General features: G+C 47.4%; 1 protein-coding gene and 2 long non-coding RNA genes across 4 annotated transcripts; 2 read left to right on the top strand and 1 right to left on the bottom strand.

Moving 5' to 3' along the window:
• The first annotated feature begins 6,970 nt into the window (after window positions 1-6,970).
• On the top strand, window positions 6,971-15,238 carry LOC120383241 (zinc finger protein 436-like). Of its 2 annotated transcripts, none has more exons than XM_039501101.1 (4): window positions 6,971-7,125; window positions 8,891-9,093; window positions 13,158-13,262; window positions 13,550-15,238. In XM_039501101.1, exons 2-4 carry the CDS (start codon window positions 8,934-8,936, stop codon window positions 14,905-14,907), a joined length of 1,623 nt encoding a protein of 540 aa, XP_039357035.1. In that variant the 5' UTR covers window positions 6,971-7,125; window positions 8,891-8,933; the 3' UTR covers window positions 14,908-15,238. The 2 variants fall into 2 exon arrangements, with proteins under 2 accessions (XP_039357035.1, XP_039357036.1); XM_039501102.1 differs by having other exon boundaries at window positions 13,553-15,238.
• Window positions 15,239-25,395: 10,157 nt separating this feature from the next.
• On the top strand, window positions 25,396-59,491 carry LOC120383273. Its single transcript, XR_005588395.1, has 3 exons — window positions 25,396-25,417; window positions 41,929-42,175; window positions 59,275-59,491. It is a non-coding gene; the product is annotated as an uncharacterized LOC120383273 (long non-coding RNA).
• Window positions 35,361-41,880, bottom strand: LOC120383272. Its single transcript, XR_005588394.1, has 3 exons — window positions 41,763-41,880; window positions 38,361-38,390; window positions 35,361-35,574 (listed from the first exon to the last, which is right to left on the bottom strand). It is a non-coding gene; the product is annotated as an uncharacterized LOC120383272 (long non-coding RNA).
• Window positions 59,492-70,494: the final 11,003 nt, after the last annotated feature.

The raw sequence follows: 70,494 nt of genomic DNA on the forward strand, positions 1-70,494 counted from the left end.
TTTGTACTTTAACATGACATCACAGGGTTAATCGGTTGCTTTTCCACCCCCCCTCACACTTTTGTTTTTCTGAAGTGTTAGTGAAGGGTACTTTGGATACTTATGTGAAAAGTTGGTGTTTTGTTTTGTTTTTGACAAAGAATGACAGAGGTCTGCTGTATTCCACAGAAATTTTAAAGCAACCACGGAGACAAATATTTTTCTGCCTTTTCGAACAATACCAAAGTAAAGAAAGCACCGACAAAGGCAACTGTGTTGCAGGGATTGTACTAGGTGACTAAGTATTTACCAGCAAAATGTACCACGTTAAGCAAAAAGCATAAGAATCAAGTCAATGACACTGTAGAAACAGCAGCTGATAAACACAGCACTCTGAGTGAGAGAAGGGAGCCTTTACGATCACAGAACTTAGTTGCTATGGTACAAAGAAGGTCAGACTTTGTCTGCTTTTGACCAGTCTAATTAAATATGGGTCAGGCTCTGCAGCAGTTCCATTGGCCCTAGTGCCCCTTCCTCTTTCCCACCCCTCACCCACGCTGTGCTAACCATGATAGGTTCTAAGTGGGAGAAAAGATTAAACATGCAAGTAGTGAGGTATTGTGGCATGGTGTGCACAGGTCCATGGTATTCACAGCAGGGAGTATTAGGACAAACAGAGTAATGTTCAGGATTACAGGCAGTACAAGCACATATATATATTGCTGGGTGCTTTTTCTCACACTGATACTAGCAATAAAGTATTTTCAAGGGCAACCTAGATATTAAATCCACTGTAGCAGCTGTGTTACTATTGAGTCCAGAACACTTGCAAGGTCATAAGCGAACATAAGTCATAGGAAGGGACCTCCTGGGACATCAAGTCCAGTCCCCTGCTATTTCAGGCAGTCCTGTCATATCATCCTGTTCAAGCCCCATCTTCAAGCTAGTTAGGTTGTTTTCTCCACTGCTCCCATCTGAAGGTTCTTACAGATCCTCACTCATCTGATGGATAGAAACCTTCTCATTTCCAGACTAAATTTGTACATGGCCAGTTTATCCCCATTTTTTCTTCTGCCAACATCTTTCAGCTTAAATACCTCTTCCCTGTCCCTGTTGTTCATCCCCCTGATGTATTTGTACAGAGAATTCCGGTCCCCTCTCAGCCTTTGTTTCCCTAGGCTAAACAAGCCAAGCCTTTTCAGTCTACTTTTGTGAGACAGAGTCTTCATTTCTCTGAGCATCCTACCAGCTCTTCTCTGCACCTGTCCCACTTTGAATTAATCTTTCTTGAACATGGGTGACCAGAATTGTACACAGTGTTTCAGAGAAGGTCTTACAGTGTCTTGTACAATGCCATTAATACTTCCCTATCTCTACTGGAAATACCTTGCCTGATGCATCCTAGCATTGTATTTGCCTTTTTCATGGCCACATCACGTGGGTAACTCATAGTTATACAGTTATCAACTAAAACACCCCAGTGTCTCTCCTCGTCTGCTGTTTCCAACAGATGAGTCCCCAGGTTATAGCAGAAATTCTTGCAATTAGACCATAGTCACTTTGTACTATTAAATTTCATCTAATTTCTATTACTCCAGTCTCAAAGCGTATCCATTTCTTCCTGTATAATAGTCCAGTCCCACATTGCTCATGACCACTCCGTGAGACAGCAGGTCTGACAGCTGCAGTGGGAAGAGCAACACCAGACTAGGGAACTAACTGATGGAGCTGCTGCTTGGCCTGATGGACAGTAGGCAGCAGCAAATTCCAGCCCTGATACCACCCTCTTCCCCCTCCCAGTAGACCCTGGTCCAGTTGCTTCTCCTCCTCACTACCATTATCCTGCTGTCAATGAGCAATTCCGGGTGGGGGAATGAACCACTCCATGCAATTCATGGGTGGAAGTGTGCATGGACAGATGTGTCTATTGTGATTTGGTCATGGGCAGTTCCATTCTTATAACTGACATACTTGGATGGGGGGTGGGGGGCAGGAGTTCACATTGTGATATCTGGGAGGAACGAGCTGCTAACTTGTAATAAATGATTTGTGCTGCTCAATCTTTTGGTGTGTGAGTGCTTAGCACACACTAGAGAGCAGGGGCGGCTCCAAGCACCAGAGCTCCAAGTGCGTGCTTGGGGCGGCAAGCCACTGGGGGCGCTCTGCCAGTCGCCGCGAGGGCGGCAGGCAGGCTGCCTTCGGCGGCATGCCTGCAGAGGGTCTGCTGGTCCCGCGGCTTCGGCAGACCTCCCGCAGGCGTGCCGCCAAATCCGCAGGACCGGGGACCTCCCGCAGGCAAGCCGCCAAAGGCAGCCTGCCTGCTGTGCTTGGGGCGGTAAAATACCTAGAGCCACCCCTGCTAGAGAGGAAGGAATTTCATAACAAAACTTTTTAAAGTCTCAGATCAACACCATAAATTATAATAAAACTGGCAATGAGGAAATGGAACACATTGAATCAGACAGGCAAATCAGTACAGCTCACTGATATGGTTCTCACAGGTTATCCATTACAGTTATGATTCCTTCCCTTCCCCGCCCCCCTCCCCAGTGCAGATGTGGGCACTCATGCCATCTCTTACTTCCCTCATCCTCCTAGACCCTACCTCTCTTATCAGAGGTGCACTTTCTGGCTGTCTATACCAGGCCCATAAACTGGGTTTATTCTACAGTGAAGAGAAACCCTCAGACAGCGAGTCTTCTATTACAATCTGGTTTATTTTAATCCATAACTACATGGGAGTGAACATTGCAATGACTACTGAAGTCAAGGAAATAATTGATATCAGTCACAGAAAAAAACAGCAATTGCCAATGTTCTGTGTCATAGAAACAGGGCTGGCTCCAGCTTTTTTGGCGCCCCAAGCAGCGAAGCCAAAAAAAAAAAAAAAAAGATAAAGCCGCGATCGGTGGCACTTTGGCTCTACCGTGCCACTTCATTCTTTGGCAGCAATTCGGCAGCAGGACTTTCCCTCCGAGAGAGAGTGAGGGACCCGCCACCGAATTGCTGCCAAAGACTCGGACGTGCCGCCCCTTTCCATTGGCCGCCCCAAGCACCAGCTTCCTGCGCTGGTACCTGGAGCCGGTCCTCCATAGAAATGTGCTAATTTAAACCTAATTGATTAATTAGAATCATTATATGCACATGTTTTTAAATGCTGTGATAGAGCAGCAAAATTAGTTTTCTGAGATCAATGCAAAGGAGGACAGGATACTTAATTTTAAAAAAATTAAAATGATTTTGGGAAAACAGAAATGTAAACTTGTCAGAAATCAGAATGCAGAATTTGACAGACTGACACTATCTTGTAATAGCCTAAATAAACCTGCAGTGTTGCCGACTCATGTCATTTTATCCTGACTATGGAAATATTCGGAGATTTTCTGAAACACAAACTGCTGGCACTGAGATGAGAATCACAGGCTTCATTAAAGGAAAGGAAATCTAGCCTTTGTGGGAAAAGCCTTGAAAATATGAAGCCAGTGCATCCCAAAGGCCCAGAAACAAAAAGGCAAAGATAAAGGAGGAAGGAAAGGAGGATCCAGGGAACTACAGGCCAGTCAGCCTTACCTCGGTCCCTGGAAAAATCATGGAACAAGTACTCAAGGAATCAATTTTGAAGCACTTTGAGGAGAGGAAAGTGATCAGGATCAGTCAGCATGGATTCACCAAGGGCAAGTCATGCCTGACTAACCTAATTGCCTTCTATGATGAGATAACTGGCTCTGTGGATGAGAGGAAAGCAGTGGACATGTTATTCCTTGACTTTAGCAAAGCTTTTGATACGGTCTCCCACAGTATTCTTGCCAGCAAGTTAAAGAAGCATGGGCTGGATGAATGGACTATAGGGTGGATAGAAAGCTGGCTCATCGGGCTCAACGGGTAGTGATCAATGGCTCCATGTTTAGTTGGCAGCAGAGTGCCTCAAGGGCCGGTCCTGAGACCAGTTGTGTTCAATATCTTCATTAACGATTTGAAGGATGGCGTGGATTGCATCCTCAGCAAGTTTTCATATGACACTAAAGTGGGAGGAGTGGTAGATATGCTGGAGAGTAGGTATAGGATATAGAGGGACCTGAAAAATTAGAGCATGGGGTGAAAAGAAATTTGATGAGGTTCAACAAGGACAAGTACAGAGTCCTGCACTTAGGACGGAAGAATCCCATGCACTGCTACAGACTAGGGACTGAGTGGCTAGGCAACAGATGTGCAGAAAAGGACCTAGAGGTTACAGTGGATGAGAAGTTGGATATGAGTCAACAGTGTGCCCTTGTTGCCAAGAAGGCTAACAGCATTTTGGGCTGTATAAGTAGGAGCATTGCCAACAGATCGAGGGACGTGATCATTCCCCTCTATTCGGTATTGATGAGGCCTCATCTGGAGTACTGTGTTCAGTTTTGGGCCCCACACTACAAGAAGGATGTGGAAATATTGGAAAGAGTCCAGCAGAGGGCAACAAAAATGATTAGGGGGCTGGAACACATGACTTATGAGCAGAGGCTGAGGGAACTGGGATTATTTAGCCTGCAGAAGAGAAGAATGAGGGGGGATTTGATAGCTACTTTCAACTACCTGAAAGAGGGTTCCAAAGAGGATGGATCTAGACCAGTGGTTCTCAAACTTTTGTACTGATGACCCCTTTCACATAGCAAGCCCCTGAGTATGCCCCCCCTTATAAATTAAAATATATTTAACACCATTATAAATGCTGGAGGCAAAGCGGGGTTTGGGGTAGAGGCTGACAGCTCACGACCCCCCATGTAATAACCTCACAACCTCCTGAGGGGTCCTGACCCCCAGTTTGAGAACCCCTGATCTAGACTGTTCTCAATGGTAGCCAGGGCCGGTGCAACCACTTATGCAAATTAGGCGGCCGCCTAGGGTGCCTAGTGGTTGGAGGCACCTAAAAGCCCACTCAGGCAAGTAGGTGGAGTGGAGGTGAGCTGGGGTGGGGGAGCGTGGGGAGGGCCGCCCACAGTAACAGGGGGAGGGCGCACAGGGGAACCACTCCCCGTCCCAGGTCACCTCCACTCTGCCTTCTCCGCTGAGAGCACAGCCCCCGCTCTAAGTCTCCTCCAATCGGCACCGCAAGCCTGGGAGGGGAGGAGAATTAGAGTGATGCGGCATGCTCAGCGGAGGAGGCAGAGCCGAGGTGAGCTGGGGAGGGCTCCCCAGGCGGGGTTAGCTGCCGCAGAGGGGGGTCTCCCCAGGAGGGGTTAGATTCTGCAGGGTGGGGGAGTCTTCCCAGGCTGGGTTAGCTGCTGCAGGGGGGCTCCCCAGGCGGGGTTAGCTGCCATAGAGGAGGGCTCCCCAGGCAGGGTTAGCTTCCGTGTGGGGGGGATCTCCCCAGGTGGGGTTAGCTGCAGAGGGGGGTAGCTGATGTGGGAGAGGGCTCCCAGGCGGTGGGGGTGGTGGGCTCCCCGGGTGGGGGTCTGGGTTAGCTGCCCTGGGAGGGCGGGGTTAGTTGGGTGAGAGGGTGACGCAACGTGCACCGGCTCTGGTGGTAGCAGATGACAGAACAAGGAGTAATGGTTTCAAGTTGCAGTGGGGGAGGTTTAGGCTGGATATTAGGAAAACCTTTTTCACTAGGAGGGTGGTGAAGCGCTGGAATGGGTTACCTAGGGAGGTGGTGGAATCTCCTTCCATAGAGGTTTTTAAGGTCAGGCTTGACAAAGCCCTGGCTGGGATGATTTAGATGGGGATTGGTCCTGCTTTGAGCAAGGGGTTGAACTAGATGACCTCCTGAGGTCCTTTCCAACCCTAATATTCTATGATTCTATGAAAGAATTGAAAATGCATTTATTTTTAAAAATTCTTAATTTGTTGGTGCATGAATCATTACTTTGGAATTATTGAAGTTTTAAATTCTGTAAATCAACATTTAATAATAATTAGAGTCTAAATTTTCCTTTCAGATGGATTTCATATAAAATATGGAATATTTGAGAAATTAGTTCTACACACAATTGGTGACATGAAAAAAAAAGCACAAGGGTGCTCGATACAGAGGCAAAATAACAGCTGAAAAAGGCAGCCCTCGTTGGTGCATCAAAGAAAATGGAAGAAGTTTTGATAGGCAGTTTAGAACATGAAGAATAAGCATGTGCTATGGAGGAATTTTATATTTATGAATTGCATATTACAAATTAATTAAAATACAGGCAGTTTTACATTAAAATATCGTGAGATGTGACTGATCTACCACCATCAGTTAATATTAATTAACATTAATACTACTGTTAATATTAATAACATTGTTTATGATGATTTATTATAAAAACCAAGGTAGCAAAATGATACTCATCTGGACAGTGTTAATCAAGTGAAATGATGGAGTGCTAAGAACAATAAAAGGCATAAAATAACTTATAAAAACAAATAATTAAAAATGGTGAAAAAACACATTTACTGTAGATTACAGGAAAGAGGCTCCGTCCAGCTCAGGCAATAGCAAGAGCAAATAAGTCAAATTTGTGAAGTCTGCATGGATCTGCATCTTACGTCTATGTCAGCTGACAGAATTCATTTAAACATACACAGACACAAAACACAATGTGTGTGTGTGTAAAATATTTGACTGACTCTGAATCCTTAATCCAGTCCCCTTTTGGCAGCTCAGCACGTCATCTCAGACAGAGACGAGCTGCCTTGTCCAGGCAAGGGGCTGCACTGCGCATTAACCATCAAACCATATGGAGACACGGGGTGCTGCTGAGAGCGTCTCCCGCTTCCTAAGCCCCAGCTCCTGCACCCTGCCTCTGGTTTCATATATCTGACCTTCTCCTTCCCCTGCCCACTCTGCACCCCTCCAATTTGCCCCTTGGCTCCCCCCTTTATGTCTGTTTTGCAGGAAGCAGAGTCCGGTGGTAACAAGGGCACAGTGAAGGGAGGGCAGCGCGACTGTCACTGCTGCTCTGCAGATGAGGGTTGAACTTCCTGGGTCAGACGCTGCAGCTGCTACAGCCTCCCTCGCCTCCTCCATTGTGAGCCGGGAGCCCGGGCCGAGCCGCTGCTGCTCCCCAGCGGGGTGTGTGCGGGGAGAGCCCTTCCCTAGCGCCCCTCGGTGCCCAGCCGGGGGGACTCTCTGCGGGGGCTGGAACCAGCCCCAGGCTCTGCCGACACCAGCCCCTGAGCCGGAGCCTGCAGGTGAGGGGAGAGACCCGGGGGAAGGGCCGGGGCCGGGCAGGAAAGTGACTCTGTACCAACGGCCCCTCCTCGCCCCAGCTCTGCTCCCGGGGGGCGGGGGTCTGCGAGTCCCAGAGCTGCTGCCCTCCCTGCCCCCCCCCCCCGCTCGCTCTGCCCCCCCTGAGCGCCTGCAGGAGCCGAGCCAGCTCCGGGAGAGCGAACGGCCCGGGCCGGGCCAGGGACCGAGTCTCCCAGCCCGAGGGGAGGGGGCGGGAGAGAGACAGGGGCAGAGCCTGGCAGGGGCAGCGGGAGACTTTCCTGGGACATGGTGAGGGGCAGGGAGAGGAAAAGCCAGTTCCTGCCTCTGCCTGGTCCCCGCGCTGCTGGGGGGATGCGCTGCCCTGGGGACAGTGTCAGGGGAAATCTCTCAAAGTGAATCCTTTAATCATTATAGCTGGAGCACAGAGTGACACTGACAGTTAGTGTTGTCTGCACAATGTCAGACTAAAGGAGCCTCTTCAGTTGCTTATAACATACTCACAGTTACTAGATGCATCTGGCCTCTCCTGTAGTCTGGCAATTGCTATGTTTATCTTTAGAGTTTCTATACTCTGTGAATTTATTTTGGAAAGTTTGATGAGAAGCCAATTAGCCTGTTAATGAAGAGGGAATGGGAACAAGAGCAAGTTACAATTTTACCATTACAAAAAAGATTGTTTCTTTTTAATCAGTTATAGTGCTTTAAGAATTTGGACTAGACATTTTACATTGACAAAGAAAGAATTCCTAGGTCAGACATAGTTCTCCTCTAGTCTGGCAAAATCTCTTTTGCTGGAGACTTTTTAGAGAATGTAGGAAACAGCCACAAATGTGAGTCATGGGTGGGAGAAAAATCCTTACATTGAGAAACATCAAGAGCTCAATATGTTTAGTTTATCATAAAAAATAAATATATTGGAAGACTGGGAGGTGACTTGATTACACTGTCTGAGTACCTTCAGGGACAGAAAATAATGGTAATAAAAGGCTTTTTACTCTAGTGGATAAAGGCCTAACATAAGCTGGTATCTGGACGCTGAAGCCAGATAAATCCAATTAGAAATTAGGCATAAAGTTTAATAGTGAAGGTGATTAACCACTGGAACAAATTACCAAAGAAGTGATAGATTCTCTTGATGTCTTCAAATCAACACTGGGTAACTTCTAGAAAATATGTTTTGGCCAAACATAGGTCTTTGGGGAGATGCAAGGTTAACTGGGTAACAATTCATGATCTCTGACATACAGAAAGTTGAAGTAGATGATCCAGTGGTCCTGTCAGGCCTTAAACTCTATAAATTTTAGGATCTCATTCCACAAACACACACATGTTTAATATCAAACTTCTGAGTGGTCCCCTGGAGGAGGAGATGGGTCTGTTATAAATAAAGTGATGAAGGATGGGATCTTTAAATACAGGAGCATAATTTAGACACCTAAATCCAAATTTAGGTCACTAATTTAGCATTCCCCTAGAATGATAGAGAAAGTCTGGGGGAAATCAGGGTTTGAAATCGACTAAATCCCTTCTGAAACCTCCCCAGTCACACTTGCTGGAGGATTCCCTGCACCTTGAAGTCTTTAAAACACAAGTTGAGGACTTCAATAGCTCAGACATAGGTCAGGGGTTTGTTACAGGAGTGGGTGGGTGAGATTCTGTGGCCTGGGTTGTGCAGGAGGTCAGACTAGAAGATCATAATGGTCCCTTCTGACCTTAAAGTTTATGAGTCTATTCTTGCCCTGACAGGTTGCAGAATAACATCCACATTTTGCTCCAGGTCATCCAATCCATGGAAAGACAGGGAAGGGAAATGGCTGCAGTGGAGCCAGTGACCTTTGAGGAGGTGGCTGTGTATTTCTCCGAGGAGGAATGGGCTCTGCTGGGCCTGGGTCAGAGAGCCCTCTACAGGGATGTGATGCAGGAGAATTATGAGACTGTGACTTCTCTGGGTAAGAATTTCTGTCCTCTCTGGTATTAGAAGCTGGGGGAGGGGGGATGAAAAGTAGCTGGGTTGTCTTCTGTGCAGGGTTCTTCAATGATTTCCCCCCCAACCCCGCCCAGTCTGTATAGCCCCCAGCTCCTGTGTGTGAAAGACTGTCACTTCCACATGCCCTCACACAGGACAGCAGAGTCAGGGATACAACATGGTGCTACCCTTCCATAACCAAGGTTTTCAAGTGAGACAAACTCACTCTCTCTTCACCTTCCTGAGGTTACGTCCATTCTCTTGGGCCTCTGAGCACTTTGTGACCCCAGAGCTGGACAAGTTTCTCAAGTCATGACTCAGCTTTACCTAAGCGGCCAGATTTTCAAATGAGCTTTATCTGCATCTTGCCTCAGCCAGTTGTTTTAGCAGGAGGTACCAAGGTGTTCTTCACTATTCTACTAGTCAAGAAGGGCAAGGACCGGTGTCATGGGGCTGTGGCCAGTTTCTGCTTCTTCTTCTTTCTTCTGCCAGTGTGCTGAATTCTTGCAAAGAGGCTGTTGTTCCTGGTGTCTGTTCCTCCTTGGGGTTGATTTCTGTGAAATTATTATTTCTCTCAGTGAGAGTCATTGGGCTCTGTGCTGAGTGAGGGCTCATGAAGTACCAGTAATTTAATATCTGGGAGTACTATTTTTGGAACATCACTAGAGTAGAAAAATGTGAGAAGGGGTCTTGTGTTTCAGTCACTGCACTGCACTTGGAATCAGAAAACGTAGGTTCAGTTTCATGCACTACTACACACTTGAAGCTCTTGTAAGTCTCTGAGGCTGTGACTTTCAAAGTTACCCAAGGGAGTTAGACATCCAGCCCTTGCTAACTGAGTTGTCTGGCCACTTTGAAACTCACAGTTTTAACCTCTGTGGTCCCACAAGAATGAGCTGAGGTCTGGAAAATCTGCCTTCAGATAAGAGCTTTGCTTCACTACTGTGCTAAATCAGTACCCCTGCGATCAATGCTCTCCCGTTGACATAATTACTTCTCCTCAATGAGAGGTGGAAGCTATGTCGGCAGGAGAGCATAGACACTGCATTAGGTCGATTGTAAGTTACATTGCTCAGCAGGCTGGGTTTTTCACACCCCTGAGCAATGTAACTTACATCAACTTAAGCCCTTGTGTAGACAAGACTTGAGAGACTTACAGAGCTCAGTCTATTAAGTTCATCCAGAAGAAGGTTAAGAGATGTTTTGAAGACATAGGTGCCTACATGAAGAGAAGATTTCTAATACCAGAGGGCTCCTTAATGTAGTAGCCAAAGTCAGAATGTGATTCAGTGAGTAGAAGCTGAAGGTGGATGAATTCAGGCCTGTCATAGTCAATGGAGTATATTACACAAGAGTGTGGTGGAGTCTTCATCCTTTCATCATCATCATCATCATCATAAATATAGTCTAGCTCAACCACAAGATATGGGATTGATGGAGCAATCTTTGGGTGAGGTTCTCTGGCCTGTGTTTGACACAGGAAGTCAGACTAGATGTTCATAATATTCCTGTCTAGCCTGTACATCTAAAAATATATGTTTGCAGATCTGTACATTAGTTGGAAAGCAGTCAGTCTTGTCTTTAGTCTCAAGGCCCAATTCAGCAAACCATCACTAGTCACCAAGCACCTATACAGGTGCTTAATTTCATGAAAGTCAATGGAACTCAAGTGCTAAATTTAAGAGATTTGCTTGACTGGGCACCTGGGAGATTATAAGGGTGCAGTAGTTGAATTTGTTAGGATGGAACCTCTCTTGCATCTAGGGAAGGTATGACTTGAGATCAGCAGAACAAGGACAATAGACTTCAAAAAAGCAGACTTAGAGAATTAGTAGGTATGGTTCTCTGGGAAGAAAATCTAAGCAAAAAACGACTTCAAGACAGCTGACTCTTTCTCAAAGAGACAATATTTAAGGCACAGCAGCAAACTATCCTGATGTGAAGAAAAGATAGGAAAAATAGTCAGAGGCCAATATAGCTGCATCAGGAGATTTTTCAATAACCTGAAAATTGAAAGGGAATCCCACCAAAGTGGATATCTGGAGAGATTGCAAAGGATGGATATGAGAGAGTAGTAGAAAGCATGTAGGGACACGACTGCAAAGACTAGGGCACCAAACATGTTGCACATAGCAAAGGATGTAAAAGGCAATAAGAGGTTCTTTAAATGCATTAGGAACTAGAGAAAGATGAAGGAAAGTGTTTGTTCTCTACTTGGCGGGGAAGGAGAGCTAATAAAGGACAACATATTTTGCTTCAGTCTTGCCTAAAAAAGTTAATTGTGACCAGACGTTTACCACATCTACTATTAAGAAGGAAGGCACACAAGCCAGAATAGGAAAAGAACAGGTTAAAAAATACTCTTAGATTTATTCAAGTTGGCAGGGCCTGACACAATTCACCCCCAGGTACTTAACCAACTGGATGAAGCAATCTTGAATGCAGTAGCAATTTTCTTTCAGAACTTATTGAGGCGAGTGAGGTCCTAGAGAACTAGAACAGGGCAAACATGGTATCTATCTTTAAAAGGGGAACAAAGAGGACCTTGGGAATTATAGATGAATCAACCTAACTTTGATACCTGGAAAGATACTGAACCAAATGATAACAGTCAATTTGTAAGCACCTAGAGGATAATGAGATAATAAATAATAGCCACCATGTATTTGTCAAAAACAAATCATGCCAAACTAACCTAATATCCTTCTTTGACAGTGTTACTGGCCAAGTGGGCTGGGAGGAAGCACTAGAGATGATTTATCTTAATTTTAGTAAAGCTTTTGCAACAGTCCTATATGACATTCTCATAAGTGAACTAGGGAACTGTGGTACAGTACTACTGCTGAGAAGGAACTCTGAGTTATAGTGGATCACAAATTGAATATGAGTCAAAAATGTGATGTAGCTGTGAAAAAGGCTACTATCCTGAGGTGTATCAACAGGAGTGTCTCATATAAAACCCAGGAGGTAACTCTCCTGATCTACTCAGCACTGGGGAAGTCTCAGCTGGAGGACTGTTTCCAGTCCTGGGTGCCACATTTTAAGAAGAAGTTGACAAATTAAAAGGAGTCCAGAGGAGAGCAACAAAAATGATAAAAGTTTCAGAAAACATGAGCTATGAGTAAGGCTAAGATTTTGTCATGGATATTTTTAGTAGAAGTTACGGGCAATAAAGAAGAATTCATGGAATAAAGAAGAATTTAATGAATTCATGATTTTACTAAAAATATCCATGACAAAATGGGGAGGGAGAAGTCTCCAGCACCCATCACTGCTGGGGCTCTGGAGTCCCCACCGCCCATGGTGGGGCTGGACAGCTCTGGGGGCCCTCACTGTTCCTGACAGCTTGGAGCTCCAGGGTCCCCCCACCACTCACAGCTCAGAGCTGTGGGGGGGACCCCGCCACCCACGGCAGCACAGAGCTCCAGGGGCCCCCACTGCCTGCGGTGTCTGTGAAGTGTGGGGTTCCCCCGCCACCCATGGTGGCTCGGATCTCCCCCTCCCACAGTGGCCACCTGGATCTGAGCCACCATGAGCAGTGAGGGGACCCCGCAGCTCAGAGCCACTGCGGGCTGAAGTCATGGAGGTCTCTGGAAGTCACAGATTCCGTGACTTCCATGACCTCCATGACAAAATCATAGCCTTAGACATAATGAGACACAGTCCCCAGCCCAGTAAGCTCACAAGGATCTTCCAGGTCTGGCTTGTGTTAGGGAATGACTTGTGTGTGTTGGGAGAGGGTGATATATTTGACAGGGATGGAGACTTGATTGTACCCCATATGTCTAGAGAGCAAAACAATTATGCTCAGCTCCCTAGAGAAATACGTTATTGCAATTCCCTAGGCAGAGTGGATGAACCCTTCATCTAGACCAGCGTGTCAAGGGGTCTGACTGATTTATAGCCCAGTTCCTGTAGCATGGGAGTGGGGAGAGGAAGGAGCCTTTCTGGGTTGCTTATTCAGCTCCTGGATCTGGAAGTAGTAACAGCACTCATCTTAATGAACAAGATCAGCACTTATTTCCTTGCCCCTCCCCCCTCATACAGGATTTCCAGTTTCCAAACCCAGTGTGACCTCCTGGCTGGAACGAGAGGAAAAACTGTGGGTCCCCAGTCTCCAGGAATGGGAGATCCTGAGAGATGCCTACACAGGTGAGGAATCAGATACACTGATTCAAAAACCAATTATTGTATCCTCATGGCAGATGTTCCTTAAGCATTTTCATCAAGCCTGTCTGACCCTTCAGCCCCTGCCTTCATCTGTATTTGAAGGATAGGTCCCCTCCTCTCTCTCCTCTGGAGAAGGGTTTGCTGCTATTTCAGTCTCCTCTGCAGTTATTTTGGTTTGTTCTGCCCTTTACTGTTCCCCTTTCTGAGGTGTCCCTCCCCCCCCCCCCCCCGGCACAGGGAATGACTTGTGTCTGGATTTTTTGTCACAGCAGGTGATAGGATGGTGAGTGAGAACAAGGAGGAGAATCAGGAACATCCTGAGCAATTGGAACCACACAGGACATCAGGAAGATCTGAAGGGGAGGCTTCCCAGATTCCTGAACATGGAGATGCTGCCCCTTTGGCCTGCACTGACTTTTGCATGCAAGAAAACCAGCTGGGGCAGAGACAGTGTAAATCCTCTGAGCAGAAAATATGGGTCAAGAAAAACAAAGACATGGTTCAACAGAGAATCCTCACTGGTAAGACACCTTATACATGCGGTGACTGTAGGAAAAGTTTCCGGTGCAGATCGCAACTTACTAGACACCAGAGAACCCATACAGGAGAGAGACCCTACACGTGCCTGGACTGTGGGAAAAGATTCAAACAGAGCTCAGCCCTAATTACACATCGTACAGTCCATGAACAAAAGAAGACCTATAACTGCCTTGACTGTGGGAAGAGCTTCAGTCGGAGCTCAACCCTTATTCAGCATCAAAGAATCCACACAGGAGAGAAACCTTATGAATGCAGCGAGTGTGGGAAAAGCTTCCGTGTGAGCTCAAATCTTCTATCACATCAGAGAACTCACACAGGGGAGAAACCCTATGAATGTCCTACTTGCGGGAAAAGCTTCATTCAGAGCTCAAACCTTCTATCACATCAGAGAACCCATACAGGAGAGAGACCCTACCAATGCAATGAGTGTGGGAAAAGCTTCAGTCAAAGTTCGTCCCTTATTAAGCATCAGAGAATTCACACAGGAGAGAAACCCTATAGCTGCCCAGACTGTGGGAAAAGCTTCAGTTACAGTGTAGAACTCAATGATCATCAGAGAACCCATACAGGGGAGAGACCCTACAAATGCAATGAGTGTGGGAAATGCTTTAGTTGCCTCTCGCACCTTCGATCACATCATACAACCCACACAGGAGAGAAACCGTATAACTGTCCTGAATGTGGGAAAAGCTTCACTCGCAGATCAACCCTTACTACTCACCAGAGGATCCACACAGGGGAGAAACCCTTTAAGTGCTCTGAATGTGGAAAAAGCTTCCGTGCAAGCTCAGCCCTTTCTGAACATCAAAGAATCCACAGTGGAGAGAGACCCTACAAGTGTCTTCACTGTGGGAAAAGTTTCTATAACAACTCAGCCCTTTCTAATCACCAGAGATCCCACACAGGTGAGAGACCTTACACATGCAATGAGTGTGGGAAAAGCTTTAGAAGCAGCTCACACCTTCTGTCACATAAGAGACTTCACAGTGGTGAGAAACCCTATAAGTGCACTGACTGTGGGAAAGACTTCCGGCACAGCTCAAACCTCAGTACTCATAAGAGAATCCACATAGGACAGACACCCTAGAAATGTCCTGGCTAGGACTGGGCCAAGTGAAGGACACCTTTTCCAATTCCCATGAATCGTAGAGTCAGGCCAGGCTGGAGTGGCCATGTGACTAGGACATGAAATGTTTATTAAAGCAGAAAATGAAATCATCTTCCTGGGACAGAGCCATACAGAGCAAGAGGCTGAGACAAGATTCGCACATTGTGACAGCATTTGATTATGACTTCTCAAGAAACTGTGAACATCCTCCTTCATCTCCCAGTTTTACTTTTGATGTTATCACAGGGGTAGTCCATTATTTTTGTCAAGGCCCAAATTTCTTGGTCAAGGTATAGTCAAGGTTCAGGCTTCAGAGAAAATAATAATAATAAAAAATAACAATAATGATAATCATAAATAAATAAAAAGATTTTGGGGCCCATTCAAAAGTTTCTGGCAGTCCAGATTTGGCCCATGGTTGACCTGTTGACTACCCCTGACCTAGAACCAGCTTCATCTTATAGAATGTGACTTCTAATTTATACTTGATAGTGTTTTAGACCTGGATGCTCCAAGGGACTGAGGTGCTGTGACACTGAGGATTGCAACGCCTAACTTTTAGGCACCTAGAAAATCACAGGAACGACACTGGGATGCACAAAGCCTGAGTTAGCAGCCTAGACTCCATCGAGAATGAATGGGGTGAGATAGGCAGTTTAGATTGTGATTCATAAAGGCCAGCAGGTGGGGACCCACCAAAGCTAGCCAATGGGACATGCCAATGAAAGTGGTGTGGTCTAAGCCCCATACCTCTCTCAGAGATAGGCTCCTCTTTGGTCTTGCAATTCATGATGGGGCATGTTCTGTTAGCCATGTTCAGAGGCCATGTAACTCAGCACAAAACAACGGGGGATAGAGGAGGAGAAAGACAACCTTCTTCGTAACCTTTAGCACAGATGTGGAAGACCCTTAGTTCAAGTCCCCCCTCCACCTGATGAGGTAAAAGAATTTGAACATGGATCTGCCAACTCTCAGAGGAGGACCCTAGCCACAGAGCTAGTCTGGCTGTGGGACTCACTCAGTCTATCCCAGTAAAACAGTTCCACTGCATATAAATACTTAGTCATTGGGCCAGAGAGAGAGACTAACTCAATAGTCTTGTGGTGAGGACACCCACCTGTCAGTTGGTAACCCTGTCTCCAGTTCCTTTGCTCTAATGACTCCTTACGTTGACATTATCCTAACTTCCACCATGAAGAAGACTGTACATTGAACAATGGAATGAAGGATGAGAAATTCCACCTACTTATGTGCAGAAAGATTTCAATTCTTATTGCTAAAATTCTATAGGGAATTTCTGTGCTTCAAAGGAAGTCAGAATTTGGCCTTGGAGAGAATAATTAATGTTTTCCTAGAACACAGAACCCATTGGAGTTCAGTTCTATTCCATAAAACCAGACTCTTGGGCTCTTAGGTTTATATATGATTTTGGTAAGAGCGCCTAGCAACTTACATCCAACTATAAAATATTTCCTAATTTCAAATGTCGCAAAAGAAAAGAATTTCACTAGCAGTAGTGATTAAAAAAATCAAGCCTTAAACCAGTTTAAGATTGGGGGAAATACTCCGAAGAGCATAACTGGGCTAATAGAATTTGAAAATGACAACATGGTAACTAGGGCCTAGTCTACACTACGCGTTTATACTGAATTTAGCAGCATTAAACTGAATTAACCCTGCACCCGTCCACACAACGAAGCCCTTTATATCAATATAAAGGGCTCTTAATACCGGTATCTGTAATCCTCCCCGACGAGGGGAGTAGCACTGAAATCGGTATTGCCTTGTCGGATTAGGGTTAGTGTGGCCGCAATTTGACGGTATTGGCCTCTGGGCGGTATCCCACAGTGCACCATTGTGAGCGCTCTGGACAGCAATCTGAACTCGGATGCACTGGCCAGGTAGACAGGAAAAGCCTCGCGAACTTTTGAATTTCATTTCCTGTTTGTCCACCGTGGAGCGCCGATCAGCACGGGTGACCATGCAGTCCCAGAATCCAAAAAGAGCTCCAGCATGGACCGTACGGGAGATACTGGATCTGATCGCTGTATGGGGAGACAAATCTGTTCTATCAGAGCTCCGTTCCAAAAGACGAAATGCCAAAGCATTTGAAAAAATCTCCAAGGCTATGATAGACAGAGGCCACAGCAGGGACTCAACACAGTGCTGTGTGACAAGCGTAATGGAAAGCCAAGGAATCAATTGGACACTCATGGAGGCAGGGAGGGGGGATTGAGGACTCGAGCTATCCCACAGTTCCCGCAGTCTCCAAAAACCATTTGCATTCTTGGCTGAGCTCCCAATGCCTGAAGGGTCAAAAACATTGTCACGGGTGGTTCAGGGTATATGTCATCAATTTACCCTTCTCTCCCCCCTGAAAGAAAAGGGGAAAAAATCGTTTCTTGCCTTTTTTTCAATGTCACCGTATGTCTACTGGATGCTGCTGGTAGATGGGGTGCTGCAGCGCTAAACAGCAGCATCCCCTCCTCTCCTCTCCCTGATGGCAGACGGTGCAATAGGACTGGTAACCATCGTCATCATCCTGTGAGTGCTCCTGGCTGGCCTCGGTGAGCTACGCCGGGGGCGCCTGGGCAAAAATGGGAATGACTCCTGGTCATTCCCTTCTTTAAGCTTTGTCTCCTGGAGAGTCAGTCCTGTCTGGAATATCATAGCAGCTGGAGGCTGCGCTCCTCTCCCCCCCCCTTTAATGTCTAATGGAGATTCAGTCCTGCCTGGAATATCATAGCAGCTAGAGGCTGCACTCCTCTCCCCCCCACCCTTTAATGACTAATGGAGATTCAGTCCTGCCTGGAATAGCATAGCAGCTGGAGGCTGTCTCCCCCTCATTTTATCTCAATTCATGCATTCTTTATTACTTCATCACACAAATAGGGGGATAACTGCCACAGTAGCCCAGGAGGGGTGGGGAAGAAGGGAAGCAACAGGTGGGGTTGTTGCAGGGGCACCCCCTAGAATGGCATGCAGCTCATCATTTCTGCGGGATGTCTGGGGCTCTGACCCGGAGTGGCTGTTCTCTCTGGTTCTTTAGTAGGCTTGCCCCATATTCTAGGCAGGACTGACTCTACTTTTAGACAAAACGTAAAGAAGGGAATGACCTGGGGAGTCATTCCCATTTTTGTCCATGTGCCCCCGGCCGACCTCAGCGAGGCCAGCCAGGAGCACCCTGACAGCAGCAGACGGTACAGTATGACTGGTATCTGTCATTGCCAATTTCCAAAGCAGCAGACGGTATAATAGGGCTGGTAACTGTCTCTACTACCTTGCAAAGGCAAGTGAATGCTGCTTTGTAACACTGCAGTACCGCGTCTGTCAGCAGCATCCAGTACACATACAGTGAGAGTGAAAAAAGGCTAAACGGGCTCCGTGTTGCCATGCTATGGCATCTGCCAGGGCAATCCAGGGGAAAGGGCGCAAAATGATTGTCTGCCGTTGCTTTCACGGAGGGAGGATTGACTGATGACATTTACCCAGAATCACCTGTGACACTGTTTTTGCCCCATCATGCATTGGGATCTCAACCCAGAATTCCAATGTGCCGGGGAGACTGCGGGAACTATGGGATAGCTGCCCACAGTGCAACGCTCCAGAAATCGACACTGGCCTCGGTATATGGATGCACACTGTCAAATTAATGTGCTTAGTGTGGCCGCATGCACTCAACTTTATATAATCTGTTTCCAAATACCGGTTTCTGTAAAATCGGAGTAATCCCGTAGTGTAGACATACCCTTAGGCTTTGTCTACGCTATCACTTTTGTCAGCAAAAATTTTGTGGGTCAGGGGTGTGAAAAAAACACACCCCTGACCGACATAAGTCTCACCGACAGACATGCCGGTGTGGACAGCACTGTATCAGTGGAGATGCTGTCCTGCCCATATAGCTACCGCTGCTCAGGGCTAGTCTACACTTACCTGCCGGGTCGACGCGGTGAGTTTGACTTCTCGGAGTTCGAACTATCGCGTCTAATCTAGACGCGATAGTTCGAACTCCCCGCGCGCTCCGGTCGACTCCGGTACTCCACCACTGCAAACGGCGGTGGCGGACTTGACCGTGGAGCCGCGGACTTCGATCCCGCGGCATCTGGACGGGTAAGTAGTTCGAACTAGGGTACTTCGAGTTCAGCTACGCTAGTCACGTAGCTGAACTTGCGTACCCTAGTTCGACCCCCGCCCTTAGTATAGACCTGCCCTCATTGGGGGTGGTTTAATTATGTCGGCAGGAAAGCTCTTTCCCGCTGGCATTGACTGTCTATACAGGAGACTTTACAGAGGTGCAACTGCTGTGGTACAGCTGTGCCGCTGTAAGGTCCGTAGTGTAGGCATAGACTAAAACTGAGCTGGCGCTGATTAAACCGCATGCTTTCCACTGTAGCTGCCAGAGTTATTCTTCACACCTTGTGTGTGCGATGGTGATGTCACCTCGCTTAGTTTACTGCTTAATAGAGCTACCTTTCAAATCTTTTGGGTTTGATGAGGACATAACTAAAGTTCAACTGTTCTTATTATGTTATCATATCTTTATGGAAATTCATTGTTTGATTATTTTTTGTTCTCTTTCAGCTCAGTTCCTAACTGTAACTGCTACTGAGAACTTGTAACTTTGTTGTTCAGTGTTCTGCTCTGTCCTGTATTTTACACTTAACCCCTGTGACTGTTCTGTTTTTACAGGTGTGAGTGACAATTACTTGCAAGTCCTTTGGTCTCTCACCCTTGTATCATTACTCTGTATGTGTGAGTGAGGAAAGCTGTCTTCTAACTTCAAAATCTCATTACAATCTTTATTTGTGTGTGTTCTAAACTTCAGAATACTTTTACACCAATTTCAGTTGTGTTGTGTTAATACCTCACACTACACAGTAGTCTCATTCCAATCTTGGTTTATGAATTTAACTAGTTCCTATTTTCTTTGTCTACTTTAAATACCAAAAGCAGAGTACTTTATGATAGTTCTTTTTCTATATATGAACGTTAGTGATTTTCTGTGGAATTATCTTTAACAATCTCTCTCTCTTCTACCTATTAACTTAAACACCAAAATCTCCCCCTGCAGTACACTATCTGCCGATCAACTCTCTAAGAACACTCCCTAAACCTGCTTGATTAACTTTAATTTGAAAACTTTGATTACTCAAATTGCTTTCTGATCTTTCATACTTATAAAATTGCCTGTTAATTCCATAAAATCTGAGCTAATCCTCTCTGTTTGCACTATTGCAAGGGACTGGACTAGAAGACCTCTGGAGGTCCCCTCCAGTCCTATGATTCTTGTACCCCAGCTTTTGTATGTTTCATTGCAACCATTCCTAGCTAGGAACGTACTTAAGCAATGCTGAATTTTGAGCTATAATAATTATATATATTTGAATTTGCCTTCAGAATGATCTTAGCATCACAAAGTTACCTTCTTTGTCATTGTTTTGCTAGCTTTTGTTAAATTTACACTATTTTCAATTTGATTGTCCTATCCAATTTATCTAGTTTTGTCCAAATATGTTTTTAGTTTAAAAGATTTAATATCAAATGAATTAGTTTTAATCTAGTTATGTCATTGAGTTAATATTTGGTTATCTGATAATTGTCTACTTGTTGAATTCTGTTAATAATGCTTAGCTACTAGTGAATTTTAATTAAGTCAATATCATTGAGTTAAATGCCCATAGATGTTTCAGTTTTATACTCAGTTTTATAACACTAGTCCATTCTATATAGTTAACTAAACTTCTTTTAATGTTTTTTCTGTTTTAGAATTTCAAGTTTAGTTAAGAGGTTGTTTTAACAGTTACTACATTTTTATCAGCCAATTTATTTACTTTTTTTTTAAATCTGGTGAATCTCATTCGCATAATCCTTGTTCATTCAATTGCTCGTTGGTTCCTTCCCTTATTTTTGCTTACTTAAATATGTGTTTTCTTTATTTAAAGTCAATTTCAATTGTTTATTTTGGGACATCCCTTAGTGTATAGAAAAAAGAATCTTTGGTATATTTGAATGTGGTTACTTCCTGAGTGCAGTCTGATTAATAACCATAAGAAATAATTCCATTTGTTGGTCTGATTTTCCTGAACTTGACATATGAGAAGCAAGTAATTCATGATTACCTTAGTTTTCTCCCAGTTATGAATTTTGATAATTATTTGGTAATTTTACTTTGAAAATTACCTGTTATCCAATATATTTAGCTTACCCTCTGCATCCCTGCTAATGAACCATTTTTCTCTACACTTGGACATGAGAAAGGTGCTATATAGCTATACCCCAAGTAGCTGCAGAACTGTAGTGGAGTTGTCATTTGGAAGACTGAAGGAAAGGAGGGGAAACCTACTGACAAAGCTAGAGACTGCTGAGCAATGCCTTTCTCTTGTGATAAGTGCTTGGTGTGTTCTGCACAACATCTGTGAGAGCAGATGACAGGGAAGTGGAGGTGAAGGGACTTTCAGGATCTTATGAACAGCCAGACAGGGGGCCTTTACAAGGTGACCCAAGTGGTCAGAGACACGGGGTCAGGGATATGTTGTGTGTCTACTTTGATGGCAGAGTGTAGTGATAGAAAATGAATGTGCTTTAACTAAGGAAATGAATTCAGTGACTCTGTGAAGATTTTATTAATAATTGATTTTGTGGGGGGAGCTGTACCTCAGTGAAATTTTTCAGCGGAGTTGTACATGTTAAAAATTGTATCCATTTAACACAACACAGGGCAAATTTCAAACCAATGGGCATGTGGGAGAACATACCCGAAGTGGTGAGTGCATGCATGGCTATGCTGGTGGCCTCACAGAAAGGTGTAGGTGGAAACTGTTGTTCTTGTCTCCGTGGGAGGAGTGGAGTGGTCAGGGCCTGCCATTTGAGAGAGTGAAAGGGGGTCCCAGTATCCTGAATTCTTGTCCCTTGTGTTCTTGTAGCACTGCTGGAGACAGGCCTGCTGTTGTGGGGGGCCCAAAGGAGGCACTTGCCCAGGGGCCCAGGTTCCCCCGGCTGCACAGCAGGGCTAAGGCAGGCTTTCTGCCCGCCCTTGCTCCGTGTTACACTAATAAAATGATACCATCAGGATCTTATAAGAGGGATAAGGCAAATCGCCACATTTATTGCAAATACAACAGGATAGTACTGACAGCTGTTAAAAACATTCACTCACACAACCATTCACACAGGTTCTGAAATGATCAGTTATAGTTACCAGCCTTCAGTTGCTCGTGCCAAGTCACTGGCCAGGTGCCAGTGGTTGGAGCCGAGCCGTTGTCAGATGCGCATCCGATGCTCCTGGAGGGTGGTTGCAGAACCAGACTCAAAGATCACAGTCCCCTGGCTCTATTTTTATAGGTCTTTGGTTCAATATAAGTCTATGGGAATTGCTTTGTCATGATTGAGATAACCATCAATCAGCTTGACGGGGGGGATGGTACATTCATGACGGGCAAGTGTTACGCATATGTTATCTTTTATCTCTTCTTGATGTGCCTTGGGCAGATTCCGGCTTGCCCTCCGGGGGTCATCCGGTTTTCTGCGTTATCTTCAGCCAACAGATAGGTGTGAATCTTTCTTGAGTTTGGCTGGTACTATTTCCTGATCGATCATTTACCTGTCACAGACACTCACTTCCACTCACCCAGCATGCTTACATTTCAGCGTTCTCACATTCCAGTTTAACACGTTACGTTTGATTTACATGTTATTCTGTTTTCTCTCCCCCTTTACATTGCTAAAGAACATGACTACAAGATTTACACAGGCACAATCAAAATTCCAAGGGATGAAAGGGTTAGTGGTAAAACAGCACTGTTTCCCAAAGTCCTTATCATCCTCTGGTACAGACTTTTCTGTCTTGTATCTCTAGGCCTCAGATAATTAGTGTTTCTGTCCTTGAGTTAGTTACAGAAATTGCTATAACAATTTACAGCAAGGCTAAAAAGGCAGGCACACATCCAATCATTTAACTACTCCTTTCTATTCACACTTTCTACACATCTAACATTAGTATATAATGTAATACATATCTATCCCAACATCCGCGCTGCTCTCGGTAGCAGCTGGCACTTCCCTGAGGCCCCTGGGGAGGGGTTGCCCCCTGGGGCACGTTGCCCCCACCCTGAGCACTGACTCTGCAGCTCCCATTGGCCGGGAACTGCAGCCAACAGGAACTGCGGGGGCAGTACCTGCTGGCAGCGGCATGTGGAGACCCCCTAGGCCCCGCACCTAGGAGCTGCTGCTAGAGGGGATGTGCCAGACATTTTCAGGAGCTATCCGAGGTAAGCGCTGACCCCGTGACCACCTCCTACACCCCAAACTCCTGCCCACACCTAAAGCCCACACCCAAACTCCCTCCCAGAGCCTGCACCCCCTCCCGCACCCAAATTCCCTCCCAGAGCCTGCACCCTACACCTCCTCCCACATTTCAACCCCCTGCCCCTGGTGAGGGAGAGTGAGCAACGGAGAGAGGGGGGATGGAGTGAGCAGGAGGCAGGGCCTTGGAGAAGGGGCAGGACGGGCGTGGGCTCAGGGAAGGGGCAGGGCAAGGGTCTTTGGGTTTGTACAATTAGACAGTTGGCAACCCCACTGAGTGGGTATGTGGAAGCCTGGCTGTGCCAGAAGAGCACGCCCAGCAGCATCGCTAGCAGCTTGCTGGGCACCAGCACCGCCCAAATGTCAGGTGGATTGCATCCACGCAGGCGCAGCTTGTGTGTGCGTGGGAGCCCATTGACTGTGCTGCACTGGGACCCAGAATTGCTGTCAGCAGGCCTGGCTGGAGATTTCTTTGGTGCAACACTGAGCCATGTGTTAGGAATGACCCTTCTCCTGCATGTGCTCTGCCAGGCGCTCCTAGATCCTGGCATTCTGCTGACACGTATTCACATGGACAGGATGTGCTTCTCTCTGCAGAAGGCAAGGCAGTCCAGGACCACCAGATGGGACTACACAGAAGCAGGGGAAATGGCTGTTACAATGGGTATGTGATTGCCTATGTGAACTCTCCACAAGTAGGACTCATAAAGGGATGCACATGGCTGTGAGCCAGCATTTAAATGGGGGAGATGTCCTCTGGTGCAGATCATCCTGGGCCAGTAGTGGGCACAGAGTTCAACACGCAGACTCACATGGGTGTGAAGCAATGAAATGTGGGATAGCAGGGATGTGTTATTCCTTGCTTTAGCAAAGCTTTTGATATGGTCTCACACAGTATTCTTTCCAGAAAGTTAAAGAAGTATGGACTGGATGAATGGACTATAAGGTGGATAGAAATCTCACTAGATCATCGGGTTCAGTGGTTAGTGATGAATGGCTCCATGTCTAGTTGGCAGCCGGTATCAAGTGGGGTGCCCCAAGGGTCGGTGCTGGGGCCGGTTTTATTCAATATCTTCATTAACGATCTGGAGGATGGTGTGGACTGCACCCTTAGCAAGTTTGCAGATGACACTAAACTGGGAGGAGTGGTTGATACGCTGGAGGGTAGGGATAGGATACAGAGGGACCTAGACAAATTAGAGGATTGGGCCAAAAGAAATATGATGAGGTTCAACAAGGACAAGTGCAGAGTCCTGCACTTAGGACGGAAGAATCCCATGCACTGCTACAGACTAGGGACCGAATGGCTGGGTAGCAGTTCTGCAGAAAAGGATCTAGGGGTTACGGTGGACGAAAAGCTGAATATGAGTCAACAGTGTGCCCTTGTTGCCAAGAAGGCTAATGGCATTTTGGGTTGTATAAATAGGGGCATTTCCAGCAGATCGAGGGATGTGATCATTCCCCTCTACTCAGCACTGGTGAGGCCTCATTTGGAGTACTGTGTCCAGTGATGAGCTGCCAAATTTTTAACAACGGGTTCCCTCCTCCCTCCAAAATTTTAACAACGGGTTCCCTCCTTCCCCCCCCCTCTGGGGGGGGGGTCGTGCCCCATCCAACCCCTCATGTTCCTTGACACACACACTCCGAGACCCCTGACCCATCCCCCCCTTCCCTGTCCCCTGACTAACCCCTTGCCGCCCCACCCAACCCCTCCTCTCATTCTCAATGGCCCCCCAGAACCCCTACCCCATACAACTACCCCTTCTCTCTGTCCCTGAGTGCCCCCACCACCTCATCCAACCCTGCTCTTTCCTGACTGCTCCCCGGGACCCGTGCCCCCATTCAATCCCCTGTTCTCTGCCCTCTGACCCCCCACCCCAAACTCCCTACCCTCTCTCCAACACCCCCTCCCTTCCCCCTTACCACGCTGCCTGGACGTGGCTGGGCCAGGACAGGAGTCGCGCGGCTGGAGCCGGAGGATGCGGAGGGAGCCCGGCGGCCGGAGCCAGGTTGGCTGGCCGGGTGGAGCCAGGGAGGGCTGCGGCCAGAGCTGGAGCCGGGCAGCCGGGCCGCCGCCACGCCCAGACCCGCTGCCAGAGCCCGGCCCCTGGCAAAACAGCAGGGGCGGCTGGAGCCACGGGCCAGGCCGGGCTGGAGGTGGGGGCCGTGTCCAGAGCCGAGCATCCCGGTAGGTGGGGCACGGCAGGGCTGGGGTGCGCCGAGCCGGGCGGCCGGGAGGGGTTCAGGGGTTGGGGATTGGGGGCTCGGCAGGGCCGGGAACGCGGGCCGGGAATGCGGCGGGGGACGCGCCAGGAGGGTCGGGCGGGGACCCGGGGCCGGGGCGGGCCGGGCAGGGTCGCGGGGATGCGGCCAGGAGGGTCGGGCGGGGACCCGGGGCGGGTGGCCGGGCAGGGTCGTGGCCGGGAACGCTGGGGGACGCGCCAGGGAGGCCGGTGAGGGTCGGGCGGGACCCGGGCCGGGGTGGGCGGGCAGGGCCGCGAACGCGGGGAAGGACGTGGCCAGGGAGGGTCGGGCGGGGACCCGGGACGGGGGCCAGGCAGAGCCGCGGGGGGGGGATGCGGCCAGGGAGGGTCAGGCGGGGACCCGGGGGGGCGGGTGGCCGGGCAGGGTCGCGGCCGGGAACGCGGGGGGGGGGGACGCGGCCAGGGAGGCCGGTGAGGGTCGGGCACCCGGGTCGGGTGGGGCCGGGCAGGGCCGGGAACGCGGGGCCGGGAACGCGGGGGGAGGAGGACGCGGCCAGGGAGGGTCGGGCGGGGACCCGGGGATGGGGGCCAGGCAGGGCCGCGGGGTATGCGGCCAGGGAGGGTCGGGCGGGGACCCGGGACGGGGCGCCAGGCAGGGCCGCGGGGATGCGGCCAGGAGGGTCGGGCGGGACCCGGGGCGGGTGGCCGGGCAGGGTCGTGGCCGGGAACGCAGGGGGGGACGCGGCCAGGGAGGCCGGTGAGGGGGCCGGGCAGGGTCGCGGCCGGGAACGCGGGGGGGGACGGACGCGGCCAGGGAGGGTCGGGCGGGGACCCGGGGACGGTAGGTGGGGGCACGGCAGGGCGGAGGGGGGGGTGCGGCCGGAGCCGGGCGGCCGGGGAGGGGTTCGGGGGGAGTCGGGGACGCGGGCCGGGCAGGGTCGCGGCCGGGGAGGCGGGGACGGGCCGCAGCCAGGGACCGGCCGGGGCACATGCCCCCCTAGTTTCCTACCTGGCTTAGGGTCGTCTTCCTGGGCCGGGGAAGCCTGCCTGCTTCTCAGCCCTCCCAGGCTTCCCGCGCGAACAGCTGATTCGCGGGAAGCCGTGGGGGAGGAGAAGCAAGGAGGAGCTTCACGGCAGGAGGTGGAGGCAGAATTCGCAACTGTTCGCGCGAACTGTTTGCTAAAATTAGACGCCGGACAGAGAACTTTAGCAAGCGGTTCGCTGTCCGGCGTCTAATTTTAGCAAACGGTTCGCGCGAACCGTTGCGAACCATCTGCAGCTCACCCCTGACTGTGTCCAGTTTTGGGCCCCACACTACAAGAAGGATGTGGAAAAAAATTGGAAAGAGTCCAGCAGAAGGTGACAAAAATGATTGGGGGCTGGAGCACATGACTTATGAGCAGAGGCTGAGGGAACTGGGCTTGTTTAGTCTGCAGAAGAGAAGAATGAGGGGGGATTTGATAGCTGCTTTCAACTACCTGAAAGGGGGTTCCAAAGAGGATGGAGCTCGGCTGTTCTCAGTGGTGGCAGATGACAGAACAAGAAGTAATGGTCTCAAGTTGCAATGGGAATGGTTTAGGTTGGATATTAGGAAAAACTTTTTCACTAGGAGGGTGGTGAAACACTGGAATGGGTTACCTAGGGAGGTGGTGGAATCTCCTTCCCTGGAGGTTGACAAAGCCCTGGCTGGGATGATTTAGTTGAGGATTGGTCCTGCTTTGAGCAGGGGCTTGGACTAGATGACCTCCTGAGGTCCCTTCCAACCCTGATATTCTATGATTCTATAAGGAGCAGTGGGAGGACTGCCAAAAGTGTTGTAGTTAATCCAAAATAGAGACATGTGCACATGTACCTTACAGGGCCGCCCAGAGGATTCAGGAGGCCTGGGGCAAAGCAATTTCAGGGGCCCCTTCCATAAAAACAAGTTGCAATTCTATAGAATACTATATTCTTGTGGGGGCCCCTGCAGGACCCAGGTACTGGGGCAAATTGCCCCACTTGTGTCCCCTCCCCCCCACCGGGCAGTCCTGGTACCTTATACCACTAAAACTCATTGTGGAATAGAGTAATGCCAATTCCAAAGAGGATTAATTAAAGTCGGAAAAGATACTGGATAAATCAAAAAGAACTCTTATTTCTGAACTTGAGGCAGTTTATGCCAAAAAACCCTAAAGTTATACTGTAATAACTTTCCCATGTAGGCCTTAAAGATTGGATTTTCCATTTTTGGCCCCATCCTGTCTATTTCACTCACTGGTAGGAGAATGGTTCCATAATGTCAGGCTCAGTTTTTTTCTGCAATTTCTTGACTGCAGCTTTAGCAGAAAAACCATCCCTTGCTAAAATAATTCTGGTTCAGGACTGTAAATGGCAGCAGGGGGCACATGTCACTGCTCATGAAGGAGGGAAGCAATCTGCACAAAGGGCCCCTCCTCACCCTATCCCTGTTCGTGTGTGTTTCCGAGGCCCAGAGGTGGTGTTGGCACTGGCTCACCCATTTTCCCAACGCCCATCAGCACTTGCAGGAGTTGATACAGGTATGGGAGATCAAATTCCCCCTGGAATGAGAGATTAGCAGCAGCACCAGATTTTCAAAGTGAAGGAACAGGATCTCTGCCGTGGTGTAGGGGCTGTCAGAGAGGACAGTGCCAGGGTGAGGAGCTGTGGGGTTGTGAAAGTTCCAGGAAGTTTTAATTTATTTATTAATATCCATCATACAAAAATACTAATCAATGGAAACATGCTAGTATAAACCTGATTGATCGGAATCAGGGTATAGACACATTTTTAACACTGTGGGATAGCAAAAGAATTACGTTGTTTTGAGGGCAATGCATAACAGTTACGGAGTATTTAAATTTTTTTTTAAATATTTTTGATTTTGGCAGTACAAAAATGTATTTTTTTCTAGAATGAAAAACGCCACTATGTATCGTAAAAAATATTTAGCCTAAAGTAAAGGCTATGGAAGTAAAACACCCAATTAGAAATATAAACACTTCTGTAGAAAAAATAACATCAATGTGTTTATATTTCTAATTGGGTGTTTTACTTCCATACAGAAGAATAAAGGAAATGCTTCAGTTTTTACAGGTTGGGACGACTGGTTACACAAATTAGGAATTACATATTACTAGAAGTCTAAACTAGCATTAATTGTTATAAGAAGGAGCTGCTATTTTAGCTATATGGATTCTGTGGGAGAGGCAACACATAATCAGTGGTTGCAGGATCAACTTGCAATCAAAAGCATCTATCCTAAAAATAAATAAATAAAATTAAACAAACAGTGTGAGTATTCCCATTGATACCAATCTCAAGCTGCGGGTGGCTGAATGGAGTCTGGTCCTTTTTCCACCCCACCTCAGACACAGCTGCTCTGGCAGCTCCTTGTCACTGCCAATACGGTGCAGGCTGCTGCTGCTGCACTGGCAGCAGGGCCTGGCCTGGGAACAGTCAGTGATTGTGTCAGGCTGGAAAACCTCCCTGGAGAGCTCATGGGAGAGACAGGACATGGTGATTTTAACACTCTGTCTCAGCCAAACCTGAATAGAAAGTCATGGGACAAAGAACAGGCACTTCTCCAGCCTGAGGGGAATTAATGACTGAATTGTAAACAGTATAATCTTGGGCAGCAAAATGCTTATTGAGGGTTAGTGAATAATAATTGAGCTTGACCTAAATTTATTTGGACTGAGATTTTCAAAGGAGCCTAAGGAAGTTAGGTACCCATCTTCCATGGACATTGGGATTATGTGAACTGAAGGTGCTTTGAAACTCTGAGCCTAAGAGTGGAAGTGTATGTTCTGACAGAGATATACTCTGTGTTGGGCTCATTGAGATTGCAAACATATTATATATTCATAATGTTAAAAGTGCTGAGCTAAATTCTTCAAAAATTCATAAAAAGTCAGCAACAGGTAAAAAAAAACCATTCTTTTATTTTGAAAATTCTGAATCTGAAAATGGAACCATGAGGATTCTTTGTTTGTGGTTTTCAATAATTGTAGACCAGAGCTTCTCAGGACATTAGTGGCTTCCCATAACATTCAGAAGGGTCATACTAAATAGCTGTTTAAGTGTCCCTTTGACTCCAGTTGAAGAATATCTCAAGCCCTGGTGCATTCTTCTGGGCAAAGGCCAGGGGTCTGAGCCTCTTCACAGACATGGGTTTTAGTCTCTTTCTGTTCCTCTAGTGTTTTTCCCCCATTTCTCTGTGTGTGACACAAATGTTGGGTTATTTACACAGCACTGCCCTGGCCTGCAGCATTCCCCTGCCCTGCTGCCACCCTCGCCCACTCACTGAATGGTAATAACCCCTCATTAAGCTTCCAGCACCTGCCTTTCAATTATAAAACTCCTCTCCTCAGCTGACAGCTAATTGCACTTTAAAAAACTGGGGGCTTCTGCAGGCCTGAGATGGCTGCTGATGGCAAGGGGAAATCTGCAGAAGGCATATGTAAGCAGGAGAATGGTCCCGCTATTGTTGGGAACTTTCCTGGCTTCTGCACTACCCCAGTGAAGTGGGCTAGCGAAAGGATCTGAGTCCTCGCTCCCACTTCCTTTACCCAGAGGCCTCCCTGCCCTTGAGGACTCCCCTTCCACTCTCCTGTCTGGCAGAGTCCTCGTAACCCCAACAAGGCTGGGCCCAGGATTCCTAGGGGGCTCGACCCCCAATCCTGCTGTGGTCACCTAGGACAGGGGCTAGGGTGTCCCCACTCCGGGGTGCTCTCTTTGCACTGCACACATCCCTGACCCACTGATCACATCATACAATTTAAAGCAAATACAAGTTATTTAATTAACACTTAATTTAAAAAAAGAATAAGGAAAAATGGGAAAGGTTAAAGGAAAACACATCACCCTGCTCTGTGGCAGGGAACATCACAAACAGTGTCTCTGAAAGGTCAGGGCACTTCACAGTCTGTTTCTTGTAGGTCCCAAGCCTCCTTCTCAGGTCCTGGCCGTGCTGCAGGGATGCTGCGGGTCGGACACTTGCTCTGGCGGTGGACACACACTCTCAGGCTCTGGGTGGCAGGACCCTTCTCTCCAGCGTCACCCACGCCCTGTCAGGGTTACAATCCCCCTCCCAGTCTGGCCTGCAGGGCCTCTTGGCTGAGGTATCTCCCTGCGCTGGGCCCACTGCCCGGGGTCCCCCTCGCTCTCCCCAGCTGCTCACCGCACTCAGCTCCAGACTGCCCCAGCTCCAGCTCCACTCTGCCTCAGCACGGCTGCTGCTGCTGCTCTGACTTCAGCTCCCTGGGCTGCTTCTCTGGCCTCTCTGGCTCCAGTTGCTACCGCTCTGCTCCCAGGGCAGGGCTGCTCTGCAGGCTGCTTCTGTGACTCTGCTCTGAGCTCTCATCTGCTTCCTGGGCTGCTTGTCTGGCCCCTCTGGCTCTGGTTGCTGCAGCTCTCCTCCCAGGGCACGGCTGCTCTCTCTGTGCTGTGCCTGGCTTTTTGGGCTGCAGCTCCGCTCCCATCAGCTTAGCTTGGGGCCCTGCTCTCTCTCCTTAGCTCGGCCCCACTCCATCTGACTCAGACAATTCCAACAGAGGACGGGACCCCCCGTGGCCTCCTGACTCCTTGATTAGCCTGCCCGCCCTGTCAATCAGGCTGACCTGGAGTACTGGCCTCTCTGCATTGTTCCTGGAGACTGTCAGTCTCAGGCTCCTGATTTCCCATCGACCACTCCCTTTTTAGTGCTGGGAGCTAGCAACCAAACACCCCCACTGAATGTTAGTAAGGGGGCAACAGTCCCCTTACATTCCCCCTTGCTAAAATTCTGCCACAGCCACAATATTCACACCAGTACATTCGGGCCCCATAGTAACAACATATACCCACATCATTTTATATAAAAAACCCATTAACAATTATCAAAAGAGCATTTAACATATTTAACATTTTACATCTACTTCTTTATACTATACATAACAATATTCATTAAAACGCTACATAGAACCAACCACATAATTATCTTTAAGTTTAACAGGCAGTACAGGCTTATTAGCACTCTGAAACCTTCTTAAGACTGCTGGTTTATTACCCATATTTTCTATTTTCATGTCCTTGGGTAATACTAGGTCAGTTTGAGGGATCTGCCCATTCTCATTAGGGTTTGGGTTTACCCCATTGGTTTCAGTCTCCTCGGGAAATTCTGCACTATGCCTCCTACAAGCCCTGGTCAGATAATAGTCCAACGCTTTAGCTGGTCCCTATGTACTACTCTCTCTGCACCTCCTTGTTCAGGCTGGTTAGCGTACACTGGCAGTTCGGGATTGTTGTGGGTGACCACAGTGTGGGGATTTGGCTTCCATTTGTCCTGTATTTTATTACATCTCCGGCGTCTACTGCTACGAACTGGTGCACAGTCACCAGATCGGATGAGAGCCCCACTGGACTTGTGATCATAAGTCCTTTTCCTACTTTGGGCTGTGTCTTTAGTTGTACTGAGAGCAACTTTCCAGGCTATCTTCAGCCTGTCATGGTGACCTTTGACTTGGTCATCATAATTGGTCACCTCATCCTTAGAAAAGACTTCTTGATGCTTCTCTGGCAACGCCCTTATGTTAGCCACATGTGCAGGAATCAGCCCTTGGCATGCCGCTTGAACTGGAACTGGCAGTCTCCCATCACATCTTTCTTGAAGAAAGGTAACTCGTCCTCCCTTCTCCCTCATCACCTGCAGCTCATTTTCTGGTACACAGCGGTGTTCGTCAAGGATCTTCCCCTTCCAATGAGGAATAATGGTCTTCCGTTTTCTGCCCACTTTAACATTTCCAATATGCCTTGTGGGGCCCAGGGAATGACTCTGCCTCTCCGCTCGAGCCAGTACTCTACTCAGCACAGCATTCTTTGTAGAGTGCTCGTGACAGTTCATCCTCCTGGTTCCTTCTCCTGGTAAGAGAAGCTCCTTCAGCTCACTAATGATGTTCATTCCTAGAATCCCTGGGACTTCTTCTCCCATATGGCTCCCTTTTGAGGCTTTGTCTTTCAGAATGAAGATGCATTTTCCTGGCAGCGTTTGGCCCATATACTCTATGTCTGCTTCAAGGCACCCCACCACTGGGATTGCCAGTCCATTAACAGCTGTTAGACGTACAAACCGTGTGCTGTGCATGGTCAGGTCCTTGTCCTTCAAATATTTTTGAAAATGCGACTCTGTAATGGTGGTGACTTCTGAGCCAGTATCTAACAAACATCTGTTCTTCACCCCTGCTACACACACTTCAGCAGTTAGATAGTCTCCAAATGCTCGCTTACAGAAGTCGCTAGATATGCTGGCACTGACCACATTCCTCTCACTGTATGCAGAGGGTTTTCCACCAAGGACAGGCCTAGGAATCCTTCTGCCACTGCTTGGCCTTCTACTCTAGATGGACCACTCGCTCCTGGTGCCCCATTGGTTTTGAGTGCCTGGGACTCTGTTCTCCTTCTCAGTGAACATTCTCAGCTAGTGTGTCCTGGCCTTTCACAAGTGTAACAAATGTATCTTCCCAGCTCATCCTTCAGTGGGGCTCTTCGGGATCCCGGTGCCCTTGGATGCTTTGGCATACTAATGAGATTTTTTTTCTTTCATCAACTCAGTCATCACTTTCAGCATCTCCCCCTGTTGGACTACCAGTTTTTGGACAGCTTCACTTAAGCTTTCCAATGTTAGCTCTGTTTGGGGCAGGGCCTTTTCCCCAGCAGCTGCATTCACTAGGCCCTCACTTTGTGTACAGGGGTTAGGCTTGGCTGTCTCTGCCACAGGAACTTCCTCTTCTTCTGACCACATAATGGCAGCCTGCATGAGTTGATGGAACTTCTTACTGGGCTCTTCTTTAAACCTCCTTTTCATTTCACGTCGGAGGGAGTCATCACGAAGCCCCAACACCAGCTGTTCTTTCAGAGCTGTATCTGGGTCTGGAACTCGTTGAGGGTCTCGCCGCTCCACTTTACTCATTCTCTCCTGGAGGTCATATGCGTATGCCCGGACAGTTTCACCAGGCTCCTGCTTTCTCTCAAAGAACTCCTTTAGTCGGGTTCCAATAGGCACCTTGTCTCCATACACTTCTAGAAGGAGTTCAAATACCTTTTCCACATCTTTCTTGTGTGCCACTGCCATGAACTTTACTGTGGCCTTGGCCTGGCCCTTGAAGTGCTCCTCTATGAAGTCCACATGATCTTCTTCAGGTACTCTTAGCACACGCAGAGCCCCCTTCACAGACTTGACCCACTCCTCTACCGTAATGTCTCCTGGTCTAGTTGGGAAGCCACCAAACTCCGTGACCTTCCACTTCCGTGGGACATAAATAGTAGGGGGTTTCTTAGCTTCTGCTGTCTGTTGGTCTATTACTGCCTTTGCCAGCGATAAGGCTTCTCTCTGTTCAGTTCTAGCTTGTTGTAATGCCTCCGCTTGGTCTGATAATTTGCACTGAAGTTCAGCAAACTGGGTTCGTAGTTCTTCAATTCCAGCCATGGTAGAGTGCTCAACCAGGCCTGGACAGTGCTACTAGAACTCAACCAGTAAACCAATGGGGTGGACCCTGTGGATAGATCCTGTTTGTGACGCCAATTATGTAAGCGGGGGAATGGTCCTGCTGTTGTGGGGAACTTTCCTGGCTTCTGCACTACCCCGGTGAAGTGGGCTAGCGAAAGGATCTGAGTCCTCGCTCCCACTTCCTTTACCCAGAGGCCTCCCTGCCCTTGAGGACTCCCCTTCCACTCTCCTGTCTGGCAGAGTCCTCGTAACCCCAACAAGGCTGGGCCCAGGATTCCTAGGGGGCTCGACCCCCAACCCTGCTGTGGTCAGCTAGGACAGGGGCTAGGGTGTCCCCACTCCGGGGTGCTCTCTTTGCACTGCGCACATCCCTGACCCACTGATCACATCATACAATTTAAAGCAAATACAAGTTATTTAATTAACACTTAATTTAAAAAAAGAATAAGGAAAAATGGGAAAGGTTAAAGGAAAACACATCACCCTGCTCTGTGGCAGGGAACATCACAAACAGTGTCTCTGAAAGGTCAGGGCACTTCACAGTCTGTTCCTTGTAGGTCCCAAGCCTCCTTCTCAGGTCCTGGCCATGCTGCAGGGATGCTGCGGGTCGGACACTTGCTCTGGCGGTGGCCACACACTCTCAGGCTCTGGGTGGCAGGACCCTTCTCTCCAGCGTCACCCACGCCCTGTCAGGGTTACGATCCCCCTCCCAGTCTGGCCTGCAGGGCCTCTTGGCTGAGGTATCTCCCTGCGCTGGGCCCACTGCCCGGGGTCCCCCTCGCTCTCCCCAGCTGCTCACCGCACTCAGCTCCAGACTGCCCCAGCTCCAGCTCCATTCTGCCTCAGCACGGCTGCTGCTGCTGCTCTGACTTCAGCTCCCTGGGCTGCTTCTCTGGCCTCTCTGGCTCCAGTTGCTACCGCTCTGCTCCCAGGGCAGGGCTGCTCTGCAGGCTGCTTCTGTGACTCTGCTCTGAGCTCTCATCTGCTTCCTGGGCTGCTTGTCTGGCTCCTCTGGCTCTGGTTGCTGCAGCTCTCCTCCCAGGGCACGGCTGCTCTCTCTGGGCTGTGCCTGGCTTTTTGGGCTGCAGCTCCGCTCCCATCAGCTTAGCTTGGGGCCCTGCTCTCTCTCCTTAGCTCGGCCCCACTCCATCTGACTCAGACAATTCCAACAGAGGACGGGACCCCCCCTGGCCTCCTGACTCCTTGATTAGCCTGCCCGCCCTGTCAATCAGGCTGACCTGGAGTACTGGCCTCTCCACATTGTTCCTGGAGACTGTCAGTCTCAGGCTCCTGATTTCCCATCGACCACTCCCTTTTTAGTGCTGGGAGCTAGCAACCAAACACCCCCACTGAATGTTAGTAAGGGGGCAACAGTCCCCTTACACATAAAAAGCCCATACATCTTAAAAATGGACAGAAACAAGTGAGTAGTTTTTCCCCTCCATGAAAGAAGTGCAGTGTGGGCTCAGTGAGAGCCGGACCAACTCAGTATCACAGACACTGAGTCCAGGCACTAAACTCAATACAAACATATAGTGTCACAGAGCCAGAGTCTCCTTTCTTTACCTTCATGCCCTTGTAGCTCAGCCTGCACAGCCACATCCTTTCTTTCTCCCTCCAGATTCCACCGCTGGCTTCACAGATGTCTGATCTTCAGACCTAAGCAGAATATTTACTGTCATCATTCACTCCCTTCTCCATCCAGGGAAGCAGGTAGTTACTATGGGGAGGGATAGGACCTGTAAACTACTGGCCAGAAGATTATATGAGGACATAAGAACATATGAACGGCCATACTGGGTCAGACCAATACCCTGTCTTCTGACAGTAGCCAATGCCAGGTGCTTCAGAGGGAATGAACAGAACAGGGGAATTTTGGAAAGATCCACACCTGTCTTCTTCTCTCAGCTTCCGGCAGTCAGAGGTTTAGGGTATCCCCGATCATGTGGTTGCATCCCTGACTATCTTGGCTAATAACCATTGATGGAGCTGTCATCCATGAACTTATCTAGTTCTTTTTTGAACTCAGTTATACTTTTGGCCACCACAACAGTCTGTGCATTGTGTGAAAATGCACTTCTTGTTTGCATTAAACTTGATGCCTATTAATTTCATCACATGACCCCCTGATTTTTGTATTGTGGAAAAGGGTAAATAACACTTCACTGTTTCTATGCCATTCATGATTTTATAGACCTCTATTTTATCCCACCTTAATCATCTCTTTTCTAAGATGATCAGCCCTAATCTTTCTAGTGTTTCCTCTTATGGAAGCTGTTGCATACTCTTGGTCATCTTTGTTGCTCTTCTTTGAATCTTTTTCTAGTTCCACCATCTCTTTTTTTTAGAGGGGGTGACCAGAACTGCATACAGTATTCAACATGTGGGTGCACTATGGATTTATATATGGCATTATTATATTTTCTATCCCTTTCTTAATATTCTCTAACATCCTGTTAGCTTTTTTGACCACTTCTACATGTTGAGCTGAAGTTTTCAGAGAACTATCCATGATAACTCCAAGATCTCTTTCCTGAGTGGCAACAGCTAATATATACACACACACACACACACGTACGTCATGGTTGAATTTTATCTGCTATTTGGTGAGGAACCTTGTCAAAGGCTTGCTGAAAAGCCCCCACAGTTAATTTTTCTCCCTTGTGAAAACTATCTATGTATTCCTACCCTTTGTTTCCTCTTTTAATCAGTTACTGGTCCATGAGAGAACCTTCCTTCTTATCCCATGACTACTTAGTTTCCTTAAGAGCCTTTGGTGAGGGACTTTGTCAAAGGCTTTCTGAAAAGCCAAGTACATTAAATTGACTGGATTACCCTTACCCACATGCTTGTTGGCAACCTCAAAGAATTCTAATAGATTGGTGAGACATGACTTCCCTTTACAAAATCCATGTTGACAGTTCCCCAGCAAATGAATTTTATCTCTGTGTCTCATAATTCTTTTCTTTATTATAGTTTTTATCAATTTGCAAGATACCGAAGCTGGGCTCACTGCCCTGTAATTGCCAGGATCACCTCTAGATCCCCTTTTTAAAAAATCAGTGTTACCTTAGCAACCCTCCAATCATCTCATACAGAGGTTAGTTTCAGTGATATGTTACACACCATAGTTAGTAGTTTAGCAATTTCATAACTGAGTTCCTTCAAATCTCTCAGGTGAATACCATCGGGTCTTGGTGATTTAGTACTGTTTAATGTATTGATTTATTCTAAAATCTCTTCTATGGACATGTCAGTGTGGGACAGTACTTGAGATTTGTCATCCAAAAAGAGTAGCTTTGATGTGGGGTATCTCCCCCACATCCTCTGCAGTGAAAATTGATGCAAAGAATTAATTTAGGTTCTCTGCAGTGGATTTGTCTTCCTTGACTTGGTTGTCTAGTAGCCCTGTTTGACAGACTTCCTGCTTCTGATGTATTTCTAAAAAAATGTACTACTATATTTTGCTTCTTTAGCAAGTTGCTTCTCAAATCTTTCTTGGATTTCCTTATTATACTTTTACACTTAACCTGCCAGAGTTTGTGCTCCTTTCCATTAATCTCACTATGATTTGCTTTCAAATTTTTAAAGGATGCCTTTTTGCCTCCAATGGCCTCAACTACTCTGCTGTTTAGACATGGCAGGTTTCTTTTGGTCCTCTTGTTGTCTTTTTTGATTTGGTGTACAGATTTAGTCAGCGCCTCTGTCATGGTGTTTTTAAATAGTCCTTATGCTGCTTGAAGGCATTTAACCCTTGTGACAGGTCCTTTTAATTGCCATCTAACGAGCAGCCTCATTTTTTGGAGTTGTCTTTTTAAAGTTAAATGTCACTGTGGAGGGTTGTTGTTTTTATTTATTTTTGGTCTTATCTCCCCTACAAGGATGTTAAATTTAATTACATTATCATCACTATTACTGGTCAGGTCAGGTATAGGTACCTCTTGGACCAGATCTGGTGCTCCACTTAGGACTAAGTCAAGAATTGCCTCTCCCCTTGTGGGTTCCAAGACTAGCTACTCCAAGAAATGGTCATTTGTAGTGTCTAGAAATTCTCTCTCTGCATCCCTTCCTGAGATGATATTTACCTAATCAATAAGAGGATAGTTGAAATCCCCCAGTATTATTGTGTTTTCTGCTTTTGTAGCATCTCTAACCTCCCTTATTATTATATGCTAACTGTCACCATCCTTGTCAGGAGGTACATTCCTACTATTATACATACTAAGTTAGCGGGGGAGACAACTTGAAATGGCACAGGGACTTTCTAACATGTCTCCTATTTTCTTCTCTTTCTCCTCATTCTTCGCTTTCCCAGTGGATTGAAATGACTCCACAAAACAGCTAAATACCCCCAGGTCTATGGGGAACAGGTAGGATGGGATTTAGTGTTTAGGACTCTCCCACAATGGCATTTCATTCTTCACATAACAGTGTAACTCACAAACCTATCCTTCCTTGTTTTTCTTTACATCCACCTAGAAGAGAAACAGAAGAAAAATCAGACTCCAATCTGGAAGAGATTTATGACCTTGGAGAGTAGTTTACAATCAAAACTACAGAAATCACTTCTTGATTTCATCTTTTGTCCTCTCTCACAAGTCAGCCTTTATGATGTGCCTTGGAAATAATTCCAGTCACAAACAATATGCTATATATTAAATTGATTAAAAACTGGCTAAGTTATGGATCTCAAAATGCATTAATTAATGGGGAATCATCACTGAATGGCACGGGCAGTGGATGAAGCTTCCCCTGGGACAGGCTAGCTCCCAGTCAAGCCTCTTCTGCCCTGGGCCCACCCACACTCCACCCTCACCCCACACCAGGCCCCTTTCCTGCACAGCCCCCACTGCTGCCAAGACTCTTCTCACCTCCTGTGCCACAAGACCCCCACACACCTACCATATGCCATGTCCCTTCTCACTTTCCTGCCAGACACCCACACACACACCTGCTGCCAGACCCCCTCACCTGCCGCTGGCTTGCCAGGTCCCTCCTCATTCCCCTGCCTACCGCTCGCCTCCTGACTCCCCCACCGGCTGTGTGATCCCTACCCACTGCTCACTTCCTAACCCCCTCCGCCCACCTGCCGCTCACCTCATCGCTCCCCCACCAGAGACCCCCCAACCTGCTGCAAGACCCCCACATGCCCACCACTTGCTTCCTCACCTCCTGCCCACAGCAAGACCCCCACTGCTTGCCTTCTCAATCCCCCTGCCAGATCCCCCCCCCACAGCAAGACTCCCACAGCTGCCCGACGCCTCACCCTCCAGACAGACCTTTCCACCTGCAGCAAGACCCCTGCCCACGCACTCGCTCACCTCCTCCACTCCCCTGCCTTCTGCTGGCTTGCTGCATTCATCCTCATTCCCCAACCCCTCCTCCAGAGGGGGAGGGTGGAGAGGAGGAAGGCTTACCAGGTAGGCAGCAGCAGCAGGTGGTGGGGGACTCAGAGAAAGGGTGGAGCAGGGAGGGGAAGAGGTGGGGCCATCATTGCCCAGGTGTCCAGCAGCAGGTCAGTGGCAGCTGCACCAGGGAAGCCTTCCATGGCCTATTATACTTGCCACCCACGCTGAATGGGGTGTTTCTAGTGGGGTCCCACAGGTATCTGTCCTCAGACCAATACTATTTGGAATCTTTGTCAATGATTTGAAAGAAGATATAAAATCATTGATGCTAAATCTCATTTGAACAACATTTTTTAATAATACATCTAAATTCAAGATCTAGAAAGAATGTATGTCACATTTACAGGATGGGGGATTATATCCTAGAAATCTCTGATTCTGAAAAGGAATTGGCTCTGTGATGAAAACCAACTGAATGTGAGCTCCTATGTAATGCTGTAGGTAAGAGACCCTGTGCTGCTTGGATGTATGTGCAGGGGAGTACTGCGTAGGAGCAGGGAGGTGGCATTACCTCTATATACGGCATTAGTGAGACCATCATTGGATACTGTGTCCAATTCTGCTGTTCACCCTGCCAGAGGTGGAGAGGTGTATCTGTCACTTGAGGGATCAGGGACCCGTCATTTCTGTGCTGACTTCTGTAAGGTGTTCAAGTGGAGGGCTACAGTGGTTTATTCTTTCCATGGGGGATCTGCTGCAGTGTGATGGTCTACTACAAGACAGTGCACTACAGGTCTTTCCTATAGTACTCATGTGCTTTGGCCCTGCTGTGCTCAGTATTATCTGGAGTGTTATGAAATTATTATTAGGCAAAAAGGGCAAAGTTTAGGTCGTGGGGTGGGGCGCTTTATTTCCTGGGTGTTAGAGGTTTAAGAGTAGATGAAGTAGATCATTCTGGAAGAGATCCGTGCAATGCTGGGCAACTTAACTCAGTGTTAACAAATTTTCTGGCAAGGAATTTCCCCTCTATTTTAAGGAAGTGGTGATAGTGAGGTGAGTATGGTTGGGAGGAGAGGAGAAACCAAGGGACCTCCTGAGCACACCTCTCCACCACTCAGCTGCCAGTTCCCACAACGTCATTGTCACTCCATACCCCTTTTAAGCTGGGACGGGCCATGGGGAGGTGGATAGGTGGTGGGGGTATGAGGAGTGCCTGCAGCAGCTAAGCACAGGAAGGGCCAGGAGAATGAAGATCAAGTGTCTACCCCAAATCTGGGCCTAGTATACGAGGAAGGGGCTCTGCACATCAATCTGAAGTATGGGGTGCTCAGAGAGGTGAAATGCACCATTCATCTCACTACCTGTTCTCATTCTTCTTTGCCCATCTCAGTGCTCAGGTGCCTGCATTGTGACATGCACTGAGTATGCCTGTTCCCAGCTCCTCACCCCGGTTTCAGCATCACACACCTGGTGTATGCACCGAACATGCTTGTTTCCAGCTCTCAGCACAGATCCAATCTGTCATGACTAATGCTGGCCTGCAACAGCACAGTGAGCTTATCCCAGCAGTTTCCCAAGGTTCTGAAGGAGATTAAGTATGAAGTGGCTGAGGCTGAGCTGCTAACAAAAATATTTAATCTGCCATTAAACACAGCCACTGTTCCTGAGGACTGGTGGGTATCATATTTTGTACCTAAATTCAACAAAGTTTCTAATTGTGGTCTGAAGTATTACAGACCAATATATCTTATATCTGCACCCAGGAAATTGATGGAAATGATAACTTCTTATTAAGGGGGCCAATAGCTGAGGAAATGTGTCGAAAATACTCCAAACTTGCACCATTATTTCATTATGAACCAGTTCAACATAAGGCTATGTTTCCTTGTAGTGTTGCATTGCCTCATCAGAATTGTAATTCGAGTCTTTTATGACACCATTCTTCCCTGTGGCCAGGTCTCTTGGCAGGACTAATTTTCCCATAATGCATTGTTGTCTCACCTCTGCACATGGTGAATCATGGGAGATGTAGTCCAGCCAGGGAATCAACCCCATATGGAAGAATGAGGTTGTGAGACATTAGAACTATGCCCATGAGAAACTGCAGCACCCATAGGCAGATGCAGTTGAATATTGAAATGACTCAAACTGAAACACTTTGATATTTCTGAATCAAAACATTTCTGACATTTCTTGCATAAAATATTAGTATTTTGACTTTTCAACCCAGTTCAGAACAAATAAAATATTGAAATATCAGAATTTCCTGTGGGATGGAAATTCTGATTATTGCTGAGCTCTAGAAATTTCCTTCTGTTTTTTTCTCTCCTTCCTCCACACCATCTAGTGCATAACAGGCTGGCTGAAATGCCTAGAGATAAGTGTCAGCCTCTATCCAAAGGCTCAAGCATTCCAGCAAAGCACTCATGGACAGGACCTTGAACCCAGCTGACTTCTCCATAGTAGTGTGAATATTTACACTAAATAATTATTCTGTACCTTGTTGTGCTTAGTACCCGCTGTTGTGTTACTGATATCATATATTATTGGGTCCAGCGATGCTTGCTTAATCCCATCTTGGGAGTTTGAGCCTCTTCACGGACACCATTTGCAACCGCCTTCTGTTTTTTGGACACTTGCTCACTGTTGTTTTCTGTCTCTGCAGGTGGACAAATTGTGGATTATTTACACCAGTGGTTCTCAACCAGGGCTAAATATATTCCTTGGGATACACTGAAGTCTTTCTTGGGATACATCAACTCATCTAGACATTTGCCTAGGTTTACAACAGGCTACATAAAAAACACTAGCAAACTCAGTACAAACTAAAATTTCATACAGTGACTTATTTATACTGATCTATATACTATACACTGAAATATGACTCGAGGGACAGCCAACAACACTGAAATGTACGTACAATATCTATTTTCCAATTGGCTTATTTTATTGTTATATGGTAAAAATGAGAAAGTGAGCAATTTTTCTGTAATAGTGTGCTAGGACACTTTGTATTTTTATATCTGATTGTGTAAGGAAGTAGTTTTTAAGTGAGGTGAAACTTGGGGGTACACAAGACGAATCAGACTCCTGAACGGGATACAGTAGTCTGGAAAGGTTGAGAGGCACTGATTTACACCATATTCCCCTGCTCTGACTAATTCCAGCCCCTAGCTGTCAATTCCTTCCCAGCTGTCAAATGGCAAGAGCATCCCTGACTAGATTACGCCACCTGCAATTGAGTTACATGTTTCCATCCACAAAACCTTTGACACTCAGGATCAGTTTTACCCCACATTTGTTGTGGTTTCTATAGAGTTAGTTTGTTAGTGATCAAGAGTGAGTGAAACTCCCCAGGTAAACATCTCTCTTCAGTTTTATGAAAACCTTCCTTGAAACTCGTATTCAATTGTTGTAATTACTGTAGGAAGATTACACCTTTTAATTTTAGTACTCAACCTTTGAAAAAAATCATCATTTTTTTAAATGCAAAGATTTAATCTTTTATAAAGTTTTCTAAAAAAATCCTGTCCTATTTTGGATAGGCTTGTTGACAATATTGCTGATGTACTGCAATTGGTTTTTATGCACCTTTGTGCACCCTGGTGTTGAGGGAATTTAGCTATTGTAGGTTTTAGGTCTGAGGTCCAGCGAGGGCAGCCAGTCTATCTCATATATTGCATGTTTAAAGATTATGCAGATGGGGTACCCAGGTGGCTGGTGTGGGTTTGGTTTGGGTGAGGTTTATGTTATGTTAAACCCTAACATGTAGGATTTAGATGCTGTATATGCTGCCCCTCCTAGTTCATTAATCATTGGGGAATGGCAAATGGCTCAACTCTTTTCTCAGAGTTTTTGCAGCAGGAGGGCTATTGTGGAGTGAGCATGTTTTAGGAGTTGGACCTTTTGCATATTTAGTTTTGTATTATTTGTATATTTTGTACATGGTAGTGGGTGCATTTAATCAAAAGCAGAGGGGTAGGGGTGCTCCTCTGGCCAGGGCCCCATGTGTTTGTGTACTTGGGATGCATATCTGGGTGTTGGTGGATCTGGGACATTGTGAAGTGCGACTGGCTGCCACTGGTTTAAACTGGCATTGCTCAAAGGGGAAACATGAGTGTAATGAAGATTTTGTTAAGGCTTGTCACATGGTGAGATACTTGCGCAGCAAACCAGGGTGTGAATCTCCAGTGCACTTCTCTGCCAGGTACTAACTGGCCCTGTGGATCTGCTCTCCTGCACTAAAAGTTCCAGAGTTCTCCCCTCTGTCAGATTGAGAGACAAGATTTGAACATGGGGGTCTCCTACATCTGTCAGGAGAGTGCGCTAACCCTTGAGCTATGGGATATTCTGATGGGAGCTTATTGTCTCCTCTTGACTCCGTTCCACTGTGTATAAATAATTAGTCAGTGGAGCAGGGAGACTGGACTCAGGGCACCCACATGGGCGACCCAAACCACTGGGCTATAGAGTCATTCTCACCCTCTATTACTGGCCTGATAACACTTTAACTGCTCTCCTCATCCTCTGACCCAAATAACAGAATATCCCATAGCCCAGTAGATAGGGCACTTACATGAGCAGTAGGAGACTTGTGTTCAATTCCCTTCTTCTCATCAGGAAAAGGGTCCAACTGAATGACAGCGGGTGCTCTAACCACTAGGATAAAAGTTATAAGGTTGGCACCATCAGTACACCCCATCCTTCTCTTCCTCCTGCTGGATTTTGAATAGCTCCAATCCTGAAGGAGTGCTCAGAAGCTGCCAGCTGGCCCCACAGGCAAGACAGGGTCTCCTCTGCCTGTTTCCCCCCCCCCCCATTTATGGATTGCACTAGGGGCAAGGTGGGAGACAAGCATCTGGATCCTTACCATAAGACAGCAGTGCAGATGCCCGAAGGCAGAAACTTAGATGCATAGGGAACTTTTACCCTGAAAACTGAATGTGAGTAAATTCAGGCATCTACAGGGGTCGGAGGCAACTGAGCAGGGGTTTTATGGATTGCAGTGGAGCCTGAAACTGGGACTGCAGAACCTAAATCAAAAGTGTAGACACCTAAGTACCTTTGTGCAGCTGGGCCTCGGTCCCCATCTGTAAATGGGGATAATAGCACTGTCCTGCCTCCCAGAGGTGTGGGAGGGCAAATACAGAACACATGTTGTGAGGTGCTCAGGTACTATGCTAAGAAGGGCCATACAAATTCTTACAATAGAAAAGTTTGCTTATAACCATGGCTAAGGCACTGTCTAACTCTTTTTGCTGATGTGATTATAACACACACTACTCAGGCCAAGGGCAGCAGGTTTGTATAATTTTTGGTGGTGCCAAGAACGGGTCCAAGTCCTCCACCCCCCCCCCCCCACTCACACCTACCCAAGGCTCTGGGAGGGAGTTTAGGCTCTGGGCTGGGACAGTGGGTTGGGGTGCAGGAGGGTGTTTGGGAGAGAAAGAAGCAGAAAGAAAGCCAAGTGGATACACATAAGAACATAAGAACATAAGAAAGGCCGTACCGGGTCAGACCAAAGGTCCATCTAGCCCAGTATCTGTCTACCGACAGTGGCCAATGCCAGGTGCCCCTGAGGGAGTGAACCTAACAGGCAATGATCAAGTGATCTCTCTCCTGCCATCCATCTCCATCCTCTGACAAACAGAGGCTAGGGACACCATTCTTACCCATCCTGGCTAATAGCCATTTATGGACTTAGCCACCATGAATTTATCCAGTCCCCTTTTAAACATTGTTATAGTCCTAGCCTTCACAACCTCCTCAGGTAAGGAGTTCCACAAGTTGACTGTGCGCTGCGTGAAGAAGAACTTCCTTTTATTTGTTTTAAACCTGCTGCCTATTAATTTCATTTGGTGACCCCTAGTTCTTGTATTATGGGAATAAGTAAATAACTTTTCCTTATCCACTTTATCAACATCACTCATGATTTTATATACCTCTATCATGTCCCCCCTTAGTCTTCTCTTTTTCAAACTGAAGAGTCCTAGCCTCTTTAATCTTTCCTCGTATGGGACCCTCTCTAAACCCCTAATCATTTTAGTTGCTCTTTTCTGAACCTTTTCTAGTGCTAGAATATCTTTTTTAAGGTGAGGAGACCACATCCGTACACAGTATTCGAGATGTGGGCGTACCATGGATTTATGTAAGGGCAATAATATATTCTCAGTCTTATTCTCTATCCCCTTTTTAATGATTCCTAACATCCTGTTTGCTTTTTTGACTGCCTCTGCACACTGCGTGGACATCTTCAGAGAACTATCCACGATAACTCCAAGATCTTTTTCCTGACTCGTTGTAGCTAAATTAGCCCCCATCATGTTGTATGTATAGTTGGGGTTATTTTTTCCAATATGCATTACTTTACATTTATCCACATTAAATTTCATTTGCCATTTTGTTGCCCAATCACTTAGTTTTGTGAGATCTTTTTGAAGTTCTTCACAATCTGCTTTGGTCTTAACTATCTTGAGTAGTTTAGTATCATCTGCAAACTTTGCCACCTCACTGTTTCTCCGGGTCATTTATGAATAAATTGAATAGGATTGGTCCTAGGACTGACCCTTGGGGAACACCACTAGTTACCCCTCTCCATTCTGAGAATTTACCATTAATTCCTACCCTTTGCTCCCTGTCCTTTAACCAGTTCTCAATCCATGAAAGGATTTCCTTTTATCCCATGACAGCTTAATTTACGTAAGAGCCTTTGGTGAGGGACCTTGTCAAAGGCTTTCTGGAAATCTAAGTACACTATGTCCACCGGATCCCCCTTGTCCACATGTTTGTTGACCCCTTCAAAGAACTCCAATAGATTAGTAAGACACGATTTCCCTTTACAGAAACCATGTTGACTATTGCTCAAGAGTTTATGTTTTTCTGTGTGTCTGACAATTTTATTCTTTACTATTGTTTCAACTAATTTGCCCGGTACCGACATTAGACCTACCGGTCTGTAATTGCCGGGATCACCCCTAGAGCCCTTTTTAAATATTGGCGTTACATTAGCTAACTTCCAGTCATTGGGTACCGAAGCCGATTTAAAGGACAGGTTACAAACCTTAGTTAATAGTTCCGCAACTTCACATTTGAGTTCTTTCAGAACTCTTGGGTGAATGCCATCTGGTCCCGGTGACTTGTTAATGTTGAGTTTATCAATTAATTCCAAAACCTCCTCTAGTGATACTTCAATCTGTGACAGTTCCTCAGATTTGTCACCTACAAAAGCCAGCTCAGGTTTGGGAATCTCCCTAACATCCTCAGCCGTGAAGACTGAAGCAAAGAATCCATTTAGTTTCTCCGCAATGACTTTATCATCTTTAAGCGCTCCTTTTGTATTTTCATCGTCAAGGGACCCCACTGGTTGTTTAGCAGGCTTCCTGCTTCTGATGTACTTAAAAAACATTTTGTTATTACCTTTGGAGTTTGTGGCTAGCTGTTCTTCAAACTCCTCTTTGGCTTTTCTTATTACACTCTTGCACTTAAGTTGGCAGTGTTTGTGCTCCTTTCTATTTGCCTCACTAGGATTTGACTTCCACTTTTTAAAGGAAGTCTTTTTATCTCTCACTGCTTCTTTTACATGGTTGTTAAGCCACGGTGGCTCTTTTTTAGTTCTTTTACTGTTTTTCTTAATTTGGGGTATGCATTGAAGGTGGGCCTCTATTATGGTGTCTTTAAAAAGGGCCCACACAACTTGCAGGGATTTCACTTTAGTCACTGTACCTTTTAACTTTTGTCTAACTAACCCCCTCATTTTTATATAGTTCCCCCTTTTGAAATTAAATGCCACAGTGTTGGGCAGTTGAGGTGTTCTTCCCACCACAGGGATGTTGAATGCTATTGTATTATGGTCACTATTTCCAAGCGATCCTGCTGTAGTTACCTCTTGGGCCAGCTCCTGCGCTCCACTCAGATTAAATCTAGAGTCGCCTCTCCCCTTGTGGGTTCCCGTACCAGCTGCTCCATGAAGCAGTCATTTAAAATATCGAGAAATTTTATCTCTGCATTTCGTCCTGAAGTGAAATGTTCCCAGTCAATATGGGGATAATTGAAATCCCCCACTATTATTGGGTTCTTAATTTTGATAGCCTCTCTAATTTCCCTTAGCATTTCATCATCACTATTACTGTCCTGGTCAGGTGGTCGATAATAGATCCCTACTGTTATATTTTTACTAGAGCATGAAATTTCTATCCATAGAGACTCTATGGAACCTGTGGATTCGCTTAGGATTTTTACTTCATTTGAATCTACACTTTCTTTAACATATAGTGCCACTCCTCCCCCTGCACGACCTGTTCTGTCCTTCCGATATATTTTGTACCCCGGAATGATGGTGTCCCATTGATTGCTCTCAGTCCACCAGGTTTCTGTGATGCCTATTATATCTATATCCTCCTTTATCACAAGGCACTCTAGTTCACCCATCTTATTATTTAGACTTCTGGCATTTGTGTACAAGCATTTTAAAAACTTGTCCCTGTTTATTAGCCTGCCTTTTTCTGATGTGCCAGATTCTTTTTTATGTGACTGTTTATCATCTGATCTGGCCCTTACATTATATTTCTCATTCCTCTGCTCCTGAATATAACCTGGAGATTCTCTATCATCAGACTCTCCCTAAAAGAAGTCTGTGTCCGATCCACATGCTCCTCTGCAGCAGTCGGCTTTCCCCTATCTCCTAGTTTAAAAACTGCTCTACAACCTTTTTAATGTTTAGTGCCAGCAGTCTGGTTCCACTTTGGTTTAGGTGGAGCCCATCTCTCCTGTATAGGCTCCTCCCATCCCAGAAGTTTCCCCAGTTCCTAATGAACGCGAACCCCTCCTCTCTACACCATCGTCTCATCCACGCATGACTCTGAAGCTCTGCCTGCCTACCTGGCCCTGCGCGTGGAACTGGGAGCATTTCTGAAAATGCCACCATAGAGGTCCTGGATTTCAGTCTCTTCCCTAGCAGCCTAAATTTGGCTTCCAGGACATCTCTCCTACCCTTCCCTATGTCATTGGTACCTACATGTACCACGACCACCGGCTCCTCCCCGGCACTACACATAAGTCTATCTAGATGCCTCGAGAGATCCGCAACCTTCGCACCAGGCAGGCAAGTCACCATACGGTTCTCCCGGTCATCACAGACCCAGCTATCTACATTTCTAATAATCGAATCTCCCATTACTAACACCTGCCTTTTCCTAGAAACTGGAGTTCCCTCCCCCGGAGAGGCAACCTCAGTGCGAGAGGCAACCCCAGCACCATATGGAAGGAGGGTCCCAACTACGGGAAGGTTCCCATTGACTGCTTTACTTCTCTGGGCCCTTCTTCCTCCTCAACAGCACAGGAGCTGTCTAAGCGGAGGTGGGACAATTCTACAGTGTCCCGGAAAGCCTCATCAACATACCTCTCTGCCTCTCTCAGCTCCTCCAGTTCCGCCACCCTGGCCTCCAAAGTCCGTACATGGTCTCTGAGGGCCAGGAGCTCCTTGCACCGACTGCACACATACGCCACCCGCCCACAGGGCAGGTAATCAAACATGCGACAATCAGCGAATAAACTGGATAGCCCCCACTCTGCTGCTGGGCTTCTGCCTGCATTGTCTCCTAGTTAGTGAAAGGGTGGTTTACGGAAAGTAGTTTTGGAATGTGGTTTGGTTTATAGGTTTTGGGGGGGGGGCACGGGGAAGGTGTTAGGGCTGGCGAGGGGCTCCCACTCCCTTCCCACTCCCCTTCTAAACTCCCTTGCAAAACTCCCTGTTAGCAGCCCCTGGTCGCTTGTGCGCGGCTTTATAAAGCCCTGGCCTGAGTGAATGCCCCACCCACTGATTAAGGCTCAGCCAATTACCAGAGGCTTCAAGCTTTCAAACCTGCCTCCAACTGCCAGCCAGAGCACACGGTCCCTCAAACAAACAAACAAACAAACAGACTGACAAACACAAGCTCAGCACACAGCAAGTAACCCCCAAACACAAACAAACACACACTACAGACAGTCACTTACCCCACAGATGCTGTATTAGCTCCTCCTTCACCTGGAGAACTCCCTTGCGAAACTCCCTGTTTGCAGCATTTGCAGCGATGTTGGGAGTGGTGCATTATGGGCAGCTATCCCACAGAGCACCTCTTCCCATTCTGGAGCCGTGGGTTGTGGGAAGGGGGCGGAGGGTGCAGGGCATTCTGGTTCCTGTCCCAACGTCCCGTGATGCATCACTTCACATCCCAGCAATCCCTGTGTTTCTGTCCACATTCGGCGTCATCTTTCAACGGTTTCAGTGCATCGCGATTTCTGTGGGAAATGGAGCCTGAACTGCTGAGGAGTATGCTGACGCGTCTCGCCAGCACATCACGTTTGGCAGTTGAGCTATTCCTTAAGATCCAAAGTGACAGTGAGGAGTCCGATGATGATAGCGAGTCGCGTAACGCGTATGACATGAAATTGCTTGTGGCATTCACAGACATGATCAGCACTGTGGAACGCTGCTTTTGGGCTCAGGAAACAAGCACTGAGTGGTGGGATCACATCGTCATGCAAGTATGGGATGCCGAGCAGTGGCTGCAGAACTTTCGGATGAGAAAAGCCACTTTCATGGGACTGTGCGAGGAGCTCACCCCCACCCTGCGGCGCAAGGACACGAGATTGAGCGCTGCCCTGCCAGTGGAGAAGCATGTGGCTATTGCAATCTGGAAGCTGGCAACTCCAGACAGCTACCAATCAGTCGCGAACCAGTTTGGAGTGGGAAAGTCAACCGTTGGAATTGTGTTGATGCAAGTTTGCAGAGCCATTAATCGTATCCTGCTAAGAAGAACCGTGACTCTGGGGAACGTGCAGGACATTGTGGATGGCTTTGCACAAATGGGTTTCCCTAACAGTGGAGGGGCGATATATGGGACGCATATTCCTATTCTGGCACCACCCACCTAGCATCCGAGTATGTTAATCAGAAGGGGTATTTCTCTATGGTTCTCCAGGCGCTTGTGGATCACCATGGGCGTTTCATTGACATTAACGCAGGCTGGCCCAGAAAGGTGCATGATGCACGCATATTTCGGAACACTGGCTTTCAGGAAGCTGCAGGCCAGGACTTTTTTCCCAGAACGGAAGATCACAGTAGGGGACGTCAAAATGCCCATTGTGATCCTTGGAGACCCCGCATACCCGTTAATGCCGTGGCTCATGAAACCGTACCCAGGGAGCCTTGACAGCAGCAAGGAATGGTTCAACTACAGGCTGAGCCGGTGCTGAATGACTGTGGAGCGTGCTTTTGGCCATTTAAAGGGCCGCTGGCGATCTCTGTATGGGAAGCTGGACTTGGGGGAAAGCAGCATCCCCGCGGTTATATCCACGTGCTGTACCCTCCATAATATTTGTGAAGGGAAGGGTGAAACATTCAGTCAGGCATGGACCTCCGAGGTTCAACGCCTGCAGGCTGAATTTGCACAGCCAGAGAGCAGGGCTATTAGAGAGGCCCAGCACATGGCTGCAAGGATTAGGGATGCCCTGAGGGAGGAATTTGAGGCTGAAAACCAACAGTAATGTTTGGTGCCCTGCACGGGAGTGAAGTGCAGTGGTTACAATGTTAGTAGGAATCTGTGTTTGCTAAGCTGATTTGCAGTGCCTGTTTCTTTCCTGGGCTAAGGTATCTTTAACTTTTTGCAATAATAAAGACTGTTTTCAAAGCCAAAAATTAATTTATTGAAAAGAAAATTAATTTATTGAAAGAAACACAACTTTTGGGGAATCTGAAAGGGCAGGGGGTGGGGTGGGGAACTATACAATCACAGATTTGCATATGTCCTGTCTGGAGTGCTGTGCAATGAGTGCTGCACTTCAGGATGGTTATACTGCATTGTGACGGGGGTTGAGTGCAGAGGATAAGGGTCATCGTTCTCAGGGCTGGTTGGTGAACATACAGGTGTTGGAGGCAGCTGGTGGTGGTAAGAACCTGGATGTTGGGGAAGGGGGGTTGGAGCTGACATGGGGGCACAAGGGAAAGAGCTTTGGGACAAGGGCTGCGGGGGGAGGGGGGTGGTAGTGTTCCGCCTGCATGGCTACGAGCACCTGGATAGAGTCCACTTGGCGCTCCAGGATGCTTATCAGCTGCTCCGTGCTTTACTTCCGGTGCACTGCATTTTCCTTGCGGATCCTGCTTTCCCTCTCCCTCCACTCCTGTGTTTTTTGATTCTCTGTGACAGATTGATGCATCACTTTGTGCAGCATGTCATCTTTGCTTTTTCGCGGTCTCTTCCGGAGTTTTTGCAGTCTCTCAGCTGGTGATAACATGGACAGCCGAGATCTCAAGGTTGCATCTGTAAAGGCAAAATGCAACACTTAACAGAGGCAGCATTGTTTATACCAGATAGAGTAATTCCCCCGCACTTAAGGAGGGCGCACACAGTCTACACAATAGCATAATTTTCCCATCCCAAAGAGAGCACACATAACCCATGGGAGCCCCGAAATGGTGAGTAAGGGGGACTGATTGTTTCAGGGCTGTACTGTCCTCTGGGTTTCTGTGCCTTGGGGAGAGCCAACAGCTGCAGGGGGGCACCTACACTGAACACTATCCCAACATTTTCCACAGGAGTTTGTCCTGGAAGATATCTCACTGCTGAGGGTGACCTGGGAAGCAAGGGAGGGTCTTCTACTGCAATGCGGTTTCTGCCCTGGCCCCTATGCAGCTTGCCTATGTGCAGGAATGGTCCCCCACACCCCTCGCAGCACACGGTCACGGACACGTTAGCCTGACTGGGATAAGGACCACAGTGGCTCTCCCAATAAACCTGCGCAAGCGCATTGCCCACGCTCTGGATGAGACTTTTGAAGAGATTACCAAGGCCGATTACCTCGATGTGATAGACCACATCAATGCGCTATTCCGCATCTAGGCATGCATGCATGCAGCCCTAACCTTCCTCTCCCGAAAAATTTCCATCCTGAAAATAAAAGCCGCTTACCAGGAACCTGCTCCTCTGTCCTCCACCAAGTCCTGGCTGCTGCGACTGGCTACCTTCCTCCTGGCTTGAGAAGAGCTCCTGGCTGCATGCCTTCTGGGACTCTGGGGTGTCTCCCCCCGCACCAGTACCCTCACTCTCGCTTTCCTCCTCCTCCTCCCCCCGCTCTGAAGTGGTGATCCTTGGAGTGGAGGTGGGGTCACCCCCAAGTATCACATCCAGCTCTTCGTAGAAATGGAAGGTCATGGGGGCAGCACCGGAGCGACAGTTTCCCTCGCGGGCTTTGCAATAGGCACGCCACAGCTCCTTCACTTTAACCCTGCACTGCAGTGCGTCCCGGTCATGGCCCCTTTCCATCATGGCCCTTGATATCTGCCCAAAGGTATTGTAATTCCTACGGCTGGAGCGCGGCTGGGACTGCACAGCTTCCTCCCCCCAAACACTGATGAGGTCCAGCAACTCACCATTGCTCCATGCTGGGGCTCGTTTGGCACATGGAGGCATGGTCACCTGGAAAGATTCACTGATTGCACTCCACACCTGGCTGAGCAAAGAGGAAGGGGATTTTTAAAATTCCCAGGGAATTTAAAGGGCGGGTCTGACGGTTGGTCACCTGAGGCCAGGGCAGTAGAGTTCGAACTGATGAGCAGAGTGGCTAGAACAGGCATTCTGGGATACTGCCGAATACTTCTGGAGGCCAATCCCAGCGCTTTGGGTGGCCACACTGGTGGTGCAGCGCTGCAGCAGCAGCACTATACTCTTTATTCCTCTCATGGAAGTGGAGTACAAGCAGCGCTGCAATCGCGGAGTGCCAGTGTGGATGGGGAGTGAGTTACAGCGCTATAAAGCCACCATCAGCGCTGTAACTCTCAAGTGTAGCCAAGGCCAGAGTCAGCAGGGAAACCACCCAGACTATGTCTCCACTGCAATGTAAGCCAAACATTAGTAGGACTCGAGTCAGCAGACCCTGAGTTAAAAAATTCAGGGCTTAGCATCTACACTCATTGATAACTGTATGTTAACAATTTTCTAAGGTCTGCACAAACCTGGGGTTCTGGCATCCACTCTGCAGCACGCAGACCCATGTCAAAAAAACCATATCCCAGACTCCCTAGTGCCCTTCTGAGGTGTGGCCACTGTAGCCCTTTGACGATGGTGCATTGTGAGAAAACTTAACTGCCCACTCTGCTCGTTACAAGAATTTTGAACAGGCTGCAAATATAGCCTGCAGGGGGAGTCATTTTGGTCTGTGCGCTCCCAGCCACGGGAGCCAGAAACATGGAGGAGGTGTGTTTTCAATAACTTCTCTTGCTTGCGCTTTCACTCCTGTGTCAGGAAATAGGCAGAATTCCCATAAGACACTTGTGGACATTTCAGTGGCATCTTCTGACCCACCAAAGGCACTTGAAAGAATTTATGATAGAGCAGGAGAAGGAGTACCAGGCTTGGCAGACTCAAACTGGCTGATGCTGGCATTGTAATCTTACCCAGTACTATAACCTAATGCTTGTATTTTGGCAGTGCAGATAGCAACCTAGAGCACAGGACTTGGTGCAAAGAAATTTATAAAAACCCAAACAAGAAGTTGACATTTTCTCACCTTCTCTTCTCAAACATCATTATCTCAAGGCTAGGTCACACTGACTATTCTGCTGTTTTCCACTCGCTTCTGACGTGAGCCCTGCTTCTAAAGGTCTCGCAATATTAGGCTAAGACTTGACAGAACAGTTGCTCTGTCTCTGACACTTAAATGGCTGCACTTAAACCCGCTCTTTCTTTCCCTGCTTCCACATACCTCAGCCATAATATTAATATAGTGTGGTACCACTTATATTTAAAAAAATATACAATTGACTTTTGTTGCAACAAAATTAAAACAAAAAAGTAGTCACATGACACACACATACACCATACAACAAAGAACAACATACATTACATACAGGACAAACGTAAAACTAAAGATGAATGGTGGCAGAATTGTATCCATAACTATACAAGAAAGGCAGTAAGAGATTTATTATTAAAGTAAAGCATTTTAGAAAACAGAGAGGTAAGAAAGAGTTAAACATCTAAATAAGCAAGTTATTATATTTTTATTTAAAATTTTTAATAAGAATTGATACAAATTCATATTAAGTTATTTGCCCAAGTTGTATTAATTTAGTAACTTAAGGCATTTTCCATTACTTTATATAAACTTTATTTTAAAACTTTGCTATATGGAAATAAGGAAAGCCCATGTTTCAAATATTAGTCAGTGGTTAGAATTAGAATCAGAGTCTGCATTTCTGTTGCTTTGCAACCATATCTTCTAGAAAGTTAGAAGTATGTCCAGCTGTTCGGTTCCTGAAGGGTTACAATGATTTAAGTTACTGGACTTATTTTATCTGTGTGTGTTTGGTTTTTGTTTTGTTTTCAATTCCTTCATCTTTTTAGTGTTGGAGGTCTCTGTAATAACTATAACTTTTAACTTTTAAAACAAAGAGAGGGCAGAAGTGAAGAGGGGTTGGGAAGTGGGGGAGGGGCAGGGAGGGGGTGAGTGTGAAGAAAAGCAATGTAGAAGGGAGGGAGACCTGAGCCAAGAGAGAATAATTAACTCTATCAAGTTATCTTAAAATACAGGCAGCAGCAGTGAGCAAACTGAGAAAGGATATTGGGGAAAACTTAACTGGTATGTAAAAATATTTGAGAAAGAAGAAAAAAAGGAGTGAGGCTCCGTGGGTTAAAGCTTTGGGTTGGGAACTCATGCCCACGGTTTTTATCCTGGCTCTGAGACATGGGCAGTGGATATAATAGGCCAGGCTAAGCTTTCCTTTACGCAGCTGCCGCTGACCCGCCGCCGGACACCTGGGTCGTGGTGGCCCCACTTCTTCCCCAAAGCCCCCACCACCTGCTGCTGCTGCCTGCCTGGTAAGTCTCCCTCTCCGAAGGTCCCAGCTGCTCGCAGCGTCTCTCCTCACTCCCCTTCCCCGCACGGGTGAGGGAGTGAGGAGGGACATGGCGAGCCAGTGGTGGGCAGAGGAGTGAGGAGGCCAGCGGTGGGTGGGCGGGTGGGAAGGGAGCAAGGAGGCGAGCAGCAGGAGTCTTGATGCAGGTGAGGGGTGAGGAGGTGAGCAGTGGGCAGGTGTGGGGGTGAGGAGGTGAGCAGCAGGCGTGTGGGATTCTTGCAGTGGGCAGGGGGGGTCGACCTGGGGAGTGAGGAGGCAAGCAGCAGATAGGCAGGGGAGCGGTGGATGTGGATCTTGTGGCCAATAGGGGAGTGAGGAAGGACCAAGCGAGCCAGCGGCAGGCAAGGGGATCTTGCGGCAAGGTTGGGGGTCTGGTGGGGGAGTGAGGAGGGATGCGGCGAACGGCAGGCAGGGGGTTCTCGCAGCATGGGGGGATGATGAGGGACTAGGCAGCAGGGGGGCCGAGCAGGAAGGGGGCTGAACAGAGGCAGGGCGAGGGTGGAGTTTGGACAGGGAACAACTCTCCCCCAGGGGACGCTTCACCCACAGCCCATGCTCTGAGAGAAGAGTGGAGTTTGTTACCTGCTCTTACAAATCTGAATTTGTTCCCCCAGTGTCTGTTGCTTTTGTCTGCATGCCAAATGGATTGCAGGAGTGCCCTTCCCTGCTGCAGTTAGCCGTTTCTGGGCAACTCCATGCGTAAATGCTCTAGGTGTTAACCTTCTCGCTCTCGGTTTTTTCACTTCGAAATTCTTTTTTAATCCACTCCCCCATGATCAAGTTGCAACTCCTGTCTCCTAATGTGTTGTGTGAACTGTTCCATTTTTTCCTTCATCTGATTTACCAATCCAGTGAAATTATTGTTTGCTACTTCTCCCTCCTGTGCACTTACTTCTCCCATTCTAACAGGCACAAGGCTAAGTCTTGGTTTAGGTTTTACTGGAACCTGGCTTTCATCATATGGTGATGGTTGCATTGTGGTGGCCCCTCCCCATGGACTGCTTGGTGGCTCTTCCAACACCCATTCCAATCATCACATTGTTCCACCTTTTAATTTTGCTTGGGACACCTTTTTCTATTCCGGTCCCCATTCTTTAGTATCTGAAGACTGTTGTTGCCTACCAAGATTTATAATGGGGACTACACTTCTCTTTTTTGCAGATTTTCTACAGCAGTTTCCAGTTTCTGTTCTTTCCAGTGCTTTTGTTGCCCCTGTTGTTTCTTCTAACTTTTTCTGTGTTTCTGTTACTTGCCTGGCCAATTTTGTGGCCTTTTATCTTAACATTTAACAGCCTTGGCCAGAGTTTGCAATAGTCTACATTTCTTACTTTTATTATATTTCTGCCCTAGCTTTACAGATCCCATGCCACATTTCTGTGGGGATATCTAGGGAGGGAATTAGAGGATTCCCTAACTCAGAGTTTTCTGTCATTTTAGGTCATGACCTTTTGGGGTCACTAGTGTTGTTAAGAATGTTGCCAAAGAATGTTGTTACTATTGGCAGGCTTCTCAGAGCTTTTGTGTTTAGGGCTGAGCCAGTGTTGTCGGCACTAGCAGATAGTGTAGCCTGCCAATTCAGAATATCTCAATATTACTCATAAAGAAAGTCCACAGATTCAGTTCAGTGGTGAAGGCGCTCGGCCAGGTTTATTGTCAGTGAAGTACAGTCCATAGGAACTACAGATACGCTAACACGTATGCCTCTGATAGTGGACTAGGTCAGTGAGCATCTCTGCTGCCCCCTCAGCTGCACAGAGGTGCCCCTCCTATGAGTTCTTTTTTATACATTGATACAAACAAGTTACATATTACAATCCTGACGTGGTTAGTTACCACCCCTACACCTTTTACCTGTTGGTTCAAACAAAACATCCCCCTCCATTATCCTGTCACTTGGTCCTTATCTTAATTGGGGTTGGTGTGTTCCTGTACCATCTCCCAGGAATGTGTTTACATGAATACCCAGTACCTAGTACTTTTTAGGAGTGCCTGTGTTTTAGCAATGCTAGCCGTACCTTGGCCAAGTTCATGTACCTGTAAGCAGGGTCTGAATGAACTCTCCCCTGATATCTAGTGATGAGCTGTGAAAAAGGACTTCAGGAGGTGATCTCATTTGCTTAGGCACACCCACCCTGCCCAGCATGATGGGAGTGCTTGCCCAAATGATCACTTTTGGCTGGTGTTGAATCCCCAGTCTCCTTGTTATAGGGGTAGGAGTAATAAAGCATTGTTATCCTTGTTGTGTGAACCGAGGGCAGCAGAACTGTACTTGGCTTACCCTGACTGAGGCACTCACTGTGGTGTGGGTCCTGGACACCATTTGGCCCTTCTTATGGTGTAATAACAGAGCTGATTGCCGTTCAGTTGAGAGTGTTGTTACATACCACAGAGCTAAAATCACTGATACTCAGGTTTAAGCATTAAATCTGTTTTGGGATGCAAGCAGTGATAAGCTGCCAAAATCTTAACAAACGGTTTAAAAAGTTCTGACTTAAAGGGGGGGGATGCGGGGGAGGGGCTGGAGCAGGGGGAGACATACTCATGGGGCTGGGGGCCCCTGCAGGGCCTGGGGTAAACTGCTGCCCCCCGGCAGCCCTGGAGCTCGCAGCCCCCTTACCTTGCCAGCAGCTCAAAGCAGCAGGACGACTCAGGAGCTCAGCTGAGCTGCCCAGATGCTGGCCACGCTGCAGCTCTGTGGGGGGAGGGGGAGGGGGAGACATCCTCGTGGGGCTGGAGGCCTGGGCCAAATTGCCCCACTTCCCCCCCCCCCCGTGGCCCTGGAGCTCGCAGCCCCCCCCCTTACCTTGCAGGCAGCCCAGAGCTCAGATGAGCTGCCCAGCTGCTGGCCATGCTGCGGCTCTGTGGGGTGAGGGAAGTGGGGGAAGGCCCAGGGGAGAGCTCTTCGTGAGGTCAGGGGCCCCTGCAGGGCCCGGGCCAATTGCCCACTTGCCACCTCCCCTCCCCTCTGGCCAGCCCTGGAGCTTGCAGCAGCCCCCCCCCACACACACACACACCTTGCCGGGCTGCTCAAAAAGCGGCAGCAGGACGACTCCCGAGCTCAGCTGAGCTGCCCAGCTGGTGCCGGCGGCTGGCCATGCTGCAGCTGGGGGAATGCGGGGGAGGGGCCGGGGGAGCCTCAGCCTCCCCAGCTGGGAATCCTGGGAGCAACAGGATGGTCTGGCCCACGGACCGGAGTTCTTTGCCCACCCCCTGGCCCTTTAACAACCGGTTCTCCACGGAGGGCTAATTTTAGCAACCGGTTCTTGGGAACCGGTGGGAACCGGCTCCAGCTCACCACTGGATGCAAGAGACTGCCCTGTGTGCACCAGCAGTGAGCAGGGGCGGCTCTAGGTATTTTGCCGCCCCAAGCATGGCAGGCAGGCTGCCTTCAGCAGCTTGCCTGCGGGAGGTCCGCCGAATCCGCGGGACCAGCGGACCCTCCGCAGGCATGCCGCCAAAGGCAACCTGCCTGCCGCCCTCGTGGCGACCGGCAGAGCACCCCCCATGGCTTGCCACCCCAGGCACGTGCTTGGCATGCTGGTGCCTGGAGCCGCCCCTGGCAGTGAGGCGCCTCCATGAACTGCTGAAATCACTGAGTGCCATGTTAAGTGGTGGGAGCTGAAGACATCCCAGTGGATTGGCAATCAGCTGGTGGGGTGGCTGGTAAAGAGGTGTGGTGGGCAGCTGGCAGAGAGGTGTGGTGATTGGGCAAAGGAATGGAGCAGCTAGCAGGTTGGCTGGTAGAAAGGAGCTAAGCGATGATTGGCCAGCAGGGTGGCTGCGGAGAGAAGCAGTGAGTGAGTGCCTGGACAGAGGAGTGAGTAAGGTGCCTTCTTACCCCACCCACGGTGGGAGAAGAACTCTGCAGTTGCACCTCTGAACTCTGGGCCTGCACTGACCTAGGACAACTGTGAGTGGAGTGAGGAGAAGGGACAGGCACGTTAAATGGACGTTTGATTTCTGGATTTAAGAACATGAGGCAAAAGGACACTGCCCAACATACTCTGGGGTGGGGCTTTTGCTTATGGTTTTATGTTTATGAATTCTGTTTGTGGCGTTTTCCCAAATTAATCCCGGATTACTTCCTTCCTTTTATTAATTTTTTTCCCCTCCATTCAGACTCAGCTACCAAAAATGGTACTGTCCTGCAACTTTGAAGAGAAACTATTTTGCAAGGATAACTGGACAAGAGAGCTGATATATCAGAAGAGATATGTGCTTATTGGTTCTATAGAGAAGAAGTAAATGTTCAAAAGTGACATATCTTTAAAAGTGACAATCATACTACCAAGAAGTCTCAGAAAAGGAACTTGGCTATTATTCATAAAAATCATCTGGAAGCAGGGAGTTTGAGATGCTGTCTATTAGCCAGGCATGCATAGTCAAATTGAGGACCTGCTTCAGTCTTGTAAAATATGTCAAACCTTCAGAAACAAAAGTCAAGAGGAATCAGTGCTATTGTATAAGGTCCCAAATAGAACTTGGCAGAAATTTGGCTTGGACTTGTTTGCGTTTCAAGGCACAGATTATTTTTATTCTGGTTGATTATTATTCCAAATACTTAGAAGCCTGCTTGCTTCAGGACACCACAAGCATGTCTCTCATAAGACAGTCTATTTGCAAGATATGGCATACCTGAGAAACTCAGTGACAATGGACCACAATTTTGCTCCAGTTACTTTTCAATTGTTTTGCAAAAGTTTGACTTTATTCACCAAACCTTGTCTGTTGATCCCATAGTCAAATGGAATGGCCAAGAAAACAGTTCAAACTTTAAAAAAGAATTCTTAAAAAAAAATCTAGCTTGAAAAACACAGATCTTCTCTTAGGCTGGAGCAAAGGGTCATGCACCTTGCAGGTAGGTGCTGTAACCACTAGAATAAAGAGTCAAATATAGTGAAACACACAAAAGGAAAAAAGAATCCAAATGAGGTAAAGAGCATTAGAACTGATTTTGATTGTTCATGCAAAACAAACCTAATCCAAACGTATCAATGCCCTTTCTTCAGACAGTGAATAGTGCTTAAGGTCTCTTATACAGTTAAGCAGTCCTTCTTAGGGGGAAAATGGGTTAGTTCTGTGTTTGGGTTTTTTTTTTTTCTCAACTCTAAAGTGGGAATGATTGTCTGCTTTATCTAAGGATGGAAATAGACTGACAGACAGAGAAAAGAGATGATAGTAATGATAGGGGGAATATAGCTTCTGTTGATGTTCTCCACATGCAGGGTGGCTGGTAGGTAATGGACAGATGTTTTGGGTTGGCAGGTCAGCCACAACTCTAGAAACAGGCTCACCTCCACAGTCAGGGACAACATCTGGTTCTTCGGGACAGGTCCCTCTCCTTCACTTGTCTTTCTCAGGCGTGGTCTACACTACGAGTTTATGTCAAATTTAGCAGCGTTAAATCGAATTAACCCTGCACCCGTCCACACAACAAAGCCATTTTTGTCAACATAAAGGACTCTTAAAATCGATTCCTGTACTCCTCCCCGATAAGGGGAGTAGCGCTGAAATCAGCATTGCCATTTCAAATTAGGGTTAGTGTGGCTGCAATTCGACGCTATTGGCCTCCAGGACCTATCCCCCGGTGCACCATTGTAACCGCTCTGGACAGCAATCTGAACTTGGATGCACTGGCCATGTAGACAGGAAAAGCCCCATGAACTTTTGAATTTTATTTCCTGTTTGCCCAGCGTGGAGCGCTGATCAGCACAGGTGACCATGCAGTCCCAGAATCCAAAAAGAGCTCCAGCATGGACTGTACGGGAGATACTGAATCTGATCTCTGTATGGGGAGATGAATCTGTTCTATCAGAACTCTGTTCCAAAAGATGAAATGCCAAAACATTTGAAAAAATCTCCAAGGCCATGATGGACAGAGGCCACAACAGGGACTACAGTGCTGCGTGAAACTTAAGGAGCTGAGACAAGCGTACCAGAAAGCCAAAGAATCAGATGGACACTCACGGAGGGAGGGGTGACTGATGACTGTAGCTATCCCACAGTCCCCGGATTCTCCAAAAACCATTTGAATTCTGGGCTGAGCTCCCAATGCCTGAAGGGTCAAAAACATTGTCGCGGGTGGTTTAGGGTATATGTTGTCATTTCCCGCCCCCGTGAAAGTAAAGGGAAAAAAATCATTTCTCGCCTTTTTTCATTGTCACCGTATGTCTACTGGATGCTGCTGGCAGACACGGTGCTGCAGTGATACACAGCAGCATCCCCTTGCCTTGCTTTGCCAATGTCAGATGGTACAGTATGACTGGTGTCCATCATCGTTGTCCCATGGGTGCTCCTGGCTGGCCTTGGTGAGGTCGGTCGGGGGCGCCTGGGCAAAAATGGGAATGACTCCAGGTCATTCTCTTAAGTTTTGTGTAATGGAGATTCAGTCCTGCCTGGAATATCATGGAAGCTGGAGGCTTCTGCCTCAGGCTGCTCTCCCAGTCAGCAGCACCGCGCGGTCGTGCCTGCCCCTTGCTACCAGGGCTCACAATCAGATACTTAGACCTCTACATTTTGCTGCAAATAAAAAAACTAAGCTGCTGTTTAGAACTGTCCCTCAACATACATATCCTGGGACATTTTGTATTTTACCAGTCTCAACCAAAGGCCCACACACAAATGGAGATTCAGTCCTGTCTGTGCTTCTATTCTAGTGCTTATCACAGATTCCCATGTTCAGCTATAGACTGAGCAAGTGCTACTTCACTGTAAGCCAACTGCCCTCCCATCCCCGCTTTGATCTCTGCATGCAGAGGCAATAAAGTCAGTGTTGTTTCAAATCCATGCATTCTTTATTAATTCATCACACAAATGGGGGAATAACTGCCATGATAGCCCAGGAGGGGTGGGGGAGGAGGGAAGCAACGGGTGGGGTAGTTGTTGGGGCACCCCCTAGAATGGCATGCAGCTCATCATTTCTGTGGGATGTCTGGGGCTCTGACCTGAAGCAGCCATTTGCCTCTCTGGTTCTTTAGTAGGCTTGCCTGATATTCTAGGCAGGACTGACTTTCCATTAGACAAAACTTAAAGAACAACATGTTCTGATATCTCGTGGCAAATCACTTAAGGGACACTGGTTAGGTTTAAAATTGTAATGTATATTCTTACTTTACTATTAACTCTGTGGAGAGAGAGACCCAGTCACGACTCCTGGGTTCTATCCCAGCTCTGGGAGGAGAGCAGGGTCTAGTGGGTTACAACAGGGAGCAGATACATCTGGGTTCTATATAAGAACATCAGAATGGCCATACTGGGTAAGACCAATGGTCCATCTAGCCCAGTAGCCTGTCTTCCAACAGTGGCCAATGCCAGGTGCTTCAGAGGGAATGAACAGAACAGGCAGTCATCAAGTTGCCCAGTTGCCCACTCCCAGCTTCTGGCAAGCAGGTGAGGGACATGCCAGACATGGTGTTGGATCCCTGCCCACCCTGGCTAATAGCCATTGCTGGACCTATACTCCATGAACTTATCCAGTTCTTACTGGAACCCTGTTGTAGTTTTGGCCTTCATGACATCCCCTGGCAAAGAGTTCCACAGGTTGACTATGAAGAAATACTGTTTTTTGTTTGTTTTAAATCTGATGCCTATTTAATTTCATATGGTGATCCCTAGTTCTTGTGTTATGTGAATGAGTAAATAACATGTCCTTATTCAATTTTTCCACACCATTCATAATTTTATAGACCTCTATCATACCCCCCTTAGTCATCTCTTTCCAAGCTGAAAAGTGCCAGTCATTTTAATCTCTCCTCATAGAGGTGTTCTATACCCCTAATAATTTCTGTTGCCCTTCTCTGTATCTTTCCCAAATCCAATATATCTTTTTTGAGATGGGGTGACCAAATCTGCACACACTATTCAATATGTTGGCGTACCGTGGATTTATATAGAGGCAATATGATATTTTCTGTCTTATTATCTATCCCTTTCCTAATGATTCCCAATATTCTATAACTATCCGCAGTGACTCCAAGATCTCTTTATTGACGGGTTCAGCTAATTTAGAGCCCATCATTTTGTATGTATAATTGGGATTATATTTTGCCAAGTGCATTACTTTGCATTTATCAACACTGAATTTCTTCTGCCATTGTGTTGCCCAGTCTTCCAGTTTTGTGTGATCCTTTTGTAGCTCTTCTCCGTCTGTTTTGGACTTAACTATCTTGAGTATTTTGTAGCATCTGCAAGTTTTAATCACCTCACTGCATACCCCTTGTGACGTTATTGATATAAATTGGGACCATATAGAACATGGTTTGCAACCAAGGTCCTGTAGTGGCACCAAATCTTAGGTAAAGGTGGTCATATAAGGTGTCTAAGACCAGGTTATGGGTTGCTGGTTATGATTATGCTGTCTGTGTGTCTGTATATCATTTTGTAGTTGAAGTTATAAGTATTGGCTCTGTATTGTCTGTATTTTGTATTGTGCTCTGCTTCTGGGTGACACCGCAGACAAGTTGGTGTTAGCCCTGCCTAGCCTGCTTGATGGCCCATTAAGGACCATCAGCTACACAATTGACCCATGGAGAGAAGGCAGACACGCCTTGTGACTCAGCAAAGTATGCAGGGACTTGTCCATGTGACTCCAGACTCCATTTTGCTGTAATTTTCCACAGTAAGGACAAAGAGGTTCTTACACCTGGAAAAGCCTATATAAGGCTGATGCCTCATCTCCATCTTGTCTTCAGGCCTGCTTCTTACCTCTGGAGGGACTTTGCTACAAACTGAAGCTCTGCACAAAGGACTGACTTACCCATCCCAGCGGGGGATGTACTCCAGAGACTTGATTTGAACCTGCAGTTTATTCCATCACTGCTACAAGCCTGAACTAAGAACTTTGCCATTACTGTATGTAATCGATTTCATTTAACCAATTCTAGCTCTCATCTCTACCTTTTTCCCTTTATGAATAAACCTTTAGATTTTAGATTCTAAAGGATTGGCAACAGCATGATTTGTGGGTAAGATCTGATGTGTATATTGACCTGGGTCTGGGGCTTGGTCCTTTGGGATCGAGAGAACCTTTTTCTTTTATTGGGGTGGTGGTTTTCATAACCATTCATCCCCAGGACGAATGGCACTGGTGGTGATACTGGGAGACTGGAGTGTCTAAGGAAATTGCTTGTGTGACTTGTGGTTAGCCAGTGGGGTGAAACCAAAGTCCTTTTTGTCTGGCTGGTTTGGTTTGCCTTTGAGGTGGAAAAACCCCAGCCTAGGGCTGTGACTGCCCTGTTTGAGCAATTGGTCCTGAATTGGCACTCTCAGTTGGGTCCCGCCAGAATCGCATCGTCACACCCCTTTTTCCAGATCACTAATGAATATGTTGAATAGGACTGGTCCCAGTACAGACTCCCAGGGGACACCACTATTGACCTCTCTCATGTTTTATTCCTACCCTTTGTTTCCTATCTTTTAACTGAAATGCCTGGCAGTGTTTTCAGGATCATCTAACAATCCTTAATTTACTTTAATTATAAGCATTTTGTTATCTTAATGACCCTGCCTCTGTTTATAAACAAACTCCCTGCCCCAAAGGCTGTGCTGCTCCCAGCTTCGGAACTCATCACACATCACACTCAAGCTGTTGCAGTTAAGAGCTCCATCTGGGGCTAGGGTGAGTAGACCTCCCCAACAAAACTCAGGGGGGCCTAGAGCCCTCCCCTGCCCCCCGCCCCCCAAATGGCACCCCTACATATAGTACAGATGGTTTCAGGATCCAGTAAAAAGCTGAAAGAGAGAAACCAGAGGGGGAGGAGGGCAGGGGAAGACAGGGGAAAGAAAGTAGCACAAAATGGGGGGGAAGAAAGAGCAGGATCTCACAAGTATCAGGTTGGGGACCTCATTGGTGCAGCGATGATATTCAGGGATACTCACTGGAGTATCAAAGACTGATATAACAACAGCAACACTCCTATCACCACTGCAGTGATGGTAAAAAGCTTAAAATTTGTCCTGCCCCAACGTTTCTTTTTAAGGGCCTCAAAAGGGAGTGATGAGGACATTATTTTGTCCACCATTTAGGCCTAATGTCCAACAAACCAATTTTGGTTCACTGATTTCTGGTTCCACACTTTTCTTATTTACCAGACATAGAATCATGGGAGGTGCAATGTCTTGTGTTGCCTGATCTATAGATTATATATTAATTGTATTGATTACTTAAGAATTCCCAATTAATACACTGAGGTCTGGTAGGTTCTAGTCTTGAGGTCAAACGCAGTATTAACAACATTATTTAGTTGCAACTCACAACTTAGGAAAAGCCTTTGGAATTTGCAATAGTTTTATTAATAGAGTTAGCAAAGTTACAAACACTCCAGCCAAACAAGATAGACAGGAATAATACAGAATGTACACAGTCATATCATCCCTTTCAGAACAACCCCAAAGATCAGTCATTATTTTTCTCATCATCATACAATCAATCATTGTAATCATTTTCCTTGTCACCATCATCAGTGGTCATCATCCTGGCATCTTCCAAGAGCTCTTTCAAAGCACAAAGACCAGGATACAGTTTTTAATAATGCCTAATGCATATTCAGTAGGGATTTTAGCCCATTTTCCTTATCTGTATTTCCTCACCTTACGAATGTGGAAGTGGCCTGTTACCTAAAGTTCATTAGCATACACATCCATTAGTTACCATGACATTCTCGTGGTCAGACATTTGCTTATGTTCCTAATTTAAAATATCCGAGACTTGTATAAACTAGTATTCATGTTTCCTGTCAGCCGTTTGGGCATTACAGCAATCTGTCATGTGCTATATTATGATTTAGAGTTACTCCTGATTAACTACTTATGCTAAGGCTTTTGGGGCACCCTTATAGCCCTGAGAATAAAGGCCAGTTTATTGACTCTGGCCACTAGGACTTACAGCCCTTATGGACTGAGAATGAAGGCAACTCTACAGGCTCTGACCACTAGGTGTCATGGTCCCAAGGTCAACAGCAGTCCTGAGGACTTATTCACGGGATGGGGTGCACTCACCACGCACTGGATGGGTACCTCCACCCCATCAGAGGCTCCATGCATTATTGCCTTAACTTATACCTATGCCTTACCTACAGAATACATCTGCCCCTGCAATCAAGGGAGCTTGTGGACATGCAGGAAAGGATCCTGAACATCATGCAGAACCAAACAGCTCTGCTGGAAAACACTGTCGAGCTATGTTCACATCCAGCACCTCAAACAAGCCGTCCTGCAGCCTGTACAGAACACAGGATACTGGGAGTCCCCCTTTCCTCCCCCAAATTCTATCCACTAAGAAAAGGAGAACAGTTTCCACCTACATATTTTTGTGAGCTCATCAGCACAGCCATCTGTGTGCTCAGGAGTTTGGGCATGTTTCTCCACAGGTCTATTGGTCTGACATTTCCACTGCATTATGTTAGCTCAATAGAGGTTTTGTCATGTACAATTCAGCTTAAAAAAATTGCTGAGGTACATTTCCCCTTCCCCTGCATAATATTAATTATTAATAAAATCTTTACACAAACACATTCGTTTCCTCTTACAGAACATTCATTTTCTACAACCACAGTCTGACATTTTTGAAGCACACCACATCTCTGACTCAGTGTCCCCGACCACTTGGGGCACCTGGTAGAGGTCCCCTCTCTGCTGTTCAAAACAGGGAAATTCTCTCCCCTTTCCCAGCCATCAGTGAGGATCTCCCCCTGGCTTTCACAGATGTTCAGCAAAACCCAGCAAGCACCTATGACAAGAGGCAGATACTGCTCAGTGGCTTCCACCCTTGTTAGGAGGTTCCTCCTCCTTCCCTTCAGTCTGCGGCATGCCCATTTCACTGCAGCTACTCAGAGTGTGGTTAAACAGCTCCCTTAACCTGTCCAAGTGCCCAGGGCACTGATTCATAAGCCAGGGATTCAGATGGTTCCCCAGAATGAAAGGAGTGTGAGGAAAAAAAGGGTTGGTTGCCAGGTAATATTCAAAGTAAAATTACTAAAAGAATGAAACAATGATCAAAACTGATAATTAGGAGAAACAATAAATAGATGGAGTTGTTAATTAATTGCTCCTCAGCTGACTGGTTCAGGAAAAGCAAATGAAAACATGGAATTACTGATTATGGTTATTAATGAATTCAGGAACCAACCACATAAAAATTTACCCAGGCTTCTTTTTCCTGTGAATAAGAGATGTCCCAAAATAAACAATTCAACTTCATATTAAAACTTTTAAACTAAAAATAAATTTGGATGAAACTAGATAAGGCAATACAATTGAAAGGAGCGTCAACTTCATAAAAGCTAGCAAAGCCATTATTACATCTTTTATTTTTTATTAAAGGTAATACCATACATCTATGGGTGACAGTGTATTGTTCAAATATAGTTCTTTTTCTATCACAAAGTACCCTGCTTTTGTTATTTAAAATGGGCAAACGTAAAATAGGAACTAATTAAGTTCCCACTCCAAGACTGGAATAAAGCTAGTCTGGAGTGTAAAGTAGGAACACGAGACAACTCTGCAGTGATGAGCTTGAGCCAGTTCGCACCGGTTCGCAGGAACCGGGTGTTAAATTTAGAAGCCTTTTTAGAACCGGTTGTTCCAGGACAACCGGTTCAAAAAAAGCTTTTAAATTTAACAAAGGCTCGGGCAGCTGTCCACCCGGCCACCAGCTCACCTCTCCCTCTCCCCTGAACGCTCCGCCCTCCTTCTCCTCCCCCTCCCCTGCTTCCTGCGAATCAAATGTTTGCGGGAAGCCTGAAACAAGCAGCTGGCAGGTAAGCCGGGCGGGGGGGGACACACGGAGGGCTCCAGGGAGGCACAGCGCATGCGGCCCAGTCCGGCTCCACCTGAGCGGCTCCGGCCCGGCCCTCTGGTCACTCACACACACACACAGTGTAATATTCCAAGGGAGACTGATCTAAGGATATTTCTCTCACAGGCAGGCAATTCTCACTCACACATGCAAAAGCAGCACAGCTGGAGGGCATGAGTGTAAAGGCTTTGTCTACACTGGCACTTGGGGCTTGGCTACACTTACAAGTTGCAGCGCTGGGAGTTACAGCGCTGGTCATGCAGCTGTGTAGGGCCAGCGCTGGAGTGTGGCCACACTGACAGCTACCAGCGCTGCAGTGTGGCCACACTTGCAGCACTTTCCAGCGCTGTATTGAGAGGTGCATTGTGGGCAGCTATCCCACAGAGCACCTCGTCCCATTTTGGTGCTGCGTATTGTGGGAAGGGGAAGGAAGTGTCCGCTTCCTGTTTGCCAGCGCCCCGTGGTGCATCGCTTCACATCCCAGCATTCACTCTTTCCGGCAGCGTTTGGCGCCATTGTGAGTGTCTTTCTGTTTTACTCTCTGTGTGAATCGCGATTTCTGTGACAAATGGAGCCCGAGCTGCTGAGGACTGTGCTGATGAGTGTCGCCAGCACAACACGTTTGGCAGTCGAGCTATTCCTTCAGCTCCAAAGTGACAGTGAGGAGTCTGACGATGATATCGATATCGATTCTCCTGCCGCGTGTGACACCAAAGTGCTTGTGGCATTCACAGAAATGCTCAGCACCGTTGAACGCCGCTTTTGGGCTCGGGAAACAAGCACTGAGTGGTGGGATCACATCGTCATGGAAGTCTGGGATGACGAGCAGTGGCTGCAGAACTTTCGTATGAGAAAAGCCACTTTCATGGGACTGTGTGCTGAGCTCGCCCCACTCTGCGCGCAAGGACACAAGATTGAGAGCTGCCCTGACGGTGGAAAAGCGGGTGGCTATTGCAATCTGGAAGCTGGCAACTCCAGACAGCCACCGGTCGGTCGGGAACCAGTTTGGTGTGGGAAAGTCGACCGTGGGAATCGTTTTGATGCAAGTTTGCAAGGCAATTAATCGCATCCTGCTAAGAAAGACCGTGACTCTGGGAGCGTGCAGGACATTGTGGATGGCTTTGCACAAATGGGTTTCCCTAACTGTGGAGGCGATAGATGGACGCATATTCCTATTCTGCCCCCACCTGGCATCAGAGTACGTTAATCGTAAGGGTATTTCTCTATGGTTCTCCAGGCGCTTGTGGATCACCGCAGGCGTTTCATTGACATTTACACAGGCTGGCCTGGAAAGGTGCATGATGCACGCATCTTCGGAACAGTGGCCTGTTCAGGAAGATGCAGGCAGGGACTTTTTCCCAGACAGGAAGATCACAGTAGGGGATGTCAAATGCCCACTGTGATCCTTGGAGACCCCGCGTACCCGTTACTGCCTTGGCTCATGAAACCCTATACAGAGAAGCTTGACAGGAGCAAGGACCGGTTCAACTACAGGCTGAGCCGGTGCAGAATGACTGTGGAGTGTGCTTTTGGGCGTTTAAAAGCCCGCTGGAGATGTCTGTATGGGAAGCTAGACTTGGGGGAAAGCAGCATCCCCGTGGTTATATGCGCTTGCTGTACCCTCCATAATATTTGTGAAGGGAAGGGTGAAACATTCAGTGAGGCATGGACCACCGAGGTTCAAGTCCTGGAGGCTGAATATGCACAGCCAGAGAGCAGGGCTAATAGAGAGGCCCAGCACAGGGCTACAAGGATTAGGGATGCCTTGAGGGAAGAATTTGAGGCTGAAAGCCAACAGTAATGTTTGCTGCCTTGCATGGGAGTGAATTGCACTGCTTACACTGTTATTCTATTATCCATAATAATAATATGATTTGCAGTGCCTCTTTCTTTACTGGGCTAAGGTATCTTTCACTATCTGCTATAATAAAGACTGTTTTCAAAGCCAAGAATTGTTTTATTGAAAAGAAAAAAACTTCCTTGACAGACAGACACACAACATTTCATGAACACAAGAGGGCAGGGGTGTGGGTTGGTGAACTGTACAGTCACAAGTTTGCATATGTCCTGTCTGGATTGCTGTTTAATGAATCCTGCACTTCAGGGTGCATATACTGCATGGTGATGGGGGTTGAGTGCAGAGGGTAAGGGTGGTGGTAGGTATCAGGGCTGGTTGGTGAACGTACAGGTGTTGGAGGCAGCTGGTGGTGGTAAGAACCTGAATTCTGGGGAAAGGCGGTTTGAGCTGACATTGGGGCACAAGGCAAAAAGGACGGGGCGGGTGGGGGAGTAGCACGGTAGTGCTCTGCTTGCATGGCAACGAGTGACTCTATAGAGTCCGCTTGGTGCGACAGGATGCTTAGCAGCCGCTCCGTGCTTTTCCTCTTGGCCACTGCATTTCTCTTGCGGATCCTGCTTTCCTTCTCTCTCCACTCCTTCAAGTCTTTACTCTCTCGAGCAGAGTGATGAAGAACAGTTTTCAGCATGTCCTCTTTGCTCTTTCGGGGATTTTTTCTCAAATTTTGAAGCCTCTGTGATGTTGAACA

This window comes from Mauremys reevesii, linkage group 15 (genome assembly GCF_016161935.1).
Source record: "Mauremys reevesii isolate NIE-2019 linkage group 15, ASM1616193v1, whole genome shotgun sequence".
NCBI lineage: Eukaryota > Metazoa > Chordata > Testudines > Geoemydidae > Mauremys > Mauremys reevesii.

Coding starts and splice junctions, on each gene's coding strand:
- LOC120383241 (XM_039501101.1), top strand. CDS start 8,934: ATGGAAAGACAGGGAAGGGAAATGGCTGCAGTGGAGCCAGTGACCTTT. Junction 9,094..13,157: donor TGAGACTGTGACTTCTCTGG/GTAAGAATTTCT, acceptor CCCCTCATACAG/GATTTCCAGTTTCCAAACCC. Junction 13,263..13,549: donor CCTGAGAGATGCCTACACAG/GTGAGGAATCAG, acceptor TTTTTGTCACAG/CAGGTGATAGGATGGTGAGT.